The sequence below is a fragment of the Myxocyprinus asiaticus genome, chromosome 15, assembly GCF_019703515.2.
Source record: "Myxocyprinus asiaticus isolate MX2 ecotype Aquarium Trade chromosome 15, UBuf_Myxa_2, whole genome shotgun sequence".
NCBI classification, from domain to species: Eukaryota; Metazoa; Chordata; class Actinopteri; order Cypriniformes; family Catostomidae; genus Myxocyprinus; species Myxocyprinus asiaticus.
Window position 1 is genome coordinate 15,755,559 of NC_059358.1, and position 72,089 is coordinate 15,827,647.

Consider the following 72,089-nt stretch of genomic DNA (forward strand, 5'->3'; position numbering starts at 1 on the left):
AATTAATAGTTTATTGATTGTTTACTGTAAAAAACACAAAACAAAAAATCAATGATTAACGTGAAACCTTATGTACTTTATTAGACAACTTTGAATAGTTTGAATAAACAGGGTAATCCCTAGAAATAAAAACTTGTGTTTCACAGAAAAAAAATAACAGCCTATGGGTTTGAATGACATTAGAGTCAGTAAGTAATGACATCATTTCCCTTTTTGGATGAACTATTCCTTTAAATTAAATCTCTAATGAAATATATAAAGATAAATGAGCCAAATTATCAAAATTTTACAAACAGCTGTGTGAGCATTCCAACTCCCTGACATGCAATCCATTAAAGCTATGATCAAATTTGCACTGCCGTGTAGTTATGCAGGTGGTCTGTGCTGATATTATCCCAGTGGGCTATCAATCTCGCTTGGCAAACATAGCCATTCCAAAACGAAGGACTTGAGATAGATCCTAAGACCACCTGCCTTGTGAGAATGTTCAACTTGCTCTCAAAAGCCTGAAGAGGAATTACAAATCAATATAGTAACCTATTAAACTTTTCCGAAAGTAGGCATTTGGTTGGGGAAAAATGCTGCCTGTCTGGAATGTTTGCATCTTTGCAGGTTCCATTTGTACTGGGTCCCAAAAAAAAAAAATTAATTGCTGCCTCCCATTTGCCTTCAGCTGAGAGAAAGAAAAAAAAAAGGTCGATTTTTGCTCCTGGGGACCTTGGAGATGACGCAGGCATAAATCACCCAGCGTGCACCTGTCCAAAGCGTCAGACACAAAGTCATGTGCCATTGCGTTTAAGATTGTGCTGTGGTTCCCCTCCGGTGGTGATTCTAAGCACATTGTGGTACTGTGAGAACTAGCTATACTTCTGGCACTGCAGGCAGGCTTTTCCATAGCCACAACTGTTGAGACCCTGGTTGTCATTTTTATATGTTCACATGTGTGTTTGTTTGTATATTTGCATGCTGAGTGTGTGTGTTTTTTAGTGGCTTGTCATGCTCCCATTGGGTCCTGGCACGTCACACGTCACTGTAAAAAAAAATCTTACTTAGTATTTTTGTCTTGTTTTCCTGAAAAATATGTAAACATCCTTCAAACAAGATATATTTATTTGTGAAGCAAAATAACATATTATATTAAAGGGATGGTGCACCCAGAAATGAAAATTCTCACTTTATTTATTTATTTTTCATCTTCACGTGTCTTTTCGCCATATAATGGCACTGAAAGTGAATCACACTGCGCGATGAACAGAATCAAAATTACGTTTATATTCAGTCTCAAAGTCATTGATCAACTCCTCTCTACAAAGTCAATTCAAATGGGGTTGGAATGACATGAGGGTGAGTAAATTATGACAGCATTTTAATTTTAAGGCGGACTATTCCTTTAAGTTTTGTTTTCAGATAAATCCTACACAATTTAGTGATGTTCAAGCTGAAAACAAGAAAAATATATTTGCCATTTGGGTAAGAAAAATAAACTTTATTCAAATGGAAAACAAAATTATTTAGCATAAACCTCGCAACATTTTGTCAATTTCTCACACAGTTGTAACACTATTTTTAAGACTGTGTCCACATTCCTTCTTTTTTTTCCTTTTGCTTTTTTTAAATTTTTTTACCCAAAACAGCTGCAGGAAATGGAGAGTGTTAATCTAATGTCCTTTTATTCCAAAGAGGCAAATCTCTATATTTTGAAGCCTCAAAATGTTGAGAGGCGATTAACCATATGTGATGATAGTGACCAGTTGATTATTTTTCATCCGGTATGCTGGAGCAACTACCCAGACAGATTTTCAACAACTTTTCGTCACAGTTAATAGCTGAGCAAGTCCCCGGTTTGGCTGCGACTAATGCATGTCTGAAGTTTGCCAAACATCCAACAGACAAGTAAAAGGACATCCAGAGGAAGAGATAGAGGGGGAAATGACCATTTTCATGCTCTTTTGAGACACAAATAAGACTATAAATACAAAAGAGGTCTTGCATCACTTGCTGTCTGCTGTGGTAAAGCTTAGCTTCTGTTTTCCTTCTGTTTTCCCTCTTATATGTGTTTGTTATGGCCAGAGCAACACTCACAGTTCTTTTAATTCTTTTTTGCTAACAAGTTCATTAACTCTAAGACCTTTATCGGCTGTGAGCTGGTCACACCAGTCACAAATGACATTAAAGCTGTCTGGAGGCTTTACCACTGAACAACAACAAATCCTACAGTGAATCATTGACCTTGACATTGTTAGCGGCATGCTCCACCACTTGGGTAACAGTTTAGTATAGCTCCTTCTCTTTCTTTAGAAATGTATACTGTACATCTAAGTATGAATAAACACACTTCTAAATGTAAACATCTAAAGTCCCTGAATTAGCTTATAATTTTTTATACAGTATACTGTAATGACTATTAGTTTTTGTTAGTTGGTGTTGACCAGCTTAACCTCCTGAGACCAGAGTGTGCCTTTTTTATTTTTATTTTTATTTATTTTTTTTATTTTTTTTGAAGATCAGACAGTTTACCTAAAAATTGATGTCCTCATATAAGTTGTGGAATTTTAAATAATACCAAGCTTTTTATCAAATTGTTTATTATGTTTCTAGCAGTGTTGGTTATTCATGTTTTTGAAAGGTTACAGACATTACAGATTATTTTCTGTAAAGCTCCTTTGGAACAATGTGTACTGAAAAGCACAAATAAAAAAACTATAAATTAAAATTATTTTATTTATAAATAAAACTTTTATTTGACTTTTATGTTACTATGTTTCTCTACATTGGCATCAAAATCAAAAGCATTGTCCAATCACTGCCAACCATGTTAAAATAAAATTTTGTTTCATAAATTCGGAATCTATGACTGCCAACCATGTTGATTGGTGCAAACATCATCTGCAGCCAGAAACTGAACTTTTGACCGGAAGTTTGGAGTGAATGCACTTTGCTGTATAGTAAAGCTATAGGATGCTCCATTGCTCCTTTATCAGTGAATGATTTAGCCTCCAGTTAGTTGTCTGATTGCACTGGTCTCAGAACAGTTTGAAAGGCATCTTATTTTATTGTAACTCCATGTAGCCGTGGGTTCATATCAGGACAGGATACAAAAATATCTTTTGGGGTTTTATTCTGACGGCTGTTAAACAAAGAAAAAAACAGTGGTCAATGGGGCCGTAGATATAAAAAAAGTAAATTAAATTCCAAAATAAAGTACAAAAAGTAAATATGGTAATGAAATACAAAAAATGGAACACTGAAATGAAATACGATAGAGGCTAATGTCAAATTAAAACACAAACAGGGCATTAGCCAACCCAAATGCTTCAGCATCAGTGGCGATTTCTCAGGGCCAGCAAAGCCTTCTCTGCTGGCCTAACATGCCAAATAAATACATATTTTTCATTCTTTCATTCTCAATCCCCGTTTTGCCTATGTATTTTTAATCGTTTCCACTCTTAATTAATCTACAAACAAACAGAGAAAAACGAAAAGTTTACAAGCAAAGTGTGACAACTGTTTCACAAATCGCATGCTCGAAGCCATGCGCGTTAGCCGAAGCAGCGCGTGAGTTTGAGCTCCACCCCCTCAGGCCTTTAGAATTTCCACTGAATCCCTCAACAGTGCAAATGAATGAGCAACTAAAGTTAGATTGTCAGATTCATCAGCCAATCAGATTGATTTATTTGTTCTTGGTGGGTGTGATCTTTTGGACATGTCCCAGTCGAGGCCTTCTAGCTGGCCTTGAGTGACGCAATCACGCTTTAAGTGACGTAATTCAAGAGCGAAAAGCGCGAGATCTTGCTGATGAGTCGGCTGTCATCACTGCTGGTATTACCGTTGAGAAAGAGATCCTTATGGATTTAAAAACACAAGATGTTCTGCATGACCGTGTGATTGCTTAATTTATTAAACAGGAAAGGAGGGCTGATTTTCACTTCAAGTAAATTGGTAAGTGCTTTACATCACTGTAAATGAACATCACAAGCTTTTTAAATGTAAATTAGGCTGCTTGAGAATTCAGTGTCGGATCAAGTTTTGAAAAGTAGTGCTGCGTTCCATTCAACTCGGAAAGTCGGATTTTACAACTTCCTACTAGGAAAAGTGCAATAGAATGCATCTTTAAGTCAGAATTACAATTTGTAGGCTCGTGCAGAAATTCTCATCTCTGATTTCGCCGAGATACAGGGGCATGATGTCACACAAACATGTCGACACTCAGGGAGATATATAAAGTAAGTGATAAACATTCACTTTATTAAGTAATGTCGATAAATGAGTTAGTTTCCACATTACATGATATTAAAGCTTGTTTAACAAACGCCTGCAGAAACAGGTGTATAAAACATGGTAAATTATAATCTCTTTTGATAATCGTACTCCCAGTGTTGGGGAGTAGCTAACTACATGTAGCGATGCTACTAACTTAACTACATTTTTCAGTAGCTTGACAGTAGCTCAGCTGCTTTTAAAACAGAGTAGCTTTTCCAGTAGCGAACTACTTTTTCCAGCAAGTAGCAGTGTAGCGTGACCAAACGCTACATCATGTTGGTCAGATTATAACTAATAGCCTTCCTTATTGTGTAGAAGCCAAACTTTTACCGGCAAAACGTCTGGCGATCTGGCAGCATATTTCTGTCTGCTGATCAGAATCAGGCAGTGTCGTCTTCTTCTTTTGTAATGGCAGATCATAAATAAAAAAAGGGAATTACCATCATCTATTGAGAGCTTATTACAGCTCACTTGGATGAGAAGAGATTGTATGATGGTTATGTAAAGCGAGCAACCACAGTTTACCTTTACAAGACGTACTGAGGCAGGTAAATCTAAAAATTATAAAAGAACACCGTTTTATTCTTCTATGTAACAAAGAATGTTTCAGACACTTTGTTCTTAATAGATCACACAACAGCATATTTACCTTTACTATTTTAAATAAAATAATTCAAAAAGTTGTTATTGCCTTTTGAAGGATTTTGTTTCTGTTCTAAATATGTTTATTTCACTTCTCATCATCTGTGCGTTATTGGGAGCAGCGAGTGAATTATTATTAATATGTTTATAAATAAACAGTATATATTATTATAATAATTACTATCATACAGAACTATTTGATTTATCCATTTCTTAGCATTTAATTAACTATTATTTTCATGTAAAATAAGTAAAATGATTGGTAAAAGAAATCATTTATGTATTGTTGTATTATTATGCAACAATCTAGGATGACCATCCATCCACTTTGTTTGGACCTGAACAAAGCGAACAAATATTTGTAGAGCAACCTCTGTATGTGACCTGTAAAGCTGGCAAGTCAGAAAATACAATGAGCATGAACCCAGGTGAGGGGAGAAACAAGCCCTGAGTCTTTATTCACATATTATCCACACTAAATATTATGTGACAAGAACAAAAAATGCCAGCCCAAGGAGAGTTTGTCATAAAAATGTTGATCTTTAGGGAAGTAGGCTACACCTGGCCACAGCAGGACTGAAAAGTGTGAAGTATAGTATAAAAATTATTTTTTTGTTTTTATTTTATACTGTTGTATTTTATTTTATGGCCATTATTAACTGTATTAATGTTACTATTCATTAAATGTATTAAATCCATTTAATATATTTAATTAAACACATTAAATGTATTTAATGAATACATTCATTAATAAACGTCATTAGTGTAAATTTTGTTATTAATATTATTGGTTTGATAATAACATTAAAAAATATATATTGCCTCATTAAATAGCTTCAATGTAGCTAGCTACTTTTTGATAGTAACTTGTAGTGTAGCTAACTACTTTTTCAAAAGAGTAGCTTGACTGTAGCTTAACTACTTAAAATTATGAGTAGCTTGTAGCTTGTCAAACTACAGTTTCAAAGTAGCTTCCCCAACACTGCATACTCCTGAAGCACAAATGCTAGCGCTGCAGCATTGTTTATCAGTTGGGTTGCTAGGAGACATCTCTAATGAGATTCAAACCCCTGCTAAGCTAAAGAGAGCGTTGCAGTTCCGAATATGAAATGGAATGCATTTATGGTCAGAGATATCAAGTAGGAATATCCCACATCCAACTTGAATGGAACGCAGCAGAACTGTGTACCCTGACGAAACGAAATTTATTGCAAACAACATTTAAATCGCAAATATTATTAGATAGTTTTTCCAGGTATTATAGACCTCCTTGGTAGATTCATATGAAAAATTATGATTTTTGAAAGTCTGTTCAGGAGACGTTCATTTCACAAAACAGTCATGCTGCAGTTAAAATTAGGCTTGCTTGAGCATTAAGTGTCATTTCAAGTTCTGACTTTCATGCGGTGACATGGTTTTAAAATGTCAATTGGTATTACTAGTTAGCTGCAACATAATGTGTGATGCCCAAAGGTATAGGGTGTCTTATTCATTGTGAAACTGTGTTTTCTTAATGGCATGAATCACACTAAAGCCTAGACTTTAAATGCACAGCCCGCCACTGTTCAGCATACATCACCTTAATACATGCTTAACATTCACAGCATTTTATGCATTTAACACATGCTTAAATCTCTCAAAGCATTTTACGCATTTAACACATGCTTAAATCTCTCAAAGCATTTTACGCATTTAACACATGCTTAAATCACTCAAAGCAATTCATGCATTTTTAACCAGGCTTTAAGGACATGTATAACAGTTTAAAACAATAAAATTCTCATTACACATGTTCACTTAACTGGAAAACACTCTAGGCTATAAATCATTAAATAAGATATTATTAATTCTAAATTACATACCCAGTCCTCGCATGTACACAAAACGTGGTCAAACTCCACACATGCAATCCAAATGCATCCTTCAAAAATGATCCATAACAAACACTCAATTTTAACATACAACACTTCTGAACACATATTTAATGCAGTTTATAAGCATTTTGTGTAAAATGTTATATTTACCCAAGAATTGTCAACTGATGAACAAAACTGGGAGCTCTCTTGCACAACGTATGTTCTCACGTCTCTAACCAGCACACATGCGCAACATGAGACAGTGCCAGAAAGCAGGTGTTGCAAAACTCAGATTCTTAAAGGGTCCAATTTATGTGTAGAGTAAAATGTCAAAACATTTCTCCACTTGGCTACATCCATATAAAGCCTCTGAAAGCAAATTTTCCAGCTTTGGGATGCACCCATCGATTCTCAGTGTGATAATCCATAGTGAATAAAGGATTTCATAGTTGTTTATAACATTCATTGTATTTAAAAGTGTGCTGGTTTGCAATTTAAAAGTGTGCTGTTTGCGATAAATCATGAAACATTTCAAAATGGCATATCGAATGAAACTAAAAATGTTACTCTTTTGACACAAACAGGTTTCAATGTAAACACTTAATGAGGTTTCTTACCACATGTAGTTTTATTGTCATTTCTCACAAAGACAAACTTCACTGAAATTGGAGCCATGTTGTTTTGTCACAAGTTTAACCCTTTAATGACAGCCTAGAGTGTCCTAAACTGAGGTATGTCAGTTTAAATGAATTTAGACTATGTATAGTGGCCTATTGCGAAGCCAAAACACAATGTCCTTGCAAGAAGATGCGGGATCGCACAAGGTTAAATGATGAATTAAAGCCATTTCATTGGTTACCAGTATGTAAATTTAAGCATGTTTTGGCCACTTTCATGCTGTTCAGTTTTGTTGAGATAATAGCCAGCTTAAATAGCCAGTTACAGAACAGTATTACCCATCTAACAATTAACGGCTATCTTAGTATTTCAGCTGGTCCAAACTGGTTTAATTTTTTTTTCTTTTTTTTTTTTTTTTCTCAGCAGGTTAAAGTAGATAATAAAATGAGAAGTATATTAGTATAAAATATATTTCTGTGTTAAAATGTATGTACAGTATTTATTTGAAACGTGAATAAGTGAGCTACATATGGATGGCAATCTATAATTGCGGTTACAGCCCTAATCAGGCTGCATAGAAAAACATAAGGCTGTGTAAGCAGCTCCACAGGGGGCTTTTAGTGAGATTTTAGAGAAGTCTGATTTAAATGGAAAAGCTCTAAGTGTACGGTATTTCCCCCTAATCAAAAAAAGTGAATTAGTCCAACAGTGCTAAACATTACACAGGAGAAGAGTAGTTACTGTTCAAACTCATTGTTTTATCCCTTTTTTCCGCATATGCACTGTTTGCAAGTTGTTCATGCAGAATTGTTTAATGATAGTGGAGAGTTTCCCATTGCATTTACATGAACTCATAATGACTGTAACAGACAGAGAGCATGTCGATTTATGTGGAGTCTCTAATCTTTTTACGAAAGGTTTTTATAGTACAGGTTACACACAGCTCTGAAAAAAGACCTTGAAAAACATCGTCATAGAGAGATGCGTGACCAGTTCATGCTGCGTGTAATTGAAACAAAACATAGATGCAGAGAAGACACAACGGGTGGTTGGGGGTGCTTCGCCCACGGGAGAAGCATTCCCATAGTGATCACATTATATTGCACTGTATTTGTCTCAGAATTGACTCATTAAGCCAGTTATATATTTATATGCAATGGTACAAAAAGATAATCTGGTTAGCTAAAATCATTATGCACCCATCTCCAAGTTTTTTCTTTGGCCTATCTGAGAAGCCTTTTTTTTTTATCTTTATTTCACATTGTCAAAATGTCTGATGTATTCCCATTGATATTTAGCATGCATATTGTCACTAAGGGCCGAAGTATGAAGTAAAATGTAAAAAACGCTTGTGAAATCAATTCTGCATGCATGTATTACTTGCACATACGCTATATGGCTCTGAATAAACTGGCCAAAGAGTGACAGCATATGTGATCTGAGTAATTATTGTACATTGTACTTGTAAGATATTCTCTCAGAAAAGATTACATGCATGCATTCTTCAGGCTATAAGCCATCATACTTTATTTCTTGTGTTGTCTTATATTTGCAGAACAACACATAACAGACTTTTTGTTATGTCTTTTCTTAGTGCATTGTCTGAAAAGCAGTAGACCAAGCTCAATGTGCCTTTACTCTCTGGGGATGCCGCCAGTGATATAAGATATTGTTGTTAAACTTTGTACACTCACATAATAAGTCTTATAACTACCTAACTGTGCATCAGATACTGGATCGTATCTCTGCAAAAGTAGGATATCGGTGTAAATATGTATCAGCCACAACATTAAAACCACTTGCTTAATATTGTGTAGGCCCCCTTCATGCCGAAAAAAATTGATCTCAATGATTTGGACTGTGGCATGATTGTTGGTGCCAGATGGTCTGGTTTGAGTGTTTCTGTAACTGCTGATCTCCTTGGATTTTCACGCACAACAGTCTTTAGAATTTACTCCGAATAGTGCCAAAAACAAAAAGCATCCATTGAGCGGCAGTTCTGTGGATGGAAATGCCTTGTTGATGAGAGAGTTCAATAGAGAATGGCCAGACTGGTTCAAACTGACAAAGTCTACAGTAACTCAGATCACCACTCTGTACAATTGTGATGAGAAGAATATCATCTCAGAATAGCGGGTTGGTGCTGTTTTGGTGACATGAGAGGGACCTACACAATATTAGGCAGGTGGTTTTAATGTTGTGGCTGATCAGTGTATATATGCATGCAGAACTTTTGGGGCAAAAAAAGAATAAAGCAAGAGTTTTGGTACTAACTAATGATGCACTTCTTTTTTTAAATCCACTATTAGCAACAAGGAATGTGTATTTCCTCTTTTGCATTGTAAATAGAGTGGAGCTGTTGCTATGAAGGACCACAGTCAAAGAAACAACTGTTTATACATCTTGGTTGATACATCAAGGTCTTGGCTGTAAAGGAGCCTTAAGGGCTTTACATGTCAATTCAGATTATCTTGAGAAGAAGATCCTTAATTTGTCTATAGCAGACTCTCAGAGAGCATAACACCACATCCATCAGAGGATGGTAACTGAGTTTCTAAAGACAAGCTTTTACTGCATTCTCAACAATCAAGCATATTTCTTTATTAACGTTTCTTCAACTAGAACTGTACTGACGAAATACTGTGGCCCCAAAATGTATTTAAACACTTAAAATGCAAGAATGTAATTTTATAACAAAATATCAAAGCAAGTGGCATCTGCAAACATATTATTCTAGAGTTTCCCAGAACTAACTTTACATTTCTGAACCATTGTTGGTATAACTGGTAACACTTAACAATAAGGTTCCATTTGTAAAATTGTTTAAATGTATTAGGTATCATGAACTAAATACTGAACAATATTTTTTAATTAAAAGAATTTATTAATCTTGGTTAATGTTAATTTACAAAAATACATTTTTCATTGTCAGTTTATAAGTTTATAATGCATGAACTAATGTTCACATGTACAACTTTTAATTTTACAATTATATTAATACATATTGAAATTAAAGTTACCCAAGATTAATAAATTCCGTAAAAGTACTATTATTATTATTATTCATTATTATTCCAACTAATGTAGTTGACTAATAATAACAAATGGATCCTTATTGTTAAGTGTTACCAAATTACTGATTTTTAGAGGATGTATGATGTCAGTTCCCCTCAAGTTCACACTGGTGTCCTTGCAGAGTAACCACAGGTGTAGTTTATCACATTTATTAGGACATGTTCCACTAGACATGACAACCAGAGAGTGTCTGAATACTGTTGTCATAATTCTTAACAATACTAAACAATACAGTATACTTAAAAATTGTTTTAAAAAAAATTAAAAAGAAGAAGAAGAATGCAAGAGCTTGATTTTTTATTTTTTTTTTTACTGGCTGAAGTGTCCAAATACTTGTTGAGGCTTCTATATAGACTAAACAGAGATGTTACAACAAAACTGTTCATTCAAACTGCCCAGCTTTTCTTTAAAATTAAGATGAACATTTTATTTTAAGACAAATTTGAACTTACCTCCACTTTAAAGCTTTGTAGTTCTCTAACAAAACAATAGTTAACCTCTACACTTTGAACAGTCAGAGTAGAGTAGTCCAGCCCTCCGTGGCTCAGCTTCCACTTAATGCAGATGGACATCTAGACATGCTTTCACAAAGTCACAACATCCACGCTTCAGCAGAATGCAAGATATCTCTTGTTTCCTAAAGGCAAGAATACAAAGTCATATTCCCTGTCAGTACAGCTCCAGCTTACTTTGCCAACATCTGATATTTAATTTTAAGACTCAGCAACCCACCTCTTTTTTATTTATTACTTTTAGAAGTAAGCTTACTGTAAAAAGATTCTTTGGAAATGACCACAGGGATGTTTACTTAATCTTGCAAGCAGTCTTTCACTAAAAGAACTGCTCCAAGCATTGCGAATGAGTCAATAAACAAATGGAGATATGATGCAGAGGTGATCCACCCTGGGCTGCTGTGCCCTCAAAACCAATGCGTTGGCCTGCACATCAAAGGCAGAAACTGGGACTTTCATCTAATGTTGAATATGAATAATTCATAATGAGTTGTCGGTGGCCCCCTCCAGCCCATTTTTACCTATATCACTAGCACCTATATTTTCCTCATTTTAACAGAAGTGCTACAGAAACTACATCTCTTTAAACTCTTACATTTTGAAGAGCATGAGGTCATTTTAATTGCATAAATTAATGTGACATACCCACCTTTTTACCCACATTACCCACAAGATTTTTTAAAATGTTTTTGAAATGTTGCTCTGCTTTAAAGGAATAGTTAATCAAAAAATGAAAATTCTGCCATTATTTACTCACCCTATTGTGCTCCAAACCCTTACTTACTCTCTTCCATGGAAAATAAAAGGTGAACTTTGATAAAAGACTTCAAAGGGTTTATTGGCCGTAATGCAAATGAACAGTGACTTTTTTTTTTTTACAGTAATCGATATTACTCATGCACTATATTCGAAGTCTTCTGAAGCCATACGATCATGTTGTACGAAGAACAGATTTAAGTGGTTATTCACTCTCAAATCTAATCATTTATAAAGCACTTAAATCAAATATAACAGCTATGTAGATTACATCAAACCTCACTGATTCTCGTTGCATCTCAGACAACCAATGAGACACGATATCCGAGACACAGTGGCAGTTTTTAAAGAGTAATAGCACAGAACTGAGAGCAATAGTTAAGAACTGAAAAAACAATTATTCAAGCATGCTGAAAGAGATTTTCCTTTTTCAAACATGCCAAAATAAGAAGAAATTTAGTCATCCAGTAAGTCCTCTATTTTGTAATATAGAGATATAGCAAGTAAAGAAGATAAAATAAAAGCCCTGAGAATTCTAAGGACAGTTCTATAATATTCAGATTTTCATTAATTATTTTATGCACTGTAAATGATTTTTGTTGTTTTGACAGTATTATTGCTGTATTTCCAACTGCAACTTACTGTGAATACTGTTTACAGTATGTTGCTGTCAGTTTTGTTGTTTTTAGAGTATTATTGCTGTATTCTCCACCGTGCCTCACTGTAGAAACTGTTTTCAGTTTGTTACTGTCAAACTGAGCTGTATTCTTTAGGAAAAAAATTAGCGTGAAAATAATTACAGTAATTTACTGTTAAACCGCATGAGAACTGGCCCAATCTCAAACCTGTACAAACACAATTTAGAGAGGAGGTTTGCTGTATTATTCAGTGATCTATTATCAAAAAGACGAAACCCTGGAAATGTCTTCTCTGCACTGGATTTACTCATACAATCGCATAAAAAGTAGAACTGTAAGGGAATGCACCTGACAACCTATGAACGTTGAGCCTTCACTCGACTCCTCATCACTTCAGTCTTGAGAGGAGCAGAAGCAAAGCGATCTCTTTTCGACTGAACCAGGTGAGTGCCAAAATCGCACAAAACATCTTTTAGCAGTTTATTATACTTTTTTCAAACATTTATCATTTAACAATGATCTGCACATAAGTAGCTTTGAAACAATACATTTTACATTCTCAAACAGAAACTAGCAGTAGTTATGACTGCCATTCTGTAAAGTACTGAAGTAAGCACTTAGTAAGAACAAAGTAACCAAATTACCTTGTCTGTGAACAAACGTTGTTGTATTTACATGGGTCGAACCTGTGCAACTCGTTGGAAGCCCCATTTTTTTATTTTTTTATTTTTTGTGATTACAATTTTTTTATTGATTCATACAGTAAACAAAGAAAAGCAAAACATATATACACAGAATCAAAATGTAACCCCCACTATTACCCCTCCCCCTCCCATTCCCCAACCCCACCCTGCCCAACCCCACCCTGACCCTCAACAAACATTCCTGTGGTCACACATGAGTATATACACACACACACACACACACACACACACACAAAAAAAAAAAACATATATATATATATATATATATATATATATATATATATATATATATATTCACACACATTTATAATTATACCTATTTCTCCACTGCCCCTCCATGCACCACTCCTGAAATGGGGGCGCTAACACTGGTTAGGACCCAGTTTTTTTATATGTTTATTCCCTATATTGATGACCACCCCATTGCCTAAAATACAGAGTCTGGGGCAAAATTCAATTTGAGTGCCCAATACGTCACACATAAAACTCTGAACCTTCAACCAAAATTCTTGGATCTTAACACACCACCAAAAAACATGGGTTGCGTTTCCATCTTCTGATTGGCATCGCCAGCTGGTGGGTGTGATTTTAAGACCAAGCCTATACAATCTAGAGGGGGTCAAAATAGAATCGATGAAAAATCTTGAATTGCATAAGGCACACCCTTGCATCTCTAGATGCAGACTTGACGTTTTTTAAAATCCTAGCCCACACTCCCTCCTCCAATACCAAGTTTAAATCTTTCTCCCATAATCTCTTGAGAGAAGTTGAAGCTCCGTCCCCCAGACTCTGAATTAGCAGGGAGTAAGACAATGTTGCCTCATGACCTTTTCCAAAAGCAGTAATCACCACTCCCAGAGTATCTGCCGATTTAGGGGGGTGTATGCTACTCCCAAAAATAGTACAGAGCAGGTGGCGCAGCTGTAAATACCTAAAGAACTGAGATCTGGGAATCCCAAAATGTTAAACCAAATTTTCAAAGGATCTCAACACTCCACTCTCATATAGGTCACCGATGTATTAACCTCCCCGTGTTTTTTATTTTGATGCACTGCTGAGTTATACTGGCCACTTTATTTGACCCGTCCATCTAAAATATAGGCTAGTTACAGTGCATCCGGAAAGTATTCACAGCGCTTCACTTTTTCTACATTTTGTTATGTTACAGCCTTATTCCAAAATGGATTAAATTCATTATTTTCCTCAAAATTCTACAAACAATACCCCATAATGACAACGTGAAAGTAGTGTGTTTGAAATCTTTGCAAATGTATTAAAAATAAAAAACGAAAAAATCACATGTACATAAGTATTCACAGCCTTTGCTCAATACTTTGTTGAAGCACCTTTGGCACCAATTACAGCCTCAAGTCTTTTTGAGTATGATGCAACAAGCTTGGCACACCTATATTTGGGCAGTTTCTCCCATTCTTCTTTGCAGGAACTCTCAAGCTCCATCAGGTTGGATGGGGAGCGTCGGTGCACAGCCATTTTCAGATCTCTCCAGAGATGTTCAATCGGGTTCAAGTCTGGGCTCTGGCTGGGCCACTCAAGGACATTCACAGAGTTGTCCCATAGCCACTCCTTTGTTATCTTGGCTGTGTGCTTAAGGTTGTTGTCCTGTTGGAAGATGAACCTTCGCCCCAGCCTGAGGTCCAGAGCGCTCTGGATCAGGTTTTCATCAAGGATGTCTCTGTACATTGCTGCATTCATCTTTCCCTCGATCCTGAATAGTCTCCCAGTTCCTGCCGCTGAAAAACATCCCCACAGCATGATGCTGCCACCACCATGCTTCACTGTAGGGATGGTATTGGCCAGGTGATGAGTGGTGCCTGGTTTCCTCCAGACATGACACTTGCCATTCAGGTCAAAGAGTTCAATCTTTGTTTATCATGGTCTGAGAGTCCTTCAGGTGCCTTTTGGCAAATTTCAGGCAGGCTGTCATGTGCCTTTTACTGAGGAGTGGCTTCCGTCTGGCCACTCTACCATACAGGCCTGATTGGTGGAGTGCTGCAGAGATGGTTGTTCTTCTGGAAGGTTCTCCTCTCTCCACAGAGAAATGCTGGCGCTCTGTCAGAGTGACCATCGGGTTCTTGGTCACCACCCGCCCTTCTCCCCCGATCGCTCAGTTTGGCCGGGATGGCCAGCTCTAGGAAGAGTCCTGGTGGTTCCAAACTTCTTCCATTTACGGATGATGGAGGCCACTGTGCTCATTGGGACCTTCAATGCTGAAGAAATTTTTCTGTACCCTTCCCCAGATCTGTGCCTCGATACAATCCTGTCTCGGAGGTCTACAGGCAATTCCTTGGATGTCATGGCTTGGTTTGTGCTCTGACATGCACTGTTAACTGTGCGACCTTATATAGACAGGTGTGTGCCTTTCCAAATAATGTCCAATCAACTGAATTTACCACAGGTGGACTCCAATCAAGTTGCACAAACATCTCAAGGATGATCAGTGGAAACAGGATGCACCTGAGCTCAATTTTGAATGTCATGGCAAAGGCTATGAATACTTATGTACATGTGATTTTTTTTTTTTTTTTTTTTTTTTTTTTAATAAATTTGCAAAGATTTCAAACAAACTTCTTTCACGTTGACATTATGGGGTATTGTTTGTAGAATTTTGAGGAAAATAATGAATTTAATCCATTTTGGAATAAGGCTGTAACATAACAAAATGTGGAAAAAGTGAAGCGCTGTGAATACTTTCCGGATGCACTGTATATTATGTACAAATATAACATGTGTAAATGTTTTGCTATTTAATCCTACCAATTAGAGTTGGGGTACTCGTGTTCGGAATCGAGTCAGAGTCACGAGTCTAATTTTAATGGACTTGGACTTGTCACAGACTCGGATGCATTTTTACTCGGACTTAAGCTCGTGCCTTTGGGACTCTGGATTTTTTTCCGAGTCCATGGCATTTGATTGGTGATGCAATGAATAAAATAAATAAATCAAAATAACGAAACAGAAATAAATGGACACTGTCTGCAAGCAGTTGTAGCACCCCCTGATGTCGTAGATGTAGCTAGAGTTTTTTGTACCATGTTGAGCAAACACACCTGCAGAGCGGCACACTCAGTCAACCAATGCGCTTGAATGTTACTACGGAGACTGCTGTATAACATTGATTACCGAGGTGGCTGGCACAACAAACACATAAAGACAGGTATGTAGCCAATGTACTAGAAACTACAATGCAGTTTTGCACGGCACGTGACCTGACAACTGGTAAAATCGCACGCCGCATTTGTGCAGCCAAGACGGTGCTCGCATCACGGTTTCGTCATGGTTAAGAACTTCATTGAGTCAAATCACCCACTTCAGGTCTCTCACAGTTTACTAAAACAACATATCAAAATAAATGTTTTATTGTTAAAGCAGACAGCAACTCTGAAAAACAGATAAACAGCACCTATTTATTGTTTTTCTATTTTAAAGCATTGACGAGCTGCTTAAAATATGTTCTTTTACAGTTTTTTCCACAATAAAATGCACAATGAAATATGAAGTTATTTTGGGCAGCGAAATGTTTTGTTTATAATTTAATTATAGATTGGGTGACCAGTTGTCCAGTTTATTAAACAGGACAGTCCTGGTTTTTGGTAGGGTCACTGACTTTTACTTCTTAAATTAAATCTCCTCATTGTCCTTCTCGCTATTGTCTCTGGTATCGTTTGCAGAGAAGAAAATCTATTTTGTTGCGTCACACGTTGATTTGACGATACATTCATTCTAGTCTCAGCAAATCAGCTGAAATGTATCTGGTGGTTACCATGGCAATGTAAGCCAGGTGTTTCCTGAATGTTCATTTTCCCCACAAGCACAGAGGTAAATCAGACAAGTGTCACATTCAGACAGCTACATTGCACGTTTTACATAGTACAAGCACTTAAAGGAATATTTCAGGTTTAGTACAAGTTAAGCTCAGTCGACAGCATTTGTGGCATAATGTTGATTACAACAGAACATTATTTTGACTCGTCCATCCTTTTCTTTAAAAACAGCAAAAATCTAGGTTACAGTGAGGCACTTACAATGGAAGTGAATAGGGCCAATTTTTTTCAAAAGTTTAGACACAAGACAAAGGATATGTGTGTTAACATGATTTTAGTGTGATAAAATCACTTACTAACTGCATCTGTGTAAAGTTATAGCCCATTTTACAACTTCTTTGCCATGATGATATAATGTCAACAAACCCTAAAACAACTGTAAAAATGATTATTTAAACAACTTTACAACTCAAATAATTCATGAGTTTTAACAGAAGAATTAATGCAAGTGCTTTTATAAAATTATAAGCTTCACATTTCTTTGTTTAAAACCTCCAAAGATTTGCCACATTCACTTTCATTTTCCCCATTCACTTCCACTGTAAGAAAAAAATTCACTGTAACCTCGATATTTTTTTTTTTTTTTAAGAAAAGGAGAGACAAGTCCAAATACGTTTTTGTGATAATCAGTATTATGCCACAAATGCTGTTGATTGAGCTTAACTTGTATTGAACCTGGAACATTCCTTTAAATGTTGAGATGTGGGGATTGTATTTTGAATTTTAGGTTCCAATGTTGTGAATTTTGTGTTAAAATGTGTACCTGACATGACAAGTCTACTCATAATTACACATGCAATATGAAATTAATGTTCAGAAAATGCTGAGAAACCAAAGAATGTACAGTATTTTTCTTAAGAAAAGTGGGCAGCTTCACAGCTCAGAACAAAGCAGGGACTCAAGAACAATTATTACACAAATAGTCATTAATCATAGAGAAAGCAAATTTTAATTTAATAAAAAATATTAAAGGGTTTACTCTCGTGCCAGTAGCTCTAAAGCTCGCGTGCAGTCTGTCTCATGAACATGCACAGTCGGTGAAGAGTTTCACTTAATAATCCATCAGATTTCGGTTTGTTTCTCACCAAACATTATCATATTCCTTCAGAACAAGACATGAGTTGCATACAATAATTTGTTAGACTTCTGAATTATACGTTTTTGTTCTTTTGAAGCTTGAAGAAGCGGTCACCATAAACTCCCATTGTGTGACATCACTGAGCACAATTTTTTTTTCACAATTTCTCCTTTTATGTTAATAAAAAAAAAAGAAAATCATATGGAGTTCTAACAACACATAGGTGAGTAAACAATGACTGAATTTTCATTTTTGAGTGAACTAATCCTTTTAGAAACAAGGGAATGTAAAGTTTTGAACCGGATCATTTATTTAAATTCAGTTACTATTTTTTGTCTTGTGGAATATAAAGTATGTGAGTATCTGTTGTCAAATAGCTTCTTCAAGGTAGTACTAAAAACATTTTTATGATACCTTTTATTTTTTTTAAACAATAACACACAGACACATCAGGGTTTTAGGTGCACAAGCAGTACGTAGAACTGCCCCACGTTTTCTGCGAAATAACAGTCATGTCCGTGTTAAATGGCCCTAATATTAGCAGTAGGCTTTACCAGTGTTTTCGATGAAGCATTTGCAGTCAAGTTGTGAGATGTAACTTCTCAGCGAGTGCTTATTACTACTGTGTTGACTCATTATTTTCCCAAACCAGTCGGCAGATAGAGACAAAAAAAGAAGAGTCAGTATATTATTATTTCTTTAGATAGGGATCATTTTAGATAAAACTAAACTAAATTGAAAGGACAAACTGAAAATGAAGTAGAAATAAAAAACAAAATTAAGATTAGAAACAATAATAACTCTGGTTTTAATGACTAACGTGACTTTCACTTTCTTTAGTCTATGTTTGAGTGGAGGGGAAAAAGCAACAAATAACTGTAATGTCAACAGAACACAATAAGAAGTGTTTTGAAGGACAGTTTTGTCTTCATACACCTAAAGCATATGCTTTCATTCTGAAACCACTTTGAAGTTTGTTCAGCAGAAAACTATTCATAAAATATAGAGGTGTTTTTGTTACATTTATATTGACAATTGTTTTTTCTTAATTGTGAAGGTTAAAATAAGCTTAAAATATTGATATTGAGTTTACGGTTAAAATTTGAATTCAAATTCATGAACCGAATCATTCAGACTCAAAAAGTAATGGGAATACGTATTTAAAATACAAAATATAAGTAACTGTATTCCACTACAGTTACAATTTAAATCATTGGTATTTAGAATACAGTTACATCCAAAAAGTATTTTGATTACTGAAGAGATTACTTTGCATTTTATTGTCATTTGTTTAATTTCGTATTTAGTCCTTTCAGATGGAAAAATGTATACATATAAATGATATGATCCAAAGTGCATTTGAACAGCGGTGAAACACTTTCTTATGATGTTTTACATTCATACGAGCAGACAGAGAAGAAAGTTTGAAGTAAGTTTGGAGCAGAAGAAATAGAATTAAACCTTGTGTAAATTGTCAGCTTTATGCTAAGCTAAAATGTTATTTCTAGCCATCTAGGCATGATCATATTTTTTTATCAAGAAAATTCACATTGGATCATAATTTCTTTTTTCTAGAAAGACCTTTGATATTAGGGCAAAAATCGTATTCTTGATAATCATTTTTGAATTGTTTTCCTGTAAAAATATCTAAAAATCCTTAAAACAAGATCAATTTGATTTATCTTGTTTTATAAACAACACTGCATAAGATATTTAGGTTTATCAGAGAAGGTATTTTTAACATGTGTATTTTGTCTTATTGTACTGGCAGAGTTTTTATAGTCAAAACAAGTGAAAAAATCTACCAGTGCTGAAGAAGTAATCCAAAGTATTTAGAATACGTTACTGACCTTGAGTAATCCAACGGAATATGTTACAAATTACATTTTACAGCATGTATTCTGTAATCTGTAGTGGAATAAATTTTAAAAGTAACCCTCCCAACCCTGTCGGACTTGGCCTGTTATGAACTTGGACTCGACTTGGACTCGATTGTTTAAAGACTCGGACTTGACTCAGACTCTACTAAGGTGGACTCGAACACAACACTACTACCAATAATCCTCACAGCAGTCCTGACTGTCCGATTGTAGTTTCCTTCTGTCTGATTTAGTGGCTGAACCAAACCAGACAGTTATAGATTTAGTTCAGCCACCAAATCAGACAGAAGGAAACTACAACGGACAGTCAAGACTGCTGAGAGGATTATTGGTGCCACCTTGCCCACCCTCCAAGACGTGTACATCTCCAGAGTGAGGAAACGTGCAGGTAGAATCACTCAGGGCCCCACACACCCTGCCCACTCCCTCTTTGAACTGTTGCCCTCTGGCCGGTGCTACAGAGCACTGAGTGCCAGGACATCCACGCACAAGAACAGTTTTTACCCTCAGGTCATTTTCCACATGAACAATTAAACTGCCTCAGGACTCCCCCATAGAGCAATAATGTAAATACATATCTCATGTGCATATGTAAATATACATATTGAATTCAATAACTGTACATACCCCACCTTCTGTTATTTGTCCTATTATTTGTGTCTATTTATACTCTTACCTTGTTTTATATTCTGTGTCTCATTGTAATGTTCTGTGTGCACTTGTTTCTCCTATCACCAAAAAAAAACAAAATTAAAAAAAATCCTTGTGTACATGACAACACAGCTCAGCAGTTCTGATTTGTGATAGATTTTTGTATTTTGTTCTCTAGGTCTGGACAGGCAAAGAATTGGGGTGTTTTTTCAGTCATTTGTACATCTTGTGAACTTAGTTTTGAAGTTTTTGAATGGACTTGTATGTGTGTAGTCATAATTTGCCTTTATAAGTACATTAATGTGATATTTGAGTTGTCATTGTGTAATAAATGTTCTGTTTGCAAAAAGGCCTCAATTGTTTCATTCTTTTTTTAAACTTGTAATAGAAGTTAGTTACTCTAACTCTGAAAGCTAAAACTGTGCTTACTGTGGTTAGTTCTACGGCATGGACAATGCAATGTAATATACAACATACAAACAATTACCGTAATTAATTTTACTGTACAGCTGATATAATGTATTTTAATACACATCATACAAACAACTCCCATAATTAATTTTACAGTGCAGCACAAACTGTAAATTATTACACAGTATGATGTAAACTACTGTAGATAGTTTTACAGTAATTTGACTGTGGTATGGAATACTGCAGCTTGCTGGCTATTTGTTGCCAGTAAGTTACTGTTGATTTTACATAAATTGTTTTACAGTGTGATTAACAAATAATAGTCAGCGCTTTATATTGAACATTAATAAATTAGATCAAGAATAATTTCATTTAAATTAAAACAGGTTTTAAGAGCAAGACTTTCGCAGTGACAAATGAATTACATTAATTTGATTGCTGTGTAATTTGATTATTGTTAGTTACGACACTAATGATGATTATATTTTTGAAGCAGAACAATAGCGACATGATGAGATGAAATGGAAAAACAGAGAGAGAGAAAAATGGTGAAAGCTTAAAGAAACAGAGAGTAAGAGAGAGACATTTGACAGAAACATTTTCAGAATCAGAATCAGCTTTATTGCCAGGTATGCTTAAACAGAAAAGGAATTTGTCTTGGAGACAGGAGCTTCCAGTGCACAACAATACAATACAGCAACAAGACTGAGATAATAATAATTAAAAAAAAATATTATATATATATATAATAAAAAAGAAAATAAAGTACATATAGAATACACAATAAGACAAAATATATACATATATATACACTACCAGTCCAAACTTTTGAAACACTTGACTGAAATATTTCTCATGATCTTTTGATCTGAAGGCGTATGCTTAAATGTTTGAAATGAGTTTTGTAGACAACAATATAATTGTGCCACCATATTAATTTCATTATAAAACTAAAATTTAATAAAAACAAATTAAAAAAAAGTTTTTGAAATTGATGACTTGGACCAAATAATAAAGAAAAGCATCCAATAAGTGCCCAACATAGATGGGAACTCCTTCAATACTGTTTAAAAAGCACCCCAGGGTGATACCTCAAGACGTTGGTTGAGAAAATGTCAAGAGTACATGTCTACAAATTCTAGACAAAGGGTGACTACTTTGAAGATGCTAAAATATAACACAGTTTTGATTTATTTTGGATTTTGTTTAGTCACAACATAATTCCCATAGTTCCATTTATGTTATTCCATAGTTTTGATGACTTTACTATTATTCTAAAATGTGAAAAAAAAATAAAAATAAAAAAGATTATAATAAAGAATAAGTGTTTCAAAACTTTTGACCGGTAGTGTGTATATATATATATATATATATATATATATATATATATATATATATATATATATATATATACACACACACACACACACACACACACACACGCAGTGCAAATACAAATCTGTTATATACAGTGCAAGGGAATGTAATGGCAGAAGAGGTAGGATGTGTTGGATAAAATAAAAGACTAAGCTGTGAATTGCACATAATTATTGCTCAATGGGGCAGTTTTAACTGTTCATGAGATGGAAAGCCTGAGGAAAAAAATTGTTCGTGTGCCTGACGGTTCTGGTGCTCAGAGCTCTGTAGCGTCGGCCAGAAGGCAACCATTCAAAAAGGTATTGGGCAGGGTGAGTGGGGTCCAGAGTGATTCTTCCAGCCTTTTTCCTCACTCTGGAAGTGTATAGTTCTTGAAGGGAGGGCAGGGCAACCAATAATCCTCTCAGCAGTCCGAAATGTCCTTTGTAGTCTTCTGATATCTGATTTCATTAGCTGCACCAAACCAGACAATTACTGAAGTGCAGAGGACAGACTCAATGACTGCTGAGTAGAACTGTAACAGCAGCACCTGTGGCAGGTTGAACTTCAATGTGTCAATGTGGGTCTCCCACTTCAGGTCCTGTGAGATGGTAGTGCCCAGGAACCTGAATGACTCCACTGCTGCCACAGTGCTGTTTAGAATGGTGAGGGGGTCAGTGTTAGGGTGTTCCTACTAAAGTCCACAATCATCTCCACTGTTTTGAGCATGTTCAGCTCCATGTTGTTTTGTCTACACCAGTGAGCCAGCCATTCAACCTCCCTTCTGTATACAGACTCATCGTCATCTTGGATGAGGCCGATGACAGTAGTGTCGTCTGCAAACTTCAGGAGCTTGACAGAGGGGTCCTTGGCAGTGCAGTAATTTGTATACAGGGAGAAGAGTAGTGGGGAGAGCACACATCCCTGGGGGGCACCTGTGCTGATTGTACAGGTGCTGGAAGTGAAATTCCCCTGTCTCACTAGCTGCTGCCTGCCCATCAGAAAGATGGTGATCCACTGACAGATAGAGGTGGGAACAGAGAGTTGGTGTAATTTAGTCTGGAGAATAGCTGGGATGATGGTGTTGAAAGCCAAAATGAAGTCCACAAAAAGGATCCTTGCATATGTCCCTGGTCTGTCCAGATGTTGCTGGATATGATGCAATCCCATGTTGACTGCATCTTCCACAGACCTGATTGCTCGATAAGCAAATTGAAGGGGATCTAGAAAGGGTCCGGTGATGTCCTTCAGGTGGGCCAACACCAGTCTCTCAAATAATTTCATGACCACAGACGTCAGGGCGATGAGTCTGTAGTCATTAAGTCCTGTGATTTTGGGTTTCTTTGGGACAGGAATGATGATTGAGCATTGGAAGCAGCATGGGACTTCACACTGCTCCAGTGATCTATTGAAGATCAGTGTGAAGATGGGGGCCAGCTGGTTAGCACAGGATTTAAGACAAGCATATGAAACGCCATCTGGGTTTTTGTTTTCGGAAGGCACGGCACACCTCTTCTTCACAGACCTTAAGTGTAGGTTGAGTAGCAGGAGGGGGAGGAGGGTGGTTGCAGGAGGTGTTGATGTTTGTGTGAAGTGAAGGTCAGAGCGAGTGTGGGGTGTGAGATTGGGCCTTTCAAATCTACAGAAGAACACATTCAGGTCATCAGCCAGTTGTTGATCCGCTACAGTGTTGGGGGTATGAGTCTTGTAGTTAGGAAGTTGTGATTTGATCAGCCAGCTGTTGCAGCGTTGCGCTCACGCACGCATGTGGCGAGATATAAACACTCACCAGAATAAACGATGAAATCTCCCGCGGCGAGTAGAAAGGCTTACAGTTAATAAAGAGAGCTTCCAAATTAGGACAGCACATCTTCTTTAACATTGTTACATCTGTCCACCAACTTTCATTGATGTAAAAGCATGTTCCACCACCTCTTGTTTTCCCTGTTAAATCCGTGATGCGATCTGCTCTGAACAGCTGAAAGCCCGGCAAATGTAACGCGCTGTCCGGAATGGCTTCACTCAGCCAGGTTTCTGTGAAGCACAAGGCAGCAGAGGTTGAAAAGTCCTTGTTTGTATGGGTGAGGAGATGTAGTTCGTCCGTTTTGTTAGGAAGAGTGCAGAGATTTGCTAGATAATACTTGGCAGGGTTGTTCGAAAGCCCCGCCGATGGAGCTTGACCAGTGCGCCAGCTTGTCTCCCTCACCTGGGTCTCTTGAACAGCACAGCTGCGCCTCTAATTAAATGTCCAGCAAAGCATCCGAATAGTCAAAAACTGGGAAAAGATTGTCTGGTATGTGCTGCCGAATGTTCAGCTGTTCGTCCCTGGTAAAACTGATTGGAAAAAGACAAAAACTACAAAAGAACTGGAGAGCCCCACACCGAGGCAGCCATCCATGGTGGCATCTTGATTTTATCTTTTCAAGTGCTAAACCTAAAGGAAATTAGTGACAGATTTTTTGTGGAAGTTGCCAGGTTACACAGATATGAAGCTAATGTTCTTAAACTTGTAGCACTGTGCTCTTGCTGTGCTTTAAATATAAACACATCATAATCAGAATCACACAAATGTTGTTTGTGCTTATCAGGCTTATCATGGGTTAACAGAGGTGCATTGTACGCCATTATGCATGCATCACTCTGAAATTCCTTCAGCTAAAAAACTAAAATAAAAAATCCACTCACCAGATGGGCCAGTGAAGCAGATGAAGTCTTTCTTTATGGCTCTCTCCAGCAGACCTTAACAAGAGCACATGGCTCAAATCTGCTCATCTACACAGCTAGCCATGGATAAGAGGTGTCTGTCACATTTTAGAGCTGGCTATACAGCAGATGCAGAAGGTCATGCCGGGAGTTCAGGAAAGCCGTTCTGATAGTTGTGAAACAGGGATGAGAATCTGTGTTTACCAAGCCAGAAATAAGTTCTGTCCACCACAAGCTCCAACAGCCTGGTCTCAGTAATGCTAACAAATGGGTGGGAATGAAGACAAACTCTTCATGAATATAGAAGTTCATTAAACAAATTCCAAATACAAGGAGGTGGACGGGAGAAAAGTGTCCATGAGAGGGATTGGGAAAGTATAGGGAATGCTAGTTTTGCAAAGCCTTTGCATAGCATAAAGTATGGCCCTAATTAAAGCTTATCCTGGCCAAGAACTGCCACCTTAAAGAGAAGAGACCATCTGATCAATGTGTAAAGCGACCAACCACCATTTAGTTCATTTTTTATTTGCCGTTTAGAGGCATCTGAATAACAGTAGATTAATGATAGATCAAATTCCTCGCAATACAGAGAAAAAGTGATGGTCAGTTATGATTATTGGAATATAGGCTGAGCATGTCATTCATAAAATGTAAGCTATTAATGTGACATAACTTGCAGTGTCTACTCACACTATAAGGGCCATTTTTCTGTTTAGAGATGGCTGAAGGAAAACCCATAGAGATTAAATTTAGACTTCTTTTGAGAAAACCGCCATGACAAAGAAAATAACTAAAATAATTAAATAACTAAATTGTTGAGCAAGGTTATTAAAAACATGGTTTTCAGAGTTCTTCTGTCAGATCATTTCAAATCCTGTGTAATATTATTTTATTTTAGCGGTTATATAATGAGATTTTTATTGTCTCGGGTGTTTTGGATCACTGAAATGTTGCAAGGAATAAACTCAGACACTGTGGGGTTACGAGTAATGCCTTGGAGAGGACATAATGTTGCCAAAATATTAAAAACAAATAAAGTAAGGGTGAGAAAAGTGTCCAGGAAGTTGTTATGAATGTACAAAATGGAGCAGCCTCTGCTTTCCCTCTGCATATGACATTTGAGGTGTTGTGGCTTAGTGGTTAAATAACTAGTATAATAACTGAAAGGTTCAGATTATGACCTAGAGTCACTGTGCCCCAGAGCCTGTACTATACTGTGTAGTATAAGTCACTTTGGATAAAAGTGTTTTCCAAATAAATAAATATACACTGGTACTAAAATGTATTTGGCCACGCCTAAAAATGTCTGAATATCACTGCATTAGATAAAATATTGTGGCATTTAATTTAAAGAAAGGCACACATTTTAAGCAAAACATTTCACATTTGCTAGATTTTAAATGATTAAACAATAGATGCATTATGCTGTTCATAATGAGGACAAATAGTATTTGGGCACTTTTTTAGTTAGTGGACCATGTAACGTAATGAAATATGTGGTAGTTTAATACATAAACTAACTTCATACATCCACTAAAATCACCTTGACACCCGTTAAAGGTAATTGCAAAAATGGTTAAGATACGTTCTGACAAAAGACCTAGCCTCATTTGTTTCCATATGCCACTAGGTCTATCTAATCCAATGACTTTCATACATTTTTAAGTATGGCTTAATGGTCCAAATACATTTTGGGCCACTGTAAATAGATGAAAGGTCTATGCGAAAGTGTTAGACCTAGATATAGAGGCATGTGGCAGGGTGGTTGTCATATACAGTAAGTGGCTCTGAATCTTAAGGACACTTCCTTTATGCACCTGTGCAAGCTGGTTCCCTGAATAAAACATATAAGATTTATGTCAGTGGTGATGAGTTACCAGGTGCACCTCATCACACGTTACCAGCAGTGTTCCATTTTCATGCCCCCTCCTGTCTTGGTCTCGCTTTTCTATCACGAGCCAGGATGTGGGCTGGTGTTTGGAGAGAGGTGGTTTCTATATCAAAGAGAGTGAGAAGATGTTATCACTGATTTGGAGAACTCTCCCTTTGAGATGTAATAACTGTGAATTTTCCTATGCTAGTTTTGAGATGGAGGGTGGTTCACCGCAAAACACACATCTTAGATATTAGAGACGTTAGAGATAAGATATACTTTACCAGAATACACAGAGAATTCCAGATAAGCCTCAATGCTGAAGCTACACAGGTTTTGGTGCCATTTCTTCTCTTGTGTATACTAAAAATAACATGAAAAGCATTTCATATCTCCAGCTTCCTTTGCAGAGACTGAGGTGCAGCACTTACACACAAAAGCAATGAGAAGTATTGACTATGAGGACTTGGCACTATGGCCTCAGATTTAACAATTGTCCCTGATTTCTGACTGTACTACCACATCCAACAATTTCAGCATCTTTAAGTCCCATGACTATAACAATGGATTTGAAAGGATTTATAATTTTATACAGCTTTATAACAGTAATGACGGGACATTGTTCTGAAACAAAGAACATAATTAGGTCTATAACCACATGAATGATAGAAGAAAAGGGAAAACTTTTTGTACAGTGGTGCACACAGTAAATTGTGATAAGATACATTTCCAATAAAGAGATGAATGTTGAATATATATGTATTTATGAATATTTATTTGACTGTTGGCTCTTCACAAAAATCATTGTAATCTTATTTTAGAATTAGATTAACACTCGCTCCCTCTCTATCTTGTTTTTATATTGTTAATGTAGTATCATTCTCATAATAAAGCAGCAGAGAAAGGCTTAGACCTTTCTTCTCTTATCATACAAAGGTAGAGCTTCCCTGTGGATTATTTATGTAGGCTCATGTTCTGTGATCTTATCCAGTGTTAGCAGTCCTTTTTGCTGCATTTCTCCACTGCTCCGGTAACCAAGTACTCAGAGCAAAATTTTTACCAACTTCCAGAGATCACAGTCTTTGCTACCTATTACTGAGTTGAATATTGCTCTGCTCCCAGATCTCTTACTTTGGCTCCTGTGTTATTGATTTTGGGCTGCTTAGTGTATATGAGAATATATGTGTATGCATGTTTGCACAGACAGTTTATCTTCAAATAGAGGTTGTCTGTTCTAATCTCCTTTAAAAAAAACATTTCTCATTCATTTTGAAATGACCAGCTTTGGTATTTTAGAGCACATTTACTATTTGAGTGTTTTTCAATTCGAATCATGTTAGCTCCAACATAGTCTCAGAGAATCATGTTACTTTACCTAAAGTTATGCAAAATATTTTTTATGTGGCTTGTTGTAGCTATATACAGTATCTTGGCAGTTTTCTGGTGAATAAACAACAACAAAAAACTACAGCCAATAAAACAACACTGAGCCTCATTCATTAAACTTTCGTAAATATATGAGTAAATTCGGAGAAATTTGCACATAAAATGGACCTTCCCGAAAACTTTCCACTGGATTCACAAATGCTTCATACTTCCCAGATTATTTAGTAAAACATGTGTATGTTAGGGAATTCCAAACATTCGTAAATAGGGGGCGTGTGCACGTACATTAGGTTGACTTGAAAAAGCCAACCTACTAATCTACTATTTAAACTTTTTCCGCTATTTCACATTTCTTAACTCTTGCTGTGATTGTCATGACAATGGCAAAGTTTATGAAGGCTGCTCATTTAAGCTCCAGTGCACAAAAAATCCACCACTGCAAATGATGAGTACAACTGGATTCCACCCAGAACACACTAGAAACCACCTAGCAACCGCCTAGCAATGCCCTAGCAACCACCCAAAACACCCTAGCAACCGCCTAGCAATGCACTGGTGACCACCCAGAACACTATAGCAACCACCTAGCAATGCACTAGCAACCACCCAGAACACCCTAGCAACTGCCTAGCAACTACCCAGAACACCCTAGAAACCATCTAGCAACACCCTATCAACCATCCAGAACACCCAAGCAACCACCTAGCAACACCTAGCGGCCACCCAGAACACCCTAGCAGCCACCCAGCAATGCCCTAGCGACCACCCAGAAGACCCTAGCAACCACCTAGAACCATCTAGTAACGCCCTAGCAACCACTCAGAACACCCTAGCAGCTGCCCAGAAATGCCCTAGCGACCACCCAGGACACCCTAGCAACCACCTAGCAACCGCCTAGCAATGCCCTAGCAACCACCCAGAACACCATAGCAACCATCTAGCAATGGCTTTGTGACCGACCAGAATACCTTAGCAACCACGAGTAACCACCTAGTAATGCCCTAACAACCACCCAGAACACCCTAGCAACACCCTTGTAGCCACTCAGAACAACCTAGCAACCACTTAGCAACTAACCAGAACACCCTAGAAACCACTTAGCAACAGCCTATCAGCCATCCAGAACACCCAAACAACTGCCTAGCAACCGTCTAGCAACACCTAGCGGCCACTCAGAACACCCTAGCAGCCGCCCAGCAATGCCCTAGCGACCATCCAGAGCACCCTAGTAACCACCTAGAAACCATATAGCAATGCCCTAGCGACCACCCAGAACACCCTAGCAACCACCTTGCAACAACCCAGAACACCTTAGCAACCGCCTAGCAACCACCCAGCAATGCCTTTGCAACCACCGAGAACACCCTAGCAACAACCTTGCTACCACTCAGAACAACCTAGCAACCACCTAGCAACCACTCAGATCACCCTAGCAGCTGACCAGCAATGCCCTAGCGACCACCCAGAACACCCTAGCAACCACCTTGCAACCACCCAGAACACCTTAGCAACTACCTAGCATTGCCCTAGCAACCACTCAGAACATCCTAGCGACCACCTAGCAATGCCTACGTGACTGACCAGAATACCTTAGCAACCATGAGCAACCACCTAGTAATGCCCTAGCGACCACCCAGAACACCCTAGCAACACCCTTGCTACCACTCAGAACAACCTAGAAACTGCATAACAACACCCTATCAACCATCCAGAACACCCAAGCAACCACCTAGCAACTGCCTAGCAACACCTAGCAGCCACTCAGAACACCCTAGCAGCTGCCCAGCAATGCCCTAGCGACCACCCAGAACACCCTAGCAACAACCTAGAAACTATCTAGCAGCGCCCTAGCGACCACCCAGAACACCATAGCAACCACCTTGCGACCACCCAGAACACCTTAGCAACTGCCTAGCAACCACCTTCCAACCACACAGAACACTCTAGCAACCACCTAGCAATGCCCTAGCGACCCCCCCAGAACTCTTAGCAACCGCCTAGCAACACCCTAGCAACCACCTAGCAACGCACTAGCGGTCACTCAGAGCACCCTAGATATTTTTTTTATTTTTTTTATTTTAATTTTTTATATTTTATGATAATAAGGTTAATTTCACTAATTTAATTATTAGTCATTTTTTCATTACTTATTTAATTTCACTTCTATCAAAATGTAGTCATGGCAGTTTGCCTAAAAGAACACAACACGTTCGGATGGCTTATGCATGATTTACACATGGTCGGGAGCAGGTGTAATTTTTGTTCGTACCAACTAACATTTTGAAAATACGAAAACGTTCATGAATTTATGTCAGAATTACTGTTATACAACAGTAAGTTCAAGTCCTCAAATCTGATTGGACGAGATGTTCCAAGAGTGCTGATGTCTCAGAAAAGCAGCACTTGGACACTTTACTGTTTTTATCACTCTGCTAGTGTTCGTTAGTGGTGGTAATTTTGATTCACTTCAGTGACTCAATTATTTTGATACCGTTCACCAAAAAGATTTATTCAGATTCATTCATTGAATTGTTCATTGACCATTTCTTCAAGTTATGCCTTTGCACCTGTAGATGGTGCCAAATGACCATCTTTTAAGTAACTGCATTGAACCAAAGCAGTCATTCATGACCATAACAAGTTGAATTATCCTTTATTAAAATGTGTGTATACAGTTCTACCAAGAGACTTCAGCACTGCAGAGTGTTAAAACATCATGAGCGTTTCCCCACAAATGACAACAAAGCACATCTATCATATTGTGAACTGCTGAGCATGATTTTCAAGCTATACAAAAAAGACAACAATACTAGCCTAAAAAATAATGATGAGTTTCAATAACATCCGTATGTCACTGTAATGAGTGGTCATTACTCACTTTTATTTATAATTAATCCGGCCCCTTTTCTTGTTGAACGAGATTGACGAACTGAACGAACGACATGCAGCTCCTCCTCTCATTCAGCCAGTAAACAGATCTACTTGAAAGTGATGACTGACCCATTCAATTTGTTTGCAAATAAGTTTACCAGTACATTCAGTTTTTTATTCACGAACGACATGAGCGACTAGTTCAGTGAAGGGGTGTTTTCGTTCAGTAGGTCAAACAGGGCCGGTCCCGACTCTGTTGGCACCCTAGACAAGATTTTAGATTGCCGCCCCCCAGAGCTGACATTTGTCTGTTTTGTAACAGTCCTTTGTTTTTCCTCATTTATTTATTTACTTGTTCACTGAACTGCAGCCGAATCACAGCCATGCTGATATAGGGCCATACAGCACTCTTTCTTGTGGTATTACCTTAATAAACACCTTTCGCCCTGTTCCTCACACAATTCTATCTTATGACACCAACACATAAAACTTAATAGAGTATTCAGAATAACTCATATAACTCCACTTAACTCTTAATTATCTGTTTGGGAGAACACTCAACTCGCTTTTTGCACCACACAGTGTACATTTCACCTTGGTACTGGTATGATGCTGATACGTATAATAAGCCACGTAATATAATTTTGCAAAAAAATGTTGCCACGGTCATAGAATATTCATGAGACCAGGCTGGCTAGCTCCATTGCTTTAATACCTAAAGAGCTGAGAGGCGTTACTGTACTATATATAGGTACACCAAACAGCTAACCTCCATCACTGTAAGAATTTGTCACAGAGTGACAGATAAGGGGAGAACGAGAGTTTGTAAAAAAAAATAGACTTTTAAATTAGATTGAACATTCCACCACATCAGCTAGAGCAACCATCTAGTGTCAATTTTCCTGTCCTTGTTCCTTCACTAAAACACTCGGTTGAGCTTAATCTCATGCATTTTTAAACAGGCACACTGACTCAGGCTGCAAAGTAATTTACAAAAGCCTAGCCATGTTGTAATGAGAGCAAGCAAAAATGCTTGTTTGACACTCCTCTCCTGGTTTCCCCAGTCATTATAAAATAAGGCCATGGCAGTGATAAAGGAAATATTCAGGACAAGAACAAGGATGGAAAGCAAAACATTTCTCATAGGATAGTAATGAAGAACACAAGGTTTGAATTATTTTGTTGTAGTATATTTTGTGCTATCAGTCTTTCTCATATTGTTTCAGCTGGACTATTTTTGGCTCTTGAGATTCATCAGGCGTCTTGTGCAGTGACTCCTCATTCAATCTTACCCTCCCACACAAAAGCACAATATATATTTCAAGGCACAATAATCCAAAGAAGGAGAATGTTTTTGAGGCACATCTTAAATAATTAAGCAGTTCTGCTGATTGTACTTTCACTGAAGCAGTGTTATACTGCCTTTAGCGGCTCAGTCCAACAACTCATTCTTCTTAAGATTAGAATGCTCAGTAGCATTTCTTCATATTTCACAGTGTATAAATTATAGAAAAATGGTCTTACCAGTTGGGAGCTAGTATATGCCCTGCTACATTAAGCAAATACACAGTTAATTTCTGTATTTAGCCAAAACTGAGGGGAAAATACTAGTAACTGGGAATCATTTTTAAGACACATAATGCAAATAACTTTTTATTTGTAGAACTTGTTTTGTTTATTGTGCTTGCATAATATTTCAAATAGTTATTATTTGTATCAGCGCAACGGGGATACCCATGAAAAAAAAAAAAAAAAAAAAAAAACTTTTCCCATCTGACACCTGAGGCATAATCATGATAACAAGCTTTAATCTAACAATAAGCCCACAGTAGAATCGGGATTAGTTTGACATTGCCTGAGATAAGCACAATTAATTTCCCTTCTCCATTCTCTGCAGTAAAATAATTTGAGGGAATTGCTCAGCTTAGTTAAAGAGAACTATTCACCCCCACCCCTTCCTGAACTTTCCATGGTGCTTTTATACTGTGCCTATAGATTATTGTGATGTGCTGTATTAAATGTGTTTCTCTGAAATACATTACGTAGGGGAGACTGGGACTTCACAAATAAGTTGTCATGAGGGCCATATGTCAGAAGTTAAAAGGTTTGAGTCAAATATTCAATTGTACAAAAGCTGATTTCTCTAGTAGTATTTCTGTGGGTTGATTTCAAACACCTGGTTCAAAACTGTCCTAATCCTAGAATACATATGCTACATTTCCCCCCTAAAATGCATATGTCTGTCAGAAAAGATGCAGTTGAAATTTAGAGGCCCTTTCCCACTGGTGGTACTAAAGCCCGTTTTAGGTACTTTTCCCTGGGACTAGTGCTTTTCATCATTTTCGCACCTAAGGAACTATAGTTCCTCGAAGCCATTTTAGGGGACATTTTTAGCTCCCACTCTGGGGTAGATACTTTTGGGGTGTGTAGGGACTGTGGGAGGTGCTGCAGCCTGTGATTGGTCAAAAACCTATGACACACAAAGCATTGAGAAAGGAGAGGAGTTCACAGCTGCCATTGGTAAACAAACTAGCTGCTAGCCTGCTACTCAGAGGATTGTGCTAATTTTACAATTCACTTAACAGAAATAGCATATAATAAACAAAGTATCCAAAGAGGATCACCCATTTCACATAGTATGTGTGTATGTGTGACTTCACCAGGAGACACGTTTTTAATTTTCATCGCATCTGTACTGTGTGACTATACAGAAAATAAAGTTATTTCTACTACATCTACTTTTTCCTGAGATGATGGGTATAAATAAACAAATGTTTATTGAGAGTGGGTAATTGAACTCTATAATACACTAAACCGTCATTAAATCTAGTTTACATGAAGGAAGTACTGCATGCCTGTTACTGTGTGTTTAACTTGCATAAAGATGTCAATGAGTGAGTATTTCAGTACAGTAATTTATGATGAGTCATAAAAGCTTTTATTGTAAAAGATTGTGTTGATAAATAGGTTTATAGTGCATTTTCAACATGTTGTCTGCTGAGTTCAGCGTGTGCAGCGTGGTTAAAGAGCGACTCTGCCGCCTCGTCTCATCTCTCATCTCTCATAAGGTAGGATGAAATAAGGTGCTTTTTAAACTTTTCAGAGAGTTTCATTCATCCAAAAGTGCTGTTGTTTAAACCATTAACTGATTAGACAGCTGCCTACGTTTTCCAATGCAGCCAAAGTTCATATAAAATAACCCTAAGCAAAAAAAAAGTGTAGCTCCGTTCCCGGCATCCTCCATCGGTGTTGCTGATTTTGTTGTTGTTACTGAATCACGTGTGGAAATAACGCCACAGAAGAATGGTTGATACTACATGACGTCACTCTGGGGGTTACTATGGTGAGTGCAAATGCAATGGGAAAAGTCTCCTTAGGTGTTCCGTTCCTCTTGAGAGTTCTTATCTAGAAGTAAAGGGAAAAGTACCAGGACTGTAGGTGGGAAAGGGCCTAAATCTAGATGCTTATTCTTTGTAAAAGTACTTTTTTCAAGGAAATTAAATGTAATTATAATTGTATTAATAATTTACATTAATTTACATATACAAAACTAAAATGAACTAAGATAAAATGTTTTTTTTTTATTTTTTTATTATTGTTTTGTTTATTGTTTGTTCAAAAAAAGTAGGTACAGTATAATTTGTAAAATGCCAACCTTATGTACTGTGTGTTCCTATATTCCTCTGGGACTGTCCCTGAGGCCACCTGTTGGCCAAAACAATGGTCTGACATTTTTGTGTGTTACCTTTTACCTTTTTTCATTTTTATTTATTTTTATTTTTTTCATTTTTTTTTTTAAATTTATTTTATTTATTTATTTTGCACATTTTTTGTGCATAATTGTTAACTGCAAAGCCATTACATAGACTAAAATAGGTATAAAAAAAAATACAAAATAAATCACTCAAAGCCAGGGACAGCATTGGAAACAAATCAGTTATGAGCATCATTACCAGGCACACTGGGACCTGATTTGTGAGTCTCAACAAGTAATAATTCAGTTTGAAGATCTATGTCATTAGAACGTCAGTATAAATAAGCAATTGTTTTAATGAGACATGATATACCACATGAGAAGTATCAAAGTGTCCAACAAAACAAAACAAAAGCAATGAAACAAACAGAGCCAAATGAAATGGCTAATAAAGTGGTATTAGACCTTGCTCGGAATAGAGACTGGGAATTAGTTTTGAGGTGGCAGCCATTTTAGAAAACACAACAACAAACTCCCCAAAGTAGTCCTTGATCTTCATCTATGCGGCAGACAAGTCTCTGAGCGTGACAGGTAGCGATGAGGAGGCTATCTGAGCCTGCGTCCTAATAAGAGCAGGGAATGAACAAGGCTTTAATCTCACCCTGAAAGCCAGAGAAGCATTAGTGGACGTCAGCCATGATGGAAAGTAATGGGATGTTTTAATGAAGTGACACAAAGTGATATTAATGGCATTTAGCATGAGAAGTAGAGACAGGAGCACATGGAGACTGTGATTGGCGTGGATCTGCAGGGCACAGGCATTGATCCAAGAACACATGAAGTGGGCTAGGGTGAAGAATTTGTTATTGTTAAGAAATGCTGGCTGTTTTGACAGATGTTTGTTGGCAGAGCGATGGTCGAATGTAGCTTTTCAGAAGCTGACAGGATCTAAGTAAAGCAGTTTCGTAGCCGTAGGGGGTGATGGGATTTTGACATCAGTGCCAGGGATACGTTTGGTTTTACAAAGAGCAACATTCAAATGCAATGTTTCTTGTAGCTGTTAATAATATTAAAGTTATTAGTTTAAAGGAAACCTATGAAGACATAATTTACTCACCCTCATATCGTTCCTAATTGATATTACTTTCTTTATTTTGTGGAACCTCAAACCACCATCATGACATTGTGATGTTTGGTCATGAGATGCACAAGAATCAATGAGGTTTAATGTGTCGCCATATTTGATTTGGGCTCTTTTAACAATTGTTTGAATTGTGAGTGAATAACAACTTACAGTCTGTTCATCATACAAAGTGATGGTATACCTTTAGAAGACTACTTTTATGACACTTTTGGGTGTCATAACTTTAAAACAGTGTCTTGAAAACAGTGTAAACTTTTTACACTTATTTTTCTCCTCGATATACTCGGACAAGCTATTCAGTTTTTCCAATGACACATTGTTTGTGTGTACAGCACTGAGATGTGTACATTTATGAATCTTAATCTGTGTATTCTGGTGGTGATGGTCTGTTGTCAATGTTTTGACAGTTAACACATCATTAGTGCTCTCACTGCGGCCAGATCCATCAAAGGCCTAGCTGTCTACAATGGAACAAATAACAAGCAATAACAAGCACTCCGTCTCCAGTTACTGCCTAAAATGTGATGGATAGCACAGATTTGGGGTTTACAATATGCAGTGTTTCCCAAAATCTCTTTGTTCCATACATGAGTGAAAAAAACTGATAGACCAGTACAGGACCAGACAGAATCTGCAGACTTTTCACATTTTCTGAAAAGTGTGTAATTATGTGGAATGAAGTAGTATATGGAATATGTGTTATATAAATATATAGAATATAGAAAATGTGTTAAATAGAGCTGAGAGTACTGCACTCATATTAGTAGATGAAAGCATCATCAAATTAGTGAAGATTTTTATCTAGATAACACACAGTAAATCATGCTTGCGCCAAAAATCACTGACACAATGATTAGGTGTTGTGGATGGTTGTCAGTGTATAGCTTTCTGGTTCCTTACATGTTCTGTGTGGTTTTTAGCATGTTTCTTAGTGGTTGCTAGGGTGTTCTGGGTGGTTAATTATTGGCCCAAGTCAAAATCGCCTATCCCAAAATGCCCTTTCTAAACATGGGCTAGACGCAGGAGCAGACTTGCCATAGGGAGAACCAGGGCCGAATTCTCTCCCCAGTCAGCCTCTGGCTAGACGGACGTCGTTGACTATTGTGTTTTGTCCCGCAATTTTTCAGGGTCTCATGCTGGAGCACCATGTGTTTAGACATCATGTCAAGGAACAATAACTTCAACGTTTAAAAATGTGTTTTGAGACTTAAATTACAATATGTTCTATTTGTTGCGCTGCTACTAGCTTCTTTTTTTCCACAAGAATGTGTTCGGCCTGGGCGGCTGCTTAATCCCTAATCATAAGAATGAGTGAGAGTAATTAATAGTGATGTTTGCCTTAGGCCTATTGATTTTCTTATGGTCCTTACAGTAAATTGTAATGCACATTCTCTCACCGTTTTTTAATTTTTATTTTTACTTGTATTCTTTATTAAAGGAATATTCCGGGTTCAATACAAGTATGTGACAAATTTTGAAAAAAATTATTTTGACTTCGTTAATTTAATGGCAGAAGATTTAAAGCTTATAATTTTATAAAAGCACTTAAATTAATTCTAAATTTAAATTCTAAATTCTAAATTTAAATTTTGTGTATTATTTGAGCTGTAAAGGTGTTTAAATCTTAATTTTTACGTTCATTTAGGGTTAACGGCCTGTTGTCATGGCAACAAAGTTGTAAAATTAAATATAAAATTACACAGAAAAGGTTGTAAGCGATTTTATCACACTTAAATTATGTTAACACGCATATATTCTTTACCTGGTCATGGCTATCTTTTGAAAATGGGAGTATTTTAACAATGGTCCCATTTCCTTCCATTGATTTTTGCTTTTTTTTTTTTTTTTTTTTTATAAAAAAAAAACAAAAAGGTGGGAAGAGTCAACAGCAATTTTTGTGCCAATTAACATTATGCCACAAATGCTGTCATTTGAGATTTAGTTGCATTGAACCCAGAATATTCCTTTAACATGAACTTCCTAGGAAACACAGAATACAGGTAAAGTCAGCTAATATACGTATATAAGGCTGAATACATTTTTTTTTTCCTGTACACATGTATTTTACATTTCAGCAATCCCTTCCCACCCCTTCTAAGACACCGACTGATTGGTAAGGGTGAAAAATGTTTTCCACACTCAGATCTATTCCCGTCACTTTTTCACCTGCACTCATGTTTATATTTACAGTAAGCAAGCATTCCTCTCATGTGTATAACAGGCCTCTCGCAATAAGCCCCACATGCAGTATGGAAGATGGGCTTCAGAATAGAAATATATGATTGTGTCTTTGTATTAGCATGCGCTAGCTCATTTGTCTCCAGAAGAGGTGGTTGTGGGAATTTCACAGGAGAGAAGCCAAGTGGAGAGGGAACAAGCGCTGGCGATGGTCTCCCCCACAGTCTCTGACAAGTTCATTTGTATATTAAATTACTTAGACTTCCCGCAAACGAGAACAGCCATTTGTCACCATCAAAATGACGCTTGGATTTTTGATAGACAAATGCATCTGAGATCTCTTTATATACAGTAGTTGTAGTTATTAATCCCTCAGTTGGTCTCGTTTTAGCGTGGCTTAAACCTCAGTAATAAGGGCATGGGTCTCTTAACATGGACCTCATACGCACAATTCATCAGCTGCTAAGTGTAGGTGGAATGGTGCTTTCCACCACAGGCTCAGGATCCTGCATTGATGTATAGTACAGGCAATTGCAATCTAAAACTTCAGGAGACTTGACATTTGGTGGGCTAGATCAGACAATGCAAATGTATTGTGTTTGTGCACAAACCTTTACTCAGTGATGTACTTGACTTTTGTGGCTGGCCAGAATAGATATTAAGTTACCATTTAATGACTTTGTGGTGGAACTAATATTCCTCTTGAACAGCGACTCTGGTTGAATAGCTGCTGTTTTGCATTTTAAATTCATCATTCACACCGCTTAGCAATACATTAAAGTTTCTCTAAGAAGTTTTCCTCTCAATTTACAAAACATTTCATCCTTACAGAGCAAAGAAAAGACATTAACATACAAATCTTTGGTGGATTATTGTATTTATTCATGTGGAAATTACAGGTTAAAAATAAATCTTCTGCCTTTGATCCAAACTTTGATATTGACCTAAATGGAAATTTTACAGCTAGAGAAACTCGATATGAAATTGACAATTTAAAGGGAGGTATTTAAGCTCTGTCATCATGTCTGTTCTCCTACCTCCCAGCCAAATGCATTTTCTTTTCTGAAAAGATAATGATGGTTACAATAACTGACTCATTATCAAATCCTCATATGAATAACCACTTGCAGCGGCACTTAAATTCAGTGGTTGCACGATTCTTGTTGATGACTGATGTGTTCAGATCCTTTAAGAGAGTGCTCTTTGAGTGTTCACCAGATTTTGATGGAACGGTTCATTTTGACTTTGCTAAGATCTCTAGAACTATTCATTTAAAACTATTGACTGGTCATTAAGGAAATCGATTCATAATGGACATTATTCTTGAGCTCTAGAGCTGTGTGATTAATACAATGATTCATGCAGTTAAGTACTTTAAAGCTCTATTACCCTGAATGTTTTTTTTTTTTTTTTTTTTACTTTGTTTTTTTTTATTTATATGGTGATGCAGTCTAGTGGATCCGCCATCCAACTCCATTCTGTTTGCTCCCACTCAAAAAAACAGCCATAGTTTGAAGGTAATTCAAACTGTCTGATCATGTCCAAGTATTATTTGGACATAATGACTTGCTTGTTTGCGTTGGCTCCTGAGCTGTTGCATAATGTCTCTTCCCCAATAATGTCATAACTGTCCTGTTTAACTGGGGTCAGAGGTTTATGCATCTAGTCAGCATGACAAAATTATTTACAGCATTATAAAAAGGGCATGCAACAGACTTTTCAGCAAACAACTTCCTCCCCAGGCAAAGATGCTTCTTTGTGGGGTTTAGTTTTGCTTTAAACACTTATCCACAGAGGAACAGTGCAGATCAGTGGATTTTTCCACATGAGTAAACCATCTTTTTGAGACTCCTTCCCTAGACCCAGGTGACTCAATTTACTTGTGGTGGGTGTATATTAAGAGCAAAGTATTTATGTTAAGCAACGCTTGCTGAAACACCATCTGAATATTATTGTCACCTGATGAAAAGTGAAACAAGAGAGCGCAACAGTGACTTTTGCGGTGATATTGGCTCAGGATGTATTTGTCCCCATGCATTTTTTCCATAGGGAGTTCAAAAAATATCTTTAATAAAGAGTTCTAGGATATGAACCAAACCAACTAGCTCAGAAATTAATCATAATAATTCAAACTTTGATTTTAAGCAACACAAATGTTTAAAAATCAGACAAAAAGGTACAAGACTGCAAACTTAAATTCTAATGAGGGAATCAACTGCCCATTGCGCATTGCGAATGACATGAACGACAGCGCAATATCAAACTATTGACTATTAGTCATTGATTATGTGTAGAGAAAACAACATTTTAAGTCTACTGCAAAATATTCATATACTAATATATAAGTAGAGTGAATGAGACCGACAAAACTGTCATTTGCAATGGTTCATGGAAATGGGTGGTCAACAAGTTTGTGTCAGAGTTGTATGTGTTTTTGTTCCATGCCATGTTAGTTCTTGTTTCCTTGCCATGTAATCTTGATTCCCATGTTCTTGTGTCTTGCCCTCATTGGTTCATTGTTTCATTAGGTTGTTAGCAGTCTTGTTATTGTGTTATCTTGTTTAGAGTTCTAAGTGTTCATTGGTTTTCATTGTCATGTGTTCTCCCTTGTCCAAGTATTTAACCCTCATGTTTGTCGTTGTCCATGGTCAAGTATTGTTAATGTAACGTTGTTAGTCAAGTCAAGTCAAGTCATGTCTTGTCTTTGTTTCACTTCACATTTGTTTGAAAGCACTGTAAATATACTGCATTTGGGATTGTCGCACTTCATCATCGTCTCTTCGTTTACCTTGTTGCCAGCACACATTACAGAATACTCGACTGACCAAGATGAACCCAGCAGTTCAACTTCTTCGTCTACGCCAAGAAAACGGTTCCATTGAGGAATATGTGGAGAACTTTTGTGCTCTGGCCAGCAGGGTTGATTTTAATGAGATTGTCCTCAAGGACTGTTTTTGCTTTGGACTGAATGAGCTAATCTCTTCCCTGATGCCAGGCGGTTAGAGTACCCACAGCCTGGCTCATTATATCGACCTTGCCCTACTAATATGTGGTTCAGCGTTCACTGTGGGGGAGGTGGCCGCCAAGCCAGAGTCCCACGTCATGGCCGCCAAGCCAGAGTCCCACGTCATGAACTATGTGTTTTTGTTTTGGGGCGTCGGGAGCCGCCCCTTGAAGGGGGGATATGTCAGGGTTGTATGTGTTTTTGTTCCATGCCATGTTAGTTCCTGTTTCCTTGTCATGTGATCTTGTCATGTGTTTCCCATGTTCTTGTGTCTTGCCCTCACTGTTTCATTATTTCTTTAGGTTGTTAGCAGTCTTGTTATCTTGTTTAGAGTTCATTGGTTTTCAGTGTTCTCCCTTGTCCAAGTATTTAACCCTCATGTTTGCCATTGTCCATGGTCGTGTACTGTTAATGTAACGTTGTTTGTTAGTCAAGTCTCATTTAGTCAAGTTTATGTTTTTTGTTTCACATTTCAAAGCACTCTAAATAAACTGCACTTGGGATCATCGCACTTCATCGTACTCAAGATGGCGCCAAGTATGGCTGCTGCGTTGCGAGCTCTGACACAACATAGTAATGTTCTGTTTGTTTTGTTCACAATTCTTATGTATTTTTGTATTGGATGTTGTCTGCCTTATTGTCTACAACAGACAAACACATTTGGACATTGGTTCAGCAATTTTACACCATAAACCGGACTTCAAATTCCTCAATGCCGACCCTCTGTTTACAAACACGCAAGCGGAGCCCTTTGTCTGGGCAGCATGGCCGCGGAAATGCAGGAGGAAAAGGGGAAACAGAGCCGGCGTTCTCATCAGAGTAAGACGCCGCGCAAATCGACCCCCGCTACCCACTATTCTACTGGCAAATGTTCAGTCTTTCCAACGAGATACAAGGGACTGCTGCATTATCTGCCTTATGGAAACTTGGATGTCTGCGGAGATTCCAGACTCAGCCATTGAACCCGCGGGGTTCTCCGTGCACCGAGCGGACAGAGCGAAAGACTTCTCAGGTAAAAGTAGAGGTGGTGGAGTATGTTTTATGATCAACAAAACCTGGTGTGATCAGAGGAATGTACATTCTATCAAGTCTTTCTGCTCTCCTGATCTGGAATTTCTCATGCTTCTGTGTCGACCATTCTGGCTACCGAGGGAATTCACAGCGGTCATTATCACTGCTGTGTACATCCCCCCACAAGCCGACACAGACCGGGCACTCAAGGAACTGTATGGGAGTATAAGTGAGCAGGAAACTGCGCACCCTGAGGCCGCGTTCATTGTGACCGGGGACTTTAATAAAGCCAGTTTAAAATCTGTCGCACCAAAATACCACCAGCACATTAGTTTCAACACACGAGGGGACCGGGTTTTGGACCATTGCTACTCTCCCTTCCGGGATGGCTACAAATCCCTCCCCCGCCCACCATTTGGCAAATCGGACCACATCGGATCTATCTGAATCAGAAACCATGGATAAATAGTGATGTTCACGCGGCACTTAATGTGCGGACCTCCACTTTTAATTCCGGGAACGCGGAGGAGCATAAACAAGCCAGTCATACCCTCATCAGAACTGCAAAACATCAGTACAGGAGCAAGATTGAAGGACAGTTTAACACCGCCAACTCTAGAAGCATGTGGCAGGGAATTAACATCATCATGGACTTTAAAGGGAATAAAAACTCCACCATGAACACCGCTGCTTCTCTCCCAGATGAGCTAAATACTTTTTATGCTCGTTTTGAGGAAAATAACACCGCCCTCGCGGAGAGAGCTCTCACGGCCAAAGCTACAAAGGTTAGTTCACTCTCCATCTCTGTAGTGGATGTAACCCGATCCTTCCAACGGGTGAATATCCGTCATCAGAGCGTGCACGAACCAGCTGGTTGGTGTTTTTACGGACATTTTCAACCTTTCCCTCTCTTTGTCTGTAGTCCCTACATGCTTTAAAACATCCACCATTGTGACTGTTCCAAAGCAATCAAAAATAATTTGCTTAAATGACTGGTGTCCTGTTGCTCTGACCCCCATCATCAGCAAATGCTTTGAGAGACTAATCAGAGATTACATCTGCTCTGTGCTGCCTCTCTCTCTTGACCCATTGCAGTTTGCTTACCGCAACAACCGCTCCACTGATGATGCCATTGCATCTACAATACACACTGCTCTCTCCCACCTGGAAAAAAAGAACACTTATGTGAGAATGTTGTTTGTAGACTACAGCTCAGCATTCAACACCAAAGTGCCCTCCAAGCTAGATGAGAAACTCCGGGCTCTGGGCTTAAACAGCTCGCTGTGCAGCTGGATCCTGGACTTCCTGTCAAGCAGACGCCAGGTGGTTAGAATAGGCAGCAACATCTCCTCATCACTGACCCTCAACACTGGAGCCCCACAGGGCTGTGTTCTCAGCCCACTACTGTATTCCTTGTACACACATGACTGTGTGGCAACACACAGCTCCAATGCCATCATTAAGTTTGCTGATGACACGACGGTGGTAGGTCTGATCACTGACAATGATTAAACAGCCTACAGAGAGGAGGTGCACACTCTGACACACTGGTGTCAGGAGCACAACCTCTCCCTCAATGTCAGTAAGACAAAGGAGCTTGTGGTGGACTTCAGAAGAAAAGACAGAGAACACAGTCCCATCACCATCAATGGAGCACCAGTGGAGAGAGTCAGCAGCTTCAAGTTCCTGGGTGTCCACATCACTGAGGAACTCACATGGTCCATCCACACTGAAGTCGTTGTGAAGAAGGCTCATCAGCGCCTCTTCTTCCTGAGACAGCTGAGGAAGTTTGGAATGAACCGCCACATCCTCACACGGTTCTACACCTGCACTGTAGAGAGCATCCTGACTAGCTGCATCTCCGCCTGGTACGGCAATAGCACCACCCACAACCGCAAAGCACTGCAAAGGGTGGTGCGAACTGCCAGACACATCATCGGAGGTGAGCTTCCCTCCCTCCAGGAAATATATACAAGGCGGTGTGTGAAAAAAGCTCGGAGGATCATCAGAGACTCCAGCCACCCGAGCCATGGGCTGTTCTCACTGCTACCATCAGGCAGGCGGTATTGCAGCAACAGGACCCGCACCAGCCGACTCCATGACAGCTTCTTCCCCCAAGCAATCAGACTTCTGAACTCTTGATCTCCCACGATCAAAATACATCAGCACTGCACTTTATAACCCTTACTTTATTACCCTTACTCTTATATCTCACACCGGACTGTCATAAATTATATTATTATTATATTATATTCTCTCTTAACAACTGAATATCAACCAACATCCTGAATGTCAATACAGTACAATACTGTACATTCTATATTTACTACTATATATACTTTTTATATATTTTTATTTTTTATTTTTATTGAATAATGTGTATCTATATAGTGTGCATTGTATACTGTAGTGTATGTTATTATTTGTATATTGTTGAGTGTAATTATGTGTATATCAGATGTTTAAATTGTGCTGTGTTAATTTGATGTTATTGTAAATTGGTATATGTCTCATCACTGTCACAACTGCTATGTTGATCGGAACTGCACCCAAGAATTTCACACACCATTACACTTGTGTATATGGCTGTGTGACAATAAAGTGATTTGATTTGATTTGATTTGATCGTCGTCTCTTCATTTACCTTGTTGCCAGCCCCATTACAGTTTGTCGCAATTAAATTTTCTAATGGTACTTCTCTAATTGGTGTATGTCTTGCTTCAGGATTATGGGTAGTGTAGTTCACTAGAAATTTTGCAAACACATTTTTATCTTATGATGTAATGAACATTTTCACATCATCACTTAACAACCTCTTAGCTCATGGCAGGTCTGTCTTGAAAGGCTTATATAGTATGTAAAAAGCAATTTTTCTATTAAAAAATGAACTGGATTTTTCCTTCTGGAACCCAACTGTTGCACTCTATTGCATCAAGGGGGGTAAAGACAGAACAACAGAATAGGAAGAAAAGACCTTGATAGATACCAACTCCATGCATGCTTTGGCTGAATCAGTTTGATTTGCAATTCAGTTTTGCAAGCATATTTCAGCTTTGAGATAAGAACCTTATTAACTTATGTTAAGTAACTCTGCAGCAGTGTAAAAGAGTAACCAACAAACAGGTACCAGCTGGCTTTGAGCTCTCAGTGGCAGTCCTGTCAAGTCAAAATTAACCCCCTCCCCTTGAACACTAGCCAGAGATGCAGTGGAAGACACCCAAGTCATAATGGACTAAATGAGCTTTTCAAGTCTACAGAAAAACAAGCCGATCTTCTCTACTTCATTAATTTGATGCAGTCTTAGGCTCTGTTCAGAGGAGGCAGCACATGCTGGTGCATTAATGTGACGGTCAGTGATGCTGAAGCGGCTGCAGCAATCAGTGTAGTGCAGTGACCTCTGATGAGACAGCCACTGGCAAAGCTTAAAAGAGTACCCATTAGCCTCCTTTTAATGAAACATGCTCGTTAATGATAGCTATCTTTTGGGTTCTCTTCTCCTCAGAGGAAAACGGAGACAAGAGTTTGGAACTTGTGAAAATATTTAACACACATAGTAGGGTGCAGGAAAGGACCTACAAAGCTCTTTAGTTTCCCACCTTCGTCCCATGTGTCTACATCAGGCTTACATATGTTTGTTGACCAGATGAGTGTACAATGATTGTACTGTGGGGGCGGAGGTGGGGATGGTGTTGCAGGTGAGAGTGTATTAATAATACTCTTAAGTGTTTTATAATTAGCACCTACATTACAGCACTGCAGAGAATGGATCACTAGAGTCATGTGACACTGTTTGCTCTTGGGGATATTTGGAGGATGCAACACAATAGCTGTGATTGTTATTGTCATGTCCCAAGTCCCAAGACATATCGACCAGTGCAAAAAAACTATTAAAATAACTGAATGAAACTTAAAGGGATAGTTTACCCAAAAATTATAATTATTTCATAATTTACTCACCCGCATGGCGTATTAAACTCATATGACTTTCTTTGTTCTGCAGAACACAATTGCCCTGATTTTAATAAGACCCCTAATTTACTAATAACGGGCGCTAATTTGCTTGTGCAATCTATCGAATTGAGTGTGCGTGTCGTGGACATATTGCGGGTAATTTCCTAAGAAAAACTGCACACATTGCTACACATGCAAATATGCTGGACACACCCTCTAAAAAGAGCCTTTTGCTTGTGCCAATTGCACCAAATGCACTCTCACTTACAGAACAGCTCTCACTAAATAATATTATTTTATTTTTATTCAATATAAAATGGCATTTATTTTGTATTTATATGATTATACATTATCATCATAAAATCCCTGCTATTTAGCAAGTTTAAGAGTATTTGATGAGAATATTTGTGTAAGACACTGTTCTCTTTAACTCATAAATCACAAAGAAGAAAATACAATATTATGTACACAGTAAGCCATCGCATCACTGATGTATCCTAAAACGAAATCTGAATTTTAAACCCCAAATATTGTGACCGCGTTAAAGTTGTGCTCGAGAAAGACGCTGAGGCTGCACGGTAGAGAACCAGCGCACATTGCTCATTTCCTTGAAGCCAGACACCTGTTTGCTGTACTGATGCATACCGGCCGACCCACTTCCATCGAGCACTGGACCCAGGGGCGGGTTTACGATTTCTGAGGCCAAGAGCAACTGACCAAGCCGGGCCCCATTTAGAAAATTTTTGCTTAAAAAATTACATAAAATGTATTTTAAATCATAATTTTAAATTCATCCTATCAACCATTGTAGCCAAGTACATTCAAAATGTTTAATGAAATAAAAATCTAGTTAAATATAACGAATGCATGTTTTCCAGTTTTTCCACAATACAGTGATAAAAAAAACAACAACTATATTTACCTACATATATATTAACAAAACAATTATATTTTTCTTTTTTCGGTGTGAACGGCCCCTAATTCATCTGTTCGCGTGCATCTGTGAGTAAGAGCGCGTGCGCGAAACAAGTTTGGACAGCCTATATAGGCCTATATTTTTTTATATAAATTACAAACCCGAACCCTACTTAAATAACTCACCTGTCCCGAGTCCCGACCCCGGCGGCTTCTAACGTGAACCGCTCTAAGAGCACTGACAACAGCGTATTTGCGCATGTACCCAGAACATCATGTCACCCCTCAAGCATTTTTTTGCAGAGCTTTCCTACCGGGGCAGGGGCCCCCCCAACATCTGGGGCCCCACGCAATTGCGTGGTTTGCGTGGTGGTTAAAACCGCTACTGACTGGACCAACACATTAACATTAAATTAAGACATACAGTACTTTGGGTATAAAATGTTAGTTTAGGCTTTTGTTTTATCTAAGAGGAATTGTATGATCACCAGTGCCTATGTTATCAGTTACGATATTGAGTTCTAAAATAACCGAATAAAATGTTTTTCATGAGAAATTGTTTAATATCACATTAATGTGTGCCATCAAATGGGTTTTCTGAATTCTTTTTCTCAAAGTCCCTTTTTTTGCCACAGTGACAGCATACGTTCTTATAATTCATATATGTTTGCTCTTGCACTTTCTGTTTCTTTAAGTTACTTTTTAGGCTTGATAAATCACTTGTGGGTGCAATTTTATTCTTTTGCAATCAACACCATCCTTTATTATGCACATTTGGAGGCACACCTTTAAACTGCATATTCATTTTGGGAAACACGCAAAAAATGCCAAGACATGCTATTTTGCACATCTGAAAGAGTAGATCAGCTCTGACCTTTGTTTTAATACATGCAAACCTTTAGTCAATCAGGGCCCATGTGTTTTTGTCCATACAATGTAAATCAATGTGGTCCAAAAAGGACATAAAGGCAGAATAAAAGTAATCCATGCGACTCAAGTGGTTTAATCTGTGTCTCCTGAAGTGACACGATCGCTTTGGGAGAAAAACAGATCAAAATTGAAGTCCTTATTCACTATAAATCTTGACATCCAGCCTGATTGGTGTTGGCTTCAAGACAATGATTCTTAGATTTATAGTTAATAAGGACTTCAGTTTTGGTCTGTTACTCACCCAAAGCGATCATATTGCTTCACAAGACTTGGATTAAACCACTTGAGTCATATGGATTACCTTTATGCTGCCTTTATGTCCTTTTGGAATTTGAAAATGTTGTATCCTATTGACAAAAACTCCTTTAAAATATATTTGTTTGTTTTCCCTAGGAGAAAGTCATATGAGTTTGAGATGGAATTATACCAGAGACCCTTCTCATCAAATATTATCTCTGCACTAACCTTGGACATATGGCAAATTAATCTCTATGTTCATACATTCGTACAATATACATATGAATCTCTATCCCAATATTAGTCATCAGACATTTTAATTTGGTAAAAAAAAAAAAAAAAAAGGAAGGAAGGAAGAAGAAGAATAGCCCACAGGTGTTTGGTTGATTCATTATTAGTCAAGAACAGCATGGTATGAATTATGAAGAATTAAGTTTAACAACAACAAATAAAAAAGAAAAACATTGGCATTAAAATAATGGTTTGCTCTGTATTCAACATAATCATTATTGCATGTCAGTGGGAATATCAGGCAAATTGTGTTGTTTTCAAAACTTGGAAATACTCCATCTCTTCTCCTAAAATCTTGAATTAATTTATTTAACTGCACCTTATCATTCAGCAATGTTCTCTATATCAACCAGCTCAGGGACCAATTTACCAAAACAAAACAAGCTCGTAGCCCAAAACTCTTCCCTGTTTAGTTACACAGTTTATTAACAGTGTGCATGTTCACTCTCAATATCAACATCCAAAGCTTTGTAAACCATTACATATTTGTATTCAACTTTTTCTCAAATATACCTGTACAACTTATCAATTTCAAAAATCCAATACACTGAGACCAGGTGCAAATTGCATCCCTGCATTTATAATAGGGGAGCCACAAGTCTTCCCAAAGCAGATGGCAAAGTCAGGAAACAAGGTGAGAGACTGCCATGCAGATATGCCTCGGATATTAAAGAAAGCATTAGTAATAAAAACATTTCTTCTGACATTCATGGTGAAGAAAAAATGGATAACAGACGGCAAGGTGTGAAATGTTTTTCCTGCCCATCTGTCACGGCAGGTAACGTTTTTAATCCATTCACTCTCATGCAGTGAGATGAATTTTCATTAGTCTTGGTCTTATTATTTCCAGTAAGGTGTTGTAATCATCATGAATGTATTCATCATGAATAAGATGAAAAAATATTGCTTGGTTCACAGTAGTAATTTAATTTGGCTGAGAACACACTTCAGCATGTATATTGTACATACATATAATAGTATTGCTTATAAATCATTAAAAGGTTTTTTGAAGTGTAGGCTATATTTGTGCAACATTAATCCATTTATATAAAAAACCTTCAAAAGGCTGTTCTTGAGGTCATATAAATAGACTGTAAGAAACTCTGTGTGCACTGACTAGTGTTGGGGAGTAACTAAATAAAAGTAGCAACTAAATAAAAGTTCTCAGTTGCATAACAGTAGTTCAGGTAATTTCACAGTAGTGAAGCTTTTCCAGTAACAAGCTATATTTACCAAGTAGATGTGTATCGTCCCAAAACGTCACAACGGAGTTGAGAGAGTAATAAAACGCACTCACCTAAACCGTCCTCTCTTTCTCTGTGATATGTAGCACTGGGATATCAAAATCATTTAGGTATATTGGTTCTTTCGGAAAGTTCATGTTAATGAACTGGTTAAAATCAGAATCAGAATGAGCTTTATTGCCAACTATGCTTACACATACATGGAATTTTTCTTGGTGACAGAAGCTTCTAGTGCACAAACAATACAGCAATGAGACAGAGAAAATAATAATACAAATAAATAAATAAAAAGGCAATAGAAAATACAAGTATATATAGAAATACACAATAAGACACTATATATACAGTTGTGCTCAAAAGTTTGCATACCCTGGCAGAAATTGTGAAATTTGGGCATCGATTTTGAAAATATGACTGATCATGCAAAAAAAAAACTGTCTTTTATTTAAGGATAGTGAATAACATAGTTGTTTGGCTCTTTTTTAAATCATAATGATAACATAAATCACTCAAATGGCCCTGATCAAAAGTTTACATACCCTTGAATGTTTGGCTTTGTTACAAGGTGACACACACAGGTTTAAATGGCAATTAAAGGTTAATTTCCCACACCTGTGGCTTTTTAAATTGCAATTAGTGCCTGTGTATAAATAGTCAATGAGTTTGTTAGCTCTCACATGGATGCACTGAGCAGGCTAGATACTGAGCCATGGGGAGCAGAAAGGAACAGTCAAAAGACCTGCGGAACAAGGTAATGGAACTTTATAAAGATGGAAAAGGATATAAAAAGATGTCCAAAGCCTTGAAAATACCAGTCAGTACTGTTCAATCACTTATTAAGAAGTGGAAAATTCAGGGATCTCTTGATACCAAGCCAAGGTTAGGTAGACCAAGAAAGATTTCAGCCACAACTGCCAGAAGAATTGTTCGGGATACAAAGAAAAATCCACAGGTAACCTCAGGAGAAATACAGGCTGCTCTGGAAAAAGACAGTGTGGTTGTTTCAAGGAGCACAATATGACGATACTTGAACAGAAATGAGCTGCATGGTCAAGTTGCCAGAAAGAAGCCTTTACTGCACCAATGCCACAAAAAAGCCCGGTTACAATATTCCCGACAACACCTTGACATGCCTCACAGCTTCTGGCACACTGTAATTTGGAGTGATGAGACCAAAATAGAGCTTTATGGTCATAACCATAAGCGCTATGTTTGGAGAGGGGTCAACAAGGCCTATAGTGAAAAGAATACCATCCCCACTGTGAAGCATGGTGGTGGATCACTGATGTTTTGGGGGGGAGAGGGGGGGTGTGAGCTCTAAAGGCACAGGGAATCTTGTGAAAATTGATGGCAAGATGAATGCAGCATGTTATCAGAAAATACTGGCAGACAATATACATTCTTCTGCACGAAAGCTGCGCATGGGATGCTCTTGGACTTTCCAGCACGACAATGACCCTAAGCACAAGGCCAAGTTGACCCTGCAGTGGTTAAAGAAGAAAAAGGTGAAGGTTCTGGAGTGGCCATCACAGTCTCCTGACCTTAATATCATCGAGCCACTCTGGGGAAATCTCAAAAGTGCGGTTCGTGCAAGACGACCAAAGACTTTGTATGACCTGGAGGCATTTTGACAAGAGGAATGGGCAGCTATACCACCTGCAAGAATTTGGGGCCTCACAGACAACTATTACAAAAGACTGCACGCTGTCATTGATGTTAAAGGGGGCAATACACAGTATTAAGAACTAAGGGTATGCAGACTTTTGAACAGGGGTCATTTCATTTTTTTTTTTTTTTTTGCCATGTTTTGTTTTATGATTGTGCCATTCTGTTATAACCTAGAGTTGAATATGAATCCCATAAGAAATAAAAGAAATGTGTTTTGCCTGCTCACTCATGTTTTCTTTAAAAATGACACATATATTACCAATTCTCCAAGGGTATGCAAACTTTTGAGCACAACTGTATATATATATATATATATACACACACTTATGTACAAGTACAAATACAAATATGTTATATACAGTGCAAGGGAATGTAATGCAGAAGAGGTAGGATATGTTCAATAATTATAACTGACAAAGCTATGTATTGCACGTAATTATTGCACAATGGGGCAGTTTTAACTGTTCATGAGATGGAAAGCCTGAGGGAAAAAAAACTGTTCTTGTGCCTGATGGTTCTGGTGCTCAGAGCTCTGTAGCGCCGGTCAGAAGGCAACCGTTCAAAAAGATAGTGGGCAAGGTGAGTGGGGTCCAGAGTGATTTTTCCAGCCATTTTCCTCATTCTGGAAGTGTACAGTTCTTGAAGGGGTGGCAGTGGGCAAACAGCAGTCCGAACTGTCCTTTGTAGTCTTCTGATTTCTGATTTCGTGGCTGAACCAAACTAGACAGTTACTGAAGTGCAGAGGACAGAGTCAATGACTGCTGAGTAGAACTGAATTGGCAGCGCCTGTGGCAGGTTGAACTTCCTCAACTGGTGAAGGAAGTACAACCTCTGCTGGGCCTTTTTCACAGTGGAGTCAGTGTGGGTCTCCCACTTCAGGTCCTGTGAGATGGTAGTGCCCAGGAACCTGAATGACTCCACTGCTGCCACAGTGCTGTTTAGAATGGTGAGCAGGGACAATGTTGGGGTGTCCACAATCATCTCCACTGTTTTGAGCGTGTTGAGCTCCAGGTTGTTATGACTGCACCAGTGAGCCAGCCATTCAACCTCCCTTCTGTATTCAGATTCATTGTCATCTTGGATGAGGTCGATGACAGTAGTGTCATCTGCAAACTTCAGGAGCTTGACGGAGGGGTTCTTAGCAGTGCAGTCATTAATATACAGGGAGAAGATTAGTGGGAAGAGCACAAATCCCTGGGGGGCACCAGTGCTGATAATACATGTGCTGGAAGTGAATTTCCCCAGTATCACTATCTGCTGCCTGTCCGTCAGAAAGCTGGTGATCCACTGACAGATAGATGTGGGAACAGAGAGCTGGGTTAATTTATTCCATAGGAGAGCTGGGATGATGGTGTTGAAAGCCAAACTGAAGTCCACCAAAAGGATCCTTGCATCTGTCCCTGGTCTGTCCAGATGTTGCAGGATATGATGCAATCCCATGTTGACTGCATCATTCACAAATCTATTTGCTCTATAAGCAAACTGAAGGGGATCCAGAAAGAGTCCAGTAATGTCCTTCAGGTGGGCCAACACCTGTCTCTCAAATGACTTCATGACCACAGACGTCAGAGCATCAGGTCTGTAGTCATTAAGTCCTTTGACCTTGGGTTTCTTTGGGACAGGGATGAAACTGGAACGTTTGAAGCAGCAGGGAACTTAACACTGCTCCAGTGATCTGTTGAAGATCTGTGTGAAGATGGGGGCCAACTGGTCATCACAGGATTTTAGACAAGTGGGTGAAACACCATCTGGGCCCTGTGCTTTCCTTGTTTTTTGTTTCCGGAAGGCTCGGCACACATCCTCTTCACAGATCTTAAGTGTAGGTTGAGTTGGGGGGGGGGTTAGGAGGTATTGGTGTTTGTGTGAAGTGAAGGTCAGAGCGGGTGTGGGGTGTGAGTCTGGGCTTTTCAAATCTACAGTAAAACACGTTCAGGTCGTCAGCCAGCTGTTGATTCCCTACAGTGTCGGGGGATGGTGTCTTGTAGTTAGTACTGTCTTTCAGGCCTCTCCACACTGATGCAGGGTCATTAGCTGAAAACTTGTTTTTTCAGCCTCTCAGAGTAGCTTCTTTTAGCCACTTTAATTTCCTTAGTCAGTGTGTTTTTGGTCTGATATTACTAGATTTTATCCCCACTTCTGTAAGCATCCTCTTTGGCATGATGAAGCTGTCTGAGTTTTGCTGTAAACCATGGTTTGTCATTATTGAACGTTAAATAAGTCCTAGTAGGAATGCACATATCCTCACAGAAACTGATATATGATGTTACAGTATCTGTGTGCTCGTCCAGATTGGTGTCTGCAGTTTCAAAAACACTGTGCAGTCAAAGCAGCCTTGTAGTTTCAGCTCTGCTTCATTGGTCCATCTTTCTACAGTCTTTACTACAGGTTTGACTGATTTAAGTTTCTGCCTGTAGGTTGGAAGGAGATGAACCTGACAGTGATCAGAGAGTCCCAAACTGCTCTAAGAGCAGAGTGATATGTATCCTTTAATGTTGTGTAGCAGTGATCCAGTATATTTCTGTCTCTGGTGGTCTGTTTTTTGGCAGTTCACGGGTGAGGTTGGCTTTGTTGAAATCGCAGAGAATAATAATAAGTGAGTCCAGGTATTGTTGCTCCGTGTCTGTGATCCGATCAGCCAGCTGTTGCACGCACACTTGTGGTGGGATGTACACACTCACCAGAATAAATGAGGAAAACTCCTGCAGCATGTAGAAAGGCTTACAGTTGATAAAGAGTGCTTCCCAATTAGGACAGCACATCTTCTTTAAAGTTGTTACATCTGTACACCAACTTTCATTGATGTAAAAGCATGTTCCAGCACCTCTCGATTTTCCCGATAACTCTGCGATGCGATGCGATCCACTCTGAAAAGCTGGAAGCCCAGCAGATGTAATGCGCTGTCCGGAATGGCTTCACTCAGCCAGGTTTCTGTGAAGCACAAGGCAGTAGAGTTTGAAAAGTCCTTGTTTGTATGGGTGAGGAGATGTAGTTCGTCTGTTTTGTTAGGAAGAGAGCAGAGATTCACTAGATGAATACTCTGCAGCACTGTTCCAAAGCCGCGTTGTCGGAGCTTGACCAACGCGCCGGCTCGCTTCCCTCACTTGCGTCTCATACTTCGCTTTAACAACACAGCTGCGCCTCCGACTAAAATGTCCAGCAAAACATTTAATGAATGAATCAATCACAGCAATTATAAAGCATTATTCTACCAATTCAAAGGTTTGCAGAACGAAAGCTTAGCTAAACCCAGGTTGCTCACTTTTATGTAACTTGCTTGACAAAATGTGTTGGTCTTGTCCACTCTGTCATTCAAAAGTGTGGTAACAATGTAGTGCTGAAATCTCTGCTTCACCTTTACACTAATGAAGAAACACGTTCTGCTATGTGTGAAAACATATTTTACTTACAGAATGGCTGGAGCAGACCTCATCCCCCGCAACATTGTTTTAACTTACTCCAGGATTCATCTGTGTCACCTGGCTGTGGCTTTTAAAAGGGCATCAGCTGCAAAACAAGACCAAAATGGTTTAACGGTGTGGATAGGTCTTTCACCAATGCCCCAGTGAATAGTGGGGCTGAAATATACCCTTGCAATCTCTGCATTCGCTGTTGTGGTCAGACAGAAAAGAACACTGAACTTGATTTCTATCTCTCTTGCTCCCCCTGCTGCAAGCTACATGTACGAGTAAACATTTCTTGGATCCAGCAAAGGATCAATTTGAATTTAGGAGGGGAGATAATGGCAGCCATAAAATAAGCTATTGTCATTAATGCTAGACAAAGTGGCTCATTGCAAGAAGCTCTTTTGCAAGTGTTAAAGAAAATTGTGCCAGAGGTTTAAATGTAGAATTCTTTTATCTCACATGAAACAGAAAATACTGGATAGTTTTAAAGGATTTCAGCAGTTAGCTCCAGTCCTCTAGTTTAAATGGACAAACAGCATTTCAAGAGTGCTATTATTTAGTGTAACAGCACTGTGACACTTTTACTGGTTTTTACTGTTTTTAATTTACCAGGCTGTCAGTGTGTGTATTATTTTGTGACATGCAGCGGATGATACTGCTTTGGCTTTTTTGGAACTATTTTTTTTTTTCCCCAAAATAACTGGCCTGGTCATATTAGGTCTAAATTGTTACTTACTTAATATTAACTTTTTGTTGATAAACTGTTACATATACATTATACTTTTATGTATACATAAAAGCAATATCACACTCGCAATCATACTAGTACTGATCAGCAAGCATTTTCTGTATAACAGCACTCTTGCTGTTGTTATATTGCTTAAATATCAATAAACTGTATTTGCATTATGTAAATAAAGCTATTTATTATACTAACATTTTATATAAGATTAAGGTTAGGGTTATTATTATTATTATATAATTATTATTTATAATAATATTAAAAGTAATTATTATTATTTATAATTTATATATTATTATTAAGATAATCTGGTTTTGACCTTTCAGAATAGAAAAAGGAGGATACTTTGCTTAATAAAAAAATAAAAAACTGAAAATATAAATAACATCATATTGTCAGAATAACAAATACCAATAAATTTCATTTGTACTAAACAGTATATATTTATTATTATTTGTATGGCAGATTATTCCATAAAAATGATTCTTAATTTGTATTATTATTATTATTATTATTATTATCATCATCATCATCATCATCATCATCTGGTAAAAGCTGAAAAGGAGGATAATTTGTTCAATATAAAAATAATAATAATAATAATAATAAAAACACAGAGAGAACTGACACAGCACAAGTGAAAAAGGGAGGGAAGAAATGCAGCCACTGCATCTTATGCCAGTGGCCATTTTCCTGTCAAATGATCCATGTTACAACCTACTGTCCTTTCTTCAGCTCTGCTTTGGCATGACACTAATGACTTTAAAAAGAAACAGCATTAAAAAAACAAGCTTCAGTTGTATTTTATTGTAAATGGCACCATCAGAGCCCAACAGCTCCAAACCTAAACAATTTTCTGCCACCTGTTTGCTATATTCTCTCTTACCTCCTACACTATGATAAATGCCTCTTACCTCTTTTCTCATCCTACAGAGATTAAACAATATGCTCAGCATAAGTACCACCTACTTACCCATGGCATTGCTTTGTGTTTTCCTACAACACAATCAATGCTGGTGAAATTCCAAGCATTACAGGGCACATGCTGGGGGAAGTGAGTGTTCAGGCCATTGTTCTGTGTGTGGGTGCATGACTTGGCAGTATTGGGTACTTTGTCTCTTTGTTTGGCACGACGTGGCTTTCGCTTCAATGAGCTTTTGCTAAAGCTGAAGCTGAGCTGTTCTGTTTAAAGAGTGATAGCGGGAGAAGAAGAGAGGTAAAAGATGGAAAGAGAGAGAGAGAGAGAGAGAGAGAGAGAGAGAGAGAGAGAGAGAGAGAGAGAGAGAGAGCAAATAATATGAATGTGAAGAGAAGATCATAAAGGAGAAGGTAACTGGTACAAACATGTTTGTGAAGAACTCGATTCAAGGTCAGGGAACATTGTTTTGATGCTACTTATAGCAAAGAGACAAACACACACAGAAATATCAGCATTCCTTCATTCATATTGAGACATTTATTCAAGGTGTGATTATTTTAATCATTATGATTATTTTATAATAAACTCCTGTACAATGTGACACGATCACAGCCAATCAGAAAATATTTGATGCTCAGTGAACTGTTAGGTAGAGCAGGACAAGAAAAGGGAGGGAAAAAAATAATAAAATGAGAAAAGGACCCAAACTCGCATTGCCCATATGAGCACCACAACTCAATGTGTCAGAACAGTCGGACTAATCACTATTCTGACAAGATCCTACTGTATATATTGTTCTATCTTCTCGTGACAGATTGTTTTGCCTAGCAGTTTCAGAACTGACCTAAATGTTCAAACACTGCAAGGAGCAAATCATGTGCCATCACCTTGAGCTGTTTCCACTGTCACTGTAAATACTGTAAGTCGCCTTGGGAAAATGTGTCAACTAAATGACTAATTTACTAATTGGAATCTCTGAGAGAATCAATCCAGGTTCCACAAATGTCCTTATGGTTATACAGTATGGATACTGCCTTTTTACAACAAAACACTCAATGGCTTCCAACTTGAAGTAACAAATTATCTGAAATACTGGGCAGCAGGAAAAGTGTGCTCATTAAACCAATGATGGTATCTTGCTCCATCTACAGTCTTCTCACTTCCCCTAAAAAATTATTTAAATGCTCTAATGTGCTGTATAATATGTTCCAGATAGTGAATGAGAAAAGTGGTCCATTTGGAGATTTTTATATTTTGTTGTGATTTCTGTAGGCATAACATTGCACAGAATATTGTTGCATTAAAACTGAAATTTCAGATTATTACAAACGTGATTACAAACAGATTTGGTCCTTCAAGCTACCATATTGATGTAAATGCACCAGCTACTTGTCTTTTTAATTGTTTCACTGAGATGGCGGATGATTCCAGATTTAGTTTTTTGTCATCCCCTTTTTTTTCTTCCTGAGCCATGTCTCAGACTGGGTTGATACAAATGAAATTCAGCCTTGGCCAGTCAGCACAATTTGGCTTTCATTATTACTAGTTCCCCTCACAGGAAATGAGAAATGCTCATTGCATGTGATGGTCTCAGCTCATAAAAATAGAGGATTTCAGGGGGTATTGCTCTTTTAGGGACATAAGAACAAATATAAGAATATAAGAATAAGCTTGTCATCTTGTGTCAATTCTACCCTCAGGAATGCAATTCGAACACCCACTGGAAGATTTCAGGCACTGTTTAAAGTATTTGATGTACACCAGATCTGTTTTGCTGTAGACCAGTGGTTCTCAAACCAAAAATGGGTCGCAGGTATGTTCTGATACAGTAGCAGACAGCAGGCAAAAAACAACATTGCTAAATGCAAATAATAAAATGTGGTAAATCAGTGGTGGTATCTTGTATTAACATATATAGCCTACATAAAAATGAATGGTTATTTGTTTTATTTGTGTACTGTTATGTCCTTTTCTGTGTATAGTGAAATTGTTTTCATATTTAGAAATATAAATTGAAATAATTTGATATCAAAAAAAAAAAAGAGAACTAGCAGGGGTGCAGTAGCATGCAGTATTTTCACAAAGTTTAACTGCATAAGTTAAATTTAAATGTGTATATATATATATATAAATAATTATATTTAGCAGGGAAATAAATGTACAATGCAAATTATGGTTACTCAAGAGATGCTTGTGCATCAGATGCTGGAAATGCCCCGCCCCTTACTGAAACAGAAAATATTATTGGTTAGCAAATATCCAATCGTGTCTGAAATTAACGTTCTGATTGGTGGATCATTTTAGTCAGACTGTCTGTCTTGCCTGTGCTATCAGTTGCGCTCCCGCAGCTCTGTGCGTGTTTAGAGAGAAACTCTGTACATTTATATACTGTATACACAATTCACTCAACGGTGCTGCGTCATCGCGTTAGTAGATTGAAAAAGTTCAGTGTCACAAGACTAGTTGTTCTGGCGGCCATACGTATCATCAATTATTTCAGGTGGGCATATGCAAAATCCTAAGAAATATAGGTGGGCACACGCAAAATCCTAAGAAAGAAAGGTGGGCATACGCAAAATCCTAAGAAAGATAGGTGGGCATACAGCGTATGCCTGCGTATGCCCTACACTACTGCTTACCCTATCATTGTAAGGGATAGCAAGACGTTTAATAATTCATCACTTGGTAAACTCTAGCTGAAACAGGTAGATGCCAACATGGAAAGTCTGCTTAACAGCTCCTCATCACTGAAAACCATTAAAAAAGAAAAAAAAAAATATGCAATGTAAAAAGAAAGAAAGAAAAAAAGAATATGACCAAAAAAATCTTCTGATCGGCAAAAACAAACGATGTGACCTTGGCCTGCAGACATCCTTTTGCCACTGTTTGCCGAGCCTAGGGCTGTTACAGAGACAGGTGTGATATTCAAAGGCTGGGCTGAAATGGGGGAATCACGGGGGAATGGAGTCCACGGAGTGAATTTCAAGGGGGAATGGCGTTCCTGTTCAAATTGGCTATATTTGTTAGGAGAATGAAGAGGATTTCTATCTTTTCCCAACTAAATAGCCAAGAAAAGCTTTGCGGGTTCAGCACATAAATGTAGCAAGATCTTCTGTCTGTGGTTGCGCAATGTTGACTTTCGTGAATGGCAAGAGTATGCGTCTCTGTCAGCGCACTGTCCACACACCACCTCACCAAGTCACTTAAAGTTAGTTAACTGACTGATACACAGAAATTTTGATTGAAAATATGAACAGAAACCATTACTTTAACAGATCCGATAACATAAACTTAGATATGGATAAAACCGTGTGTACATACAGGTACGTTAAATGATCCGGGCTTCGGATTTCATGTAAACGCTGTCTGATAATGATGTCTAGCCAGAAAAGAACATGCGTTTACAGTACATTTTTCTGGATTGCATGTTAAATGTTTTAATGTTATGATCAAATTGTGTTTAATGAAGTACATACTGTACAGCTTTAATCAAATTAAAATGTAATACTTTTCAACTAATATATATATATATATATATATATATATATATATATATATATATATATATATATATATATACACACACACACTGGCGGCCAAACGTTTGGAATAATGTACAGATTTTGCTGTTTCAGAAGGAAACTGGTACTTTAATTCACCAAAGTGGCATTCAACTGATCACAAATTATAGTCAGGACATTACTGATATAAAAAACAGCACCATCACTATTTGAAAAAAGTCATTTTTGATCAAATCTAGACAGGCCCCATTTCCATCAGCCATCATCCCAACACCTTATCCTTGAGTAATCATGCTAAATTGCTAATTTGGTACTAGAAAATCACTTGCCATTATATCAAACACAGCTGAAAGCTATTTGGTTCGTTAAATGAAGCTTAATATTGTCTTTGTGTTTGTTTTTGAATTGCCACGGTATGCAATAGACTGGCATGTCTTAAGGACAATATTAGGTCAAACATGGCAAAAAAGAAAAAGCTTTCTCTAGAAACTCATCAGTCGATCATTGTTTTGAGGAATGAAGGCTATGCAATGCTTGAAATTGTCAAAAAAAAAAAAAAAAACCTGAAGATTTCATACAAAGGTGTACATTACAGTCTTCATAGACAAAGGACAAATGGCTCTGACAAGGACAGAAAGAGATGTGTAAGGCCAGATGTACAACTAAAAAAGAGGATAAGTACATCAGAGCCTCTAGTTTGAGAAATAGATGCCTCACATGTCCTCAGCTGACAGGTTCATTGAATTCCACATAAAACCGAAAAGAGAAGACTCAGGGGTGCAGGTGTTATGGGAAGAATTGCAAAGAAAAAGACACTTTTGAAACAACAAAACAAAAAGAAAATGTTAGAGTGGGCAAAGAAACACAGACATTGGACAACAGATAATTGGAAAAGAATGTTATGGATCTTAACCCCATTGAGTTTTTGTGGGATCAGCTAGACTGTAAGGTGGGTGAGAAGTGCCCGACAAGACGGCCACATCTATGGCAAGTGCTACAGAAAGCGTGGGGGTGAAATGTCACCTGAGTATCTGGACAAACTGACAGCTAGAATGCCAAGGATCTGCAAAGCTGTCACTGCTGCATGTGGAGGATTTTTTGATGAGAACTCTTTGAAGTAGTTTTTTAGTTATTAATGTCTTGACTATACACATCTGCTGAATGCCACTTGGTAAATAAAAGTACCAATTTCTTTCCATAAGCGCATAATCTGTACATTATTCCAAACTTTTGGCAGCCAGTGTGTGTGTGTGTGTGTGTGTGTGTGTGTGTGTATATATATGTGTATATATATATATATATATATATATATATATATATATATATATATATATATATATATATATATATATATAATGCTCAAGTTCAAAATAGGAAATTGGAAAAATAGCGAGGGGACTCTGTGCTTTTTGATTATTTGATTTCACTAATATATGGCTTGAATATTTGATTGGCACATATGGGTGGACCTGAAACGCCCCTTTCTTCTGATTGGTCAACCTGCACCATCGTCTTTCTCAATGCTGTGAGACAGAATAAAAGTTATCTGCAGTTTAATTGCTCAAATAAATTCGTCTCAGTTAATATTAAATTCTTTACCATTTATTCTCCAAAACTCGCCACGTTTATTGTAGCTGGGCTATCTCTCTCATCAAGTAGCCAGATTTATCAGACAGCCCTACACATAAACCTACTGTCTTTGACATTGCTCCGGTTTGAAAAGGCATGGTTTTAAATGAGATGACTAAAACAATCATACATTCATACGACTAGCATATGCCTACATTGTAAAGACATAGGCTTACGTTTAACTGCGGGATAAAGTTAGTTTTAGGTTCTATATTCGTTAGCTATTCGCCTATGGTGCGGGAGAGACCGTCTGAAAACTCCACCCACAACTAAAATGTCACTAGTATCAGAGCAGTCATTTATTTGACCATTGACTTGCGTGTTCTATCTAAAAAAAAAATAAATAAAAAAAAAAAAACATTCTTATTAAAAATAAAAAATGAAAACCGAAAAAAAAAAATGGGCAGACTGACTTACTACAGGTGAGATTTGTACAGTACGTCCAATAATATTAGTAGTATTAGATTATTTTGAAAATTAATTAACTAAAATTCACCAAAATGTTATTTTCACATTCCAAAGGTTGTAGTAAGTTCCCAGTAGATAGACTTACTACAGGTGATATTTTTACAGTTAGTCAGTCTATCCACTGGGAAGTTACTATAACCTTTGGAATTTGAAAATAACATTTTCAGGAATTTTTATGATGTTTATCCTAAAATAACTTAATACTGTCCTCATATTATTGGATTAACTGTAATAATCTCACCTGTCGTAAATCAGTCTATCTACTGGGAACTTACTACAACCTTTGGAATGTGAAAATATCATTTTGGTGTATTATTATGTATTTATTTTAAAGAATCTAATACTGTATTTATATTATTCGACTTACTGTAAAAATCACACTTGTAGTAGCTCAGTCTATTAACTGGCAACTTACTACAACATCTATGTTTAACTTGCACATCAACTGAATGAGTGATTGAACGCCGCCTGTGTTTAGTGAGTGGAATTTTCAGATGGTCCCTTAAGTACGCTAAGCAATGAAAGTGCATTGGAGTGTTTTCAGTCGTAATTCTGCAGCCACCACACCAACTGACAGTTCTGAGTGCAGTGTTTTATGTCTGTAGTCTGTATATTACAGTTTTATACCATTTATATTTATATACCATAACAGTGTGTGCGCAATTTTTGCAAACTTGCCGCCAGCAGAGAGCGCGGGTATGAGAAACTGAATATCAGAAAATATCGAAACTAAAACTAACTTTACCCGCTCTTGGAGCATAAGGATGAGGGACATGCTCATCATGGAAATTATGCTAAAGGAAGTTCATGAACGCTAGTCTCTCAAAAGCTCGATCAGTGAATTTAAAATCAGCATTTACACAGCCTTCACATTTGTCCTATAATAAAAGGTACACAAACCTGTATACGAGTAGGTAAAGGCTACCCATATTCCCATTCAAAAACATGGATGTCGGAATGATCTGAGCTTGAAATTAGTACTCTTCGCTTCCATGTAAATCCATGTTTTTTGCATGTCATTTAATAAAACAAACTTTCAGCATTATTATTTTGTACGCTACACAATTTTTGTACTGTGTTGTGTCGCCACTTGATGTTTAATGTCAAATCTGTGCCCTGAAGCAAAACCATTTGAGAACCACTGTCTTAGACTGTTTGGATATCCAGTGTTAAGTAGGGAATTCACTTAAAGCCGTTTCACACGGGACGTGGCAAGCGGTGGACTCGCCACGCGGCTGCCGCATTCTCTCGCAGGAAGCGTTTTACAGTCAAGGCAGTGCTTGCATAGCAATTTCAGGGGCTGCTGTTGCCATAGTTACAATTAACAAGAACTCGCAAAGTCACCTACACGCACACCAACAGCAGCAGATTTGCAATTTATGTGAGAGAGAAATATTCAGCACCTATTTTACCTCACCTGTTTGAGAAGTGCCCTGGCAATCTATTGTAAAGTTTAGATGCAGTTGGACCAAACGGATTTTAAACTGGGCTCACATTGTTTCTTTAACTGTGTATATAGTCATATAGAAGTTATATAAAATTATTAGTTGTTCAGTTAAGCCATAATCAGTTGAGAACATGAAACTTGAGATAAAACATGAGATAAACGAATGATAAAGTAAAAATTGCATTTGTGTTTATTGTTGATTTGTGTATGTCTACGATCTGCTTACAAGAGATCCTAATGCATTATTCTGCTAATAATCATGTTTTATTTGTTATTTATAATTTCATTAGAATTTAGTAAAATACTTTGTGTAAGGTTTATGACTAACATGGGGGGGGGGGGGGGGGTTGTAGGCTACATATAATTTTTTAGATTTTTGAGGCATAATATAACTCGGGAAATTCCTCTTCCGTGTTTTCAGCAGTCTGCTGTGAGCTCAGTAAAAACAATTATGATTGGCTGTGAATAAAGCAGACGCGACTGCCGCAGCCGCTCAGAAAAAGACAAAATATTTATTTATTATAACGCCTGCCTCGAAGAGCCGTACACGTGAAAGCGGCAGGATTTGGGGTGAACGAGCACCGCTTGCGCGCCGCCTGCGTTTTTTTTTTGTTTGTTTGTTTTTTTGTTTTTTTGTTTTTTGCCTCTCATTGAAAATTATCTAGACACTCGCGCTTGCCGCGTCCTGTGTGAAACGGCCTTTATTCAGCAGGATCTCTCTCTCTCTCTCTCTCTCTCTCTCTCTCTCTCTCTCTCTCTCTCTCTCTCTCTCTCTCTCTCTCTCTCATATTTCCAGTGTGAGTGTTTGGAGCGGCGTGATTTTCTGAGTGAGTTTTCTCACTCTTTCTTCTTTTGTATTTTTTTATTTATTGCTTTTCTTTTTGATTGTTTTTCTTTGTTTGATTTGGGTCGCGTGGGGTTTTTGTCCCCTTGTGTGGCCATGGCGGACTCACGAGCTGGATTTCTAAAGAATCTCACGCGGAGTCACGGTGTTAAAGTGGCGTCCGCGGTGAGTGTTGAAGACAGTATTTTGTCGGCGTCTAAAATGAATAGTGCTGTTGTGTTTTTTTTTTTTTTTAATTCGACGGAAAAGGCAAACGAGTTAGTGGAGAAGGGAATTGTTGTAAATAATCTCTTCACACCTGTTCTTCCGCTTTCAACACCCTCAAAAAAGGTTACATTGTCTAATATTACACCTTTTGTTTCTGATGATACACTGGTTAAGATCTTGTCCCGCTATGGAAAGCTGGTTTCACCGATGAAGAAAATCCTCATTTGTACTGCTTCACCACTGTTAAAACAGTTTGATCATCTGTCAACTGGTGGGCAAAATATGAGGGAGACTAATTTAAATAGTGATGATGAGGAAAGGGTTGAAGCAGGGACCTCTAATGCTCCCATTTTGAGTGTGAAAAATCTAACTGTTGTGGAGAACGATGGTAGGATTTCTGAGGCTCAGGATGTAGGTTCTGAGGCCACTGCACCAGTAGTGTTTTTGCAGGAAGGTGGGTTGGAAGCTAATGCTGTAACGAGTGAAGGAGTCAGTGATTTCACTGCTGAGTCTGCTTTGACAAAGGGTGGAAGTGATAATGTGAAGTGGCAATCATTTGAACTTTGTGATGATGCTGATCTAGAATCAGATAAAACTGAGTTTAAAGTTCCAGTTAAAAGGAAAATTTCAAGTGAAGTTCAAAGTGTTAAACAGTAAAAAACAAATGTAGTTGATGATGACAAAGAAGAGATGGAAAGTGGTCATGATTATGAGGTAGAAGATATTAAACTTCCTCAGAGCAATGAAAAATAAGAGAGGAGTACGTGTCTCTGAATATTTTCCAGGCATCAAACAATTCATTGACAAAACCAAATTGTTCATATTGGAAAGCTTATTCAAAAATAAGGAAATTTATCGGTTGAAGAATTTTAAACCCTGATCTTGTAAATGATAATAGCTAAAAAGCCTAAGGTGACATGCTATGGTTTTGTAGTTTTGTTTTTAGCAGTTTTTGCCTGTTTTTTATTCTCTTCTATTCTTTTAAAATTTATGAAATTGATATTGCTTCCTTGAATATTAATGGGGCAAGAGATTTTAAGAAAAGAATGGAAATTTATGAATTTGTGAAACATAATAAGTTAGATGTGGTGATGCTGCAGGAAACTCATAGTGATTAAATAATGCTTCTGATTGGGTTAGAGAATGGGGTGGTTTTTCATTTTTAAGTCATAATACTTCACTTAGTGGTGGAGTAGCCATTCTTTTTGCAAAAAAAATTTAACCCACATTCTTTTCAAGTAGAAGAAATAGTAAAAGGTAGACTTTTAAAAGTAAGAGCAAACTATGAAAAGAATGTTATTGTTTTTATTTGTGTGTAACAGTATACTTGGACTCATGTGCGTGATAGAATCATTTCTATGGCAAGATTGGACAGATTTTATGTTTTTAAACACCATTACAATATAAGGAACCGTCACATTGTACCTGTTAGTTTTTCTGACCATTGCATGGTGAAATGTTCGGTTTTTATTAATTTTTTAAAACCTGAAAGTGTTTATTGGCAATTCAACACTGCATTATTAAGTGACAAACATTTTAAAGAATTGTTTAATTTTTTTTGGGAGGATTTTAAAACTAAGAAAGGTTTTTATAACTCTGTACAACAATGGTGGGATGTAGGAAAAGCCAAAATTAAGCAGTTTTGTTTACAGTTTACTCAAAACATCACCATAGAGACTAATTTTAGAATGAGTATCTTGGAGGCTGATATTTTAAAACTCCAAGAATTGGCAGAGTCTACTGGTACAAGAGGTTTCTTAGACCTACTTTGAGATAAATTTTTTAAAAAAAAAAACACAATTGGCTGATCTAATTGGTTCCAGGACACAGGGGGCCTTGGTCAGGTTGAGATTCCAAAATATGAATCAAATGGATGCTTCAACAAAATTATTTTTTAAATTGGAAAAAAAGAATGGTCAGAGTATAACTTTTCATGATTTACGATCTGACTCTGGAACTCTTTTGACAGATCTTTTGGATATTCACCAGAGGGCGGTTGGTTTTTATGAAAATGTATATAAAAGTGAAGTTGCTGTAGAGCTAGAAAATGAGGGTGAGTTTTTCTTTGAAAACTTGCCTCAGGTGCCTGAAAGCATCAACTCTGAAATTTCTGGCCCTCTGAGTATGAGTGAGCTACAAAAAGCACTTCGAGGGATGGTGTCTGGAAAAACACCAGGCATCGATGGTATACCAGTGGACTTTTACAAGTCCTTTTGGTCAACAATAGGAGAAGATCTCCTAGAAGTGTTGAATATCAGTCTGGCAAGGGGTAAAATGCCTCAAAGTTGCCGAAGAGCTGTGTTGACCCTCCTATCGAAAAAAGGAGATCTTGGAGACATAAAGTGTTGGCGTCCAGTTTCTTTGCAGTGACTACAAGCTTTTATCAAAGGTCTTAGCTAACAGACTGGCTAATGTAATGGACAGTGTTATTCATCCTGATCAAACTTACTGTGTCCCAGGTAGATCGATTTTTGACAACATTGCTTTTATTCATGATCTTATCGAAGTCTCCAAGATGCTAAACCTAAATTGTGGTTTTATTTCGTTAGATCAAGAAAAAGCTTTTGATCGGGTAGAGCATTGTTTTTATGGAAGGTTTTAAATGCATTTGGCTTTGGTGAGAGTTTTATTAACTTCATTAAAGTCCTTTATTGTGATGTGGAGAGTATTTTAAAGGTCAATGGTGGTTTATGTACTCCTTTTAATGTTTTTAGAGGCATAAGACAGGGTTGTGCATTATCTGGTATGTTATACTCTTTAGCAATTGAGCCTTTGTTACAACAGATAAGGTGCAAACTTCAAGGTGTAATTTTAGAGTGCAGGAATAAATTCACACTGTCGGCCTATGCAGATGATGTGACAGTGTGTATAAATGGACAAAGTGATATTCAGGCTTTGTTAAATTTGTTGAAAACTTAAAAAAACTACTGTTTTTATCAGTTTATATCTGCTAATATAAACTGGAAAAAAGTTAAGCTTTTTTAATAGGGGATTGGAAAAATGATAAACCAAAACTTCCTATGGGCTTGGAGTGGGGAAAAATAGGTTTGAAATATTTAGGAATTTTTATTGGAGATGAAGTGGTTACACAAAAGAACTGGGAGGGTATAATTGAGAAAGCTAAAGGTCGACTTGAAAAATGGAAATGGCTGGTTCCAAAAATGTCATTTAGAGGGCGAGTATTAATTGCTAATAATTTAGTGGCCTTTTCGCTGTGGCACAAGTTTGCTGTTTTGGATCCCTCGTTAACTTTGTTAATGAAATTACAAGTACTGCTAGTGGACTTTTTTTGGGATAAGCTACATTGGAACCCGCAGTGTGTTTTATTTTTGTCCAAAGAAGAAGGTGGTCAGGGACTGATACATCTGCAAAGTAGAATAGCTGCTTTTAGATTACATTTTGTGCAAAGACCTTTAACTGTTTCAGATGTCTTTAACTGGAATGCTGTGGCAAGAGTGATTTTGAATAGGTTTGGTAATTTTAATCTAGTCAGGACAATTTTTTTGATGGATCCTTTGAAATTTAATTTTCCAATGTTACCTGTTTTTTATAAGAATGTCTTTAAAGTGTGGAATCTTTTCACTTTTCAAAAAGTGGAGGTCTCAAAATCCCTTTTCTGGTTATTAGAAGAACCTTTAATCCACGGTAAGCGATTGGATTTAACGAACAATTTTTTCCTTCCCGGAGTAAAAAAGCACTTACTGATAACAAAATGGTGACTCTTGGTCATTTGCTGGAAGTAGCTGGACTTGATTTTAAAAACAAAGAAGCAACATCTCAACGTCTTGGAATCAATTCTACTCGCGTTATAGCACAAATTCTTCGGAGATGGGAATCTGCTCTAAGTGATCATGAGAGACTCTTGTTATTGGACTATAATAACAGACTGTGCAATCCAGACTTGGAAGAGCATTTTCCAAGTTTGATTTTTACTCATAAGTTGGATGGGTGTGCTGGGTTTTATCTTGAAAAAGCTGATTTTTTAAGTGTTGATTTTTTTTCCTGTGACAAAGTTTTTGTATAAATACTGTTTAATTGTTTTAACAAGAAAAAGTTGAATAACAGGATAGATACACCTTAGCGTGATTTTTTTTCAATTTGAATGAAGACAAAAAACTATAATGGAGAGTCTTTTACAAACCACCGTTGACCAAAAAGACAGGAGATTTACAATAGAGAATTGTTCATGGTGTTATTGCAGTTAATGCATTTACTTCTGTTTTAAATCCTGGAAGCACTGATAAGTGTCCTTTTTGTGATGTTAGAGAAACTATTTTTCATGCATTCATGCAGTCATAGACTTGAACCATTGTTTTCTGTTCTAAAAGATGTTTTAAAAATTGCAGTGAGGTATTCTCACAAGAGATTTTAATTTTAGGATGCAAATATGTTTTAAAGAAAAAGTTGTGTGTCATTTGCTTAATTTTGTGGTGGGATAAGCAAAAATGGCCATCTATTTGAGTAGGAGAAAATAAATTTAATGGGATATAGTACAAAATACTGTCATATTGTTTTTAACTTGGTGCAATCTAGAATCGTAATAGAATTTTATTACTATAAATGTATTGATGATTTGTTTTCTTTTGAACACTTTTGGTGCTGTAATGATGCTCTATGTGCCATTTTTGAAGATGAATTAATTTTCACACTTTACTGATTTGTATTGAGTTGTTATCTGATTGGTAACAAGATTATTTTTTGTAAATAAAAGCTTTGTGAATTCTTAAAAAAAAAAAAAATCCCCCCCCCCCCCCCCCGGCATCCTTGAGGCTGGCACGCCTCTACACAAAGATAAGGCATGTCTTCCTTTTATCCATGAGCAAAAACACTTACCACAACATATTCCACCATTTAAGCTATTTCATGTGTAAATTGTGCTGTTAATTTTCACAATAGCCAGAGGACAATTGTTTCTGCTTGGCTTTTGTTTACGCTCTGTCTTCCTGTTTTTTTTTTGCTGCGTATTGAATACAAAAGTGTTTTGTGGCCATGCTGACTGCACCTATCTCCTTCTACAAGCTGCTTTCCCAGTGAATAGCAAATCCTGGAGAATTGCAAGCATTCCTCCGAGGACCAACTTGTAATTGCCATTTCAAAGTTTACTTTTGCATCCGTTTGCAACCATCTTAGTCAGCAGCTGTCAGCACTAATTCCACATTCATCTCAGGCCTTTTGTTTTAATGTTGAAACCAAGGTGTGTGAGTGTGTTTAATGAGTGTGTTGAAAAGTTAGGCATGCTTGTTAGTTTGAAGTTTGAAAAAAAAAAAAAAAATTATATATATATATAAATAAAAGCCTAAGATTGTTTGCTGGATTTAGCTGGTATAGGATGGTCTAGCTGGTCAGTCTGACCAGCAAATAAGGATGGGATGATATATGGAATTTCGATGTAACCAAAGAAATTACAAACCATATCGAGGCAAAACTCGATATTTCAAAATTTTAAACATTGTTTTCTGTCCATATTGTCATAAATGATAAACATCATAATCTGTCTATCGCTTGATTTTACCCCTACTGCAGTTTTTTCTACACTGTTTACATGGTTCACACAAGGTCCTTGAAGTGCTAAAAGTGCTTGAATTTAGCTCGTAGAAATTTAAGTACTGGAATACCTGGAAAATCGCCTTGTTTAGTAGAGAAGTGCTTGAGATTAAAACGGACCATTTCTTCTGTCTAATATGTGTCCAATGAATCCCACACTCCAATGTAATTGAATACTGTGTCTTCTAATATCCTCTAATATCCTCTTTTTTACAGTCAGTTAAAAAAGTAAAAAATAAATATTTTAATCACAAATAGCACGGATGCTCTAAAAAACTAAGACTTGTCTTGTTAATAAAGGAACAGAAACACCTGCACAAGTCTGTGAGATTTACATTAAACTCTTAAAGTGACAGTACCATTGGGTTTGAATCCAGGGCAAACATAAAAAAATAAAATAAAATAAAATGTCCTGCTGTATTTGTCATTTAAGTGTTATATCGAATCGAGATAATATCGAATCTGTCATGGATTGCGTCAGGAATGAGTCAAAATAAATATTTTATTAAATAAAAGAATACAAAAAGGTAAAACACACTCTCACAAGGAAGAAAAACTGAAAAGCAAAAAACAATAAACTCTTAAACTGAAAGACAACATAAACTGGACTGGGAGGCTGCGCAAACAAACACTGACTGAACAACATGAGAAACAAAATTATCCCAAAATCACAAGAGGAAAGGGAGCACAATATATACAGGTAGAGCACATGAGGAACAGGTGAAGACAGTTAACATAATGAGGACTAGATGTGAGGCCAGAGGGAATGAGAAGGCAGGGTAGGGACAGCAATGGTAAACAACAACACTAACTAAGACACATGCAAATGCACAACACAAACACACACAGAAACAAAACAGACAAAGAACAGAGGACAGACAGAGTGGGACCGTGACAGTATCGTGAACCTCATCGTATATTGAACCGAATCATGAGATAACCATATCGTCCCATACCTAACAGCAAACCATCTTAGACTGCACTAATAACAAATGATTCTGTTGTGAATATAGCAGAAAAGATTAAGAAGTTACTTCAAACGTGAACTTGAAAATACTAAGTCAATTCTACATTTGTATAATGTTGATTTAAATGTTACTTTAAGTTAATTCACACCAGAGTTGTAAGTTTATCTATTAACTGAAATATTTAAGTTAGATTTACTCACCCATTTTATTCAATTATGTGACAGGAAATTGGCAAGAACTGAAGCGCAGGTGAGAAATGTCTGATCTTTATTTGAGCAAAGTCAATGAACAGGGGAGAAAGAAATATTAGACCAGAAAATGGCACTAAATCAGAGAAATGTCTTAGTAGAGAACAGCCCTGGGCACCAGTGAGAATGGGCAGTGACTGTACAGTCAGAAACACTTCAATGCAGCGAGACCAGTAGCGAAGTCGAGAGAAACAGGCAGGGTTCATAACCAGACAGGCAGACATACAGTGAAAGAGACCATGAGGGACTGGGGCAAGAGATGAGGTAGAAAATGATTGGGCGGAGAAGCTGGTACACAAAACAAAACTAATAGACAGAATAAAAACAAGACTGAAAGAATGGTAAATAGCTAGACTGCACAAGCCTATGGCTAAGACAATTTGCCACAAGACAGCAAACAAAGGGGTAATAAATAGGGAGAGAAATCAAACCAGGGTAATGGGAAACAGGTATAGTACTATCAAGCGGCTGCAGTGTTTAAACTGGAACGAATTAGCAGCACGATGTGACACCTGTCAAAACAAGAATAAAACAAACATACATAAAACACAAAGACAAGACAGGAGAAGAGGAAGCTATCCCAGATCATATCGGAGACCTGATGGTTGACAAACTGGGGTCCCTTGTCGGAGACCACGTCCACCAGAAGACCATGGATCCATAAGATGTGGTCTACCACCACTAATGCCGTCTCCCTGGCTGAAGGGAGTTTGGGAAGAGGAATGAAGTGGACCGCCTTAGAAACGCAATCGACCACGCTGAGAATCAC